Source organism: Spea bombifrons, chromosome 1 (assembly GCF_027358695.1).
Source record: "Spea bombifrons isolate aSpeBom1 chromosome 1, aSpeBom1.2.pri, whole genome shotgun sequence".
Lineage (NCBI taxonomy): Eukaryota > Metazoa > Chordata > Amphibia > Anura > Pelobatidae > Spea > Spea bombifrons.
This window is the reverse complement of record NC_071087.1, coordinates 54,769,102-54,841,190: the sequence shown is the minus strand read 5'-3', so window position 1 is coordinate 54,841,190 and position 72,089 is coordinate 54,769,102. Positions and strand designations below refer to the sequence as shown.

Genomic DNA, 72,089 nt, shown 5'->3' with positions numbered 1-72,089 from the left:
TTTAACCTTCTCCTCAAACAAATTACATTATGCTGCTCATTATCTAGCACTCAAAGGGCCAAAAGTGAGATAAAAAATGTTTATTAAATGATTAATAGTGGGTAAATATATGCACTAGATACGGTACTCCATCCAAAATCACAGATGTCACATAATGTCTACCATGAGTCTATTGGAATCAGTGGAATACATCAGTTATAAATACGTCCGATGGGATATAGCGCATCAGTAAGTACTTACTGGTAGATGTAAAAGCCCCCCAAACATGGAGGATTCATTAAATACTACAGCAACAGACACTGTCATTATTATATTTTATATTTATATTAAATGTTCTAACTTGGAGCTGTAACTGATACTGCTTAGAACTGGAAAGAAAAAATTTGGGCCATTTTGGGCCAAATGGTTATCTGCTGTCAGATTCTATGTTTCTAAAAAAATTTATACAATTACGGTGACAATGTAGTCGAATATGAAATTGTGTGAAGCCTATTTATGCAAAGGAAAAGTTAACATTCAACTATTCCTCGTTAGAGCGGTGAGCTAGCTGAATATATGGAGGAGTATACCAACTAGAGTCAAGCTAACGCATTTCTCATTCATGCTGCTTGATAAATTAACCACTTAAAGAAGTAATGCGTTATAGTTATTAAACCGCTTTTAACCACAAAGTCGACCCAATGCACTAATTGCGCAACAGGCTCAAAACATTTAACCTTGATGTTCACGTACCTGTCACAAATCCAGCCCCAACACACAGCAGTAGAACGGCTGCCAGCAATAAACTTTTCCTCTGCATCTTTTCTCTACTTCTTCTTACAGAGATGTCCAGATGAAGATACACAAGGCTCCTATAATTTGGGGAGGGAACGTGTATTGCAACTATGCTGCTTAAATTAGCATACACCAGTTACTAAAGGTTACTAGAGGTTTCAGTACCGAAGCCAGATGTTATAACTTATTTGGTAAAGAATGACTTGAAAATTTGTCTGCTGAATTGTTATTCAGGGACTCTCCATGACTGAGCAAAAGTGAATTAAGGAAAATAGACTTATACTCATATTTTATAGTATTGCATGCATAGGTTTAATATGATTAAAACTTAAACTTTATTTTTTTTTTATTTAATGCTAATAGATTGTAAGTTCGAAAGAGTAAGGTGAACAAGTATGTCTTTTAAGTGACAATGAAAGATTAAAGTGATGTAGCAATACCCTTTGTTTGAATTTTTCTTTGATTAAAGCATTGGGGCTGCCAATGTTGGTAACGTTGCACTGGGCCTCCATTTTACAATACTGGTGTAGTCTTCCAGTATCGTACCTTGCATACCAAAGTATTATTTTTAAGAAAACATGGGTTAAAACCCAGGGGTAAGGGGTCTGTAGGCATGAGTGGCATGGGGAAAGGGTGTTTTTTTTTTTAAACAAGTGGGTCCTGGCTAACATTGGTGGGCTTTTTTTAAAATTTAGGGCCAAGGAGATAGAGATAGTTGTTGCTTTTCTAAACACATGGAAGAGGAGATTGGATATTTTTGGGATATTGCTACTTGACTGAGGTTGTATTTGGGTGGAAGTTCATATTCTAGTAGTTTTTTAACATTACTGGGAAATCTGTAAAGTCTTCAATGTTTATAAGATGAATTCTAGACAAGGCAGGAAAAATTTGTTGTCATTCTAGAATGACGGGAGCATTAGAACTGTAGAGGATTCTTGCTCTATAATTACACGTTTTGCCACCTTTTATCACCTTTTAGTACATCAAAAAACATACTGTACATTAGAGCAAACATCTTGTAAACCTAAGCTATTACACTCCAAATTATTAGAACCACAGTACTGTAGGTTTTGAGTTATCTGAGACATCCTAAGTTTCTACCAGACGTTATTTTGCATGTTCGGTTTCTGCAGGTTTCTCTGGATGACTGTGCATCCTGATATTGACTGCTGCAGCTCCTTTGAATTTGAAGTTGAATGTATGTATTTCAAGTAGAGTTTGAAAGGTAGCGAGGGCCATCCTATCAACCAACCCGTTCACTCCATAACCCAGCAGCACCCCAATAACCACAAACACCTTTTTGTTATATAAAAAGGCCGCAGCTTTATTGAACAAAAGAAAAATGCAGTGTTAGCCTAACCTTCAATATAAAACTTTTATCGAAACAGCAACCAAAACAATACATGATAAATGACAAATACAAAACACAAACACATGCAATAATTTAACTTGTCCTACATAGTATAAAACATACATCACCCTTGACATCCCTCTCTAAACCTCTGGTTACCATCAAAACAAAGAGTGGTACTCACCTCCTCATCCAAAAATAGTGACAGCTTTCTCTGCTGTCCCCAAACATGCTAACCACTAGCCAACTATAAGCTTGGTGGGCAAGTCGAAGGTCGTATCACATCAGAGGTCAGGGAAGGATTAAGCCCAACTCTCCTTCCTTAACAACAGCACCTTCCCCCAAACTTATAACACATATTGACCAGCAAGGGCACACCACCCACCTGCTGTGGCAAGGAAAGAAAGAAAAAATAAATTGTTAGTTTGGACAAATAAATAGTGGCACTGACCCAGGTCACCAAAAGGCTACCCTCATTCCCAGGGGGCTGGACAGCTTGCCCTCTTTACAACTGTACTAGTTGTACCACCCTGATGGTGGCCCTGTGTGAGATATTTATTAATCATGATGTAGCATAATGTACCCAGGCAGCACAATGTCTTAGGCCAGCCCTTGCTTCTGAATGTTCTTCATGTCTGTCGTATGTTGGAAATGACCTAAAATAAGGCGACACCAGGACGGGCTCTTCCACACTGACGCCCAAGCACACACACCAGGACAGGCTCTGCCACACAGATACCCAAACACCGTCATCCACATGTGGACGGGCTAAGCTACAACAATAAAAAAGTTTTTTCCACACTGCTTTGTCGTTGACCCCCCTTTTGTGTAATGGCCCCAGCTGCCCTCCTTGTCTATTGATGCCGCCAGCACAGATGAAGTGCTGTCCTGCAGTATGGAGGATGTATATCTGACTAGTCGGTTCCTTCCATGAGTCTATATATCTGGGCTGGTCAGCAATATGTAAAGGTTATATGTGTCCTGGAAAACCCTAAGGCCCCACACCTTTGTGTATTGCCCCCAGCTAGCCCCACATTCTATATTTATTCGAGCACCCAGTCTTCTTTTATTATTGATATATGTGATGCCCTCAGCCAGCACCTCCTTGTGAATTAATGCCCCAACACCCTTTCATATTGTACCCTTTAGTATCATGTCAGCCCTGGCACCCAGATTGCATCCACAGGACCTGCCTAACACCCAGATTGAAAGCATAGGAAAGCCTCAAACAAAGAAAAGGAATCCCAGCACTCCAAAAAAGCTTGACAAAGGCCCTGTTTGGCCGAAACATTGCTTTTGTTTCTTCTCGCTTAATAAAGTGTCCTAGAGACTGGAAGCTGTTTGGAGTGCTGGGATTCCTTTTCTTTCTTTGTGTGCTTCAAGAGGGTTTATGCTGTCCTTTTTTTCCTGCTAGCACCCAGCTTCCTGGGAGTGGAGTGCAGAACCATTTTTTCTTTTTTACGGCATCCTAGCCTCAAACAGCCTCCCTGTGCCATGCTCCCCCTACACACACTTACACATTCATGCTATTACACAGGGACGTAACTAGAAACCACCAGGCTCTGGTGCAAAAAAATTGCCCCGGGCCCCCCGACTTCAACAGCTGGTCTGTGCCATCATTGCTCCCAGTGGTCTTTGGCTTCTTTGCCTCCTGCCCCCTTCCAACATACAACATATTTAAACAAACTTACTCATACTCACTAACACACACTCCATCTCACCCCAATTACACAATTACACATCAATGCTTACACACACGTACACACGTACACACTCATGCTCAAATAAACACACAAGTACACATCCATGCTCACACACGTCCACTTGCATGCTCACACACACAAGTCCACATCCATGATCGCACACACACACACATACACATCCATGATCACACACACACAAGTACATCCATGATTACACACATACAAGTACACATCCATGGTCTAACACACACAAGTACACATGCATGCTCACACACACACACACATATATATATATATATATATATATATATATATATATATATCCCACCTCCCGCCCCTGCTTACCTCTCAACATTCTTGCAGCTCTCTCTCCGGCTGCAGTGCGGTCCAGGTCGGAAGGGCTTTTCTAAACTATTTTGAACTGACACAGGGAGACAGGAAGGGGTCGCACCTGTAGTTACGCCAGTGCACACACATATTCATTAATTTACTCAACAAACATTAATTCACTCATTCATATACTCATTTACGGTTACTCATTCATTCACTCATTCACTGATACACATTCAATCACTCATTCACAGATACTAATTCATTCCCTCAATCACACATACTCGTTCATACACACACATCCCAACCCCTTACCTATACTGCAGAGCTCTCTGTGCCGCTTGGAGACTTCCACAGGGGCTGCTGTTTCATTTTGTGTTGCTTGCGCTTTGTGTGAACAACTTCTCTTGTCCCACCCAGGGGAAGCAGGAACGGAGCAGGGTCATGTGACATGACGTAAATTCATGTCACTCGCTGGGTTCCTGCTTCCCCTGGGCAGAACAAGAGACGTGCAACACACAGGTAAGCAGCAAGACCTCTGCAGAAGTGAACATTAATCCGGCCCTGCATCCGAGGACATGTCCGGGGACATAATTTGTTAGGGAACAGTGTCCTCAATCCGGAAACCAGAGACGTCTGTTCACCCTAACCTAAAATGCACATCATCTCTACTATGAAAAAAAAAACACCCATTAGTTCATTAAAAAAAAAACAAAAAAAAAAAAAAAACATTTAAACAAAGTATTTTCAAAAGCACACAAATTACTTCATAACAGAGCCAGATTTACATTTTAGGGGCCACCGGGGGCCCAAATAAGTTAAAAAAGCTGTGTAAGTGGAATAAAGGTATGACATAGGAAGACCACTAAGGAAAAAAGAACGTGAAATAATTGAAGGTTGGTTGGGATTGGTATGAAAGGAGTGGGACACTGTTAAAAGCAGGAAGTGTTAAGCAAGGGGGGGACCCACCATGAAAAACCTCCCTCCCTGTTCCATCTTGTGATGCCCCTAAACAACTCCCTGTCCTGTATATTGGAAGTATATGATAATAAAAAATGCAAACATTAATACCACTTTAATCTAGCTGATCCTTTCAGGATAGAGTAACTAGAATAGCTTTTTTAGCATATTGCCATGTTGGCCTGGATCTGTTGTTCAGAGCCACCCAGTGTAATGCAGAAACTTTCCGATATGCCCATGGCTTGTGTTTTTTGTTTGGTACTCAGTGTAATTGTTGCAGATTTATTCTGTTTCACCTCGTGGAAGCTGAGATCTGTGTTGAAGAGGGGAGCATCCACTGTGGCTCTTATGGGCACTGTTGTTTCACACCCAAACAAAGCACTTATATCTATGCCTTCTATGAAAAAGGAATAGATAGATAAAGCTAAAAGAAAATGTTTTATTATTCAATCCATACCCATCACATGGCTGTTCTGCTACACAAAACGCATAAAAGTTAGAGATGGAGATATATAGTTTGAGAACCATATTCAGAAGTGAAACTTCTGAATTCACCAAACCACAGCTGAAAGCAACAAAACTTAAAATAAACTTATTTACATTTCTCAATATAAACGTGTTGTTTGTCAGCACAAATGAAATCCAATTTTATGGCATACCTGATGCCATAAAGTTTATAATCTATTAGGAGTTTGAGGGGAAAATAAGATGAGGAGGGGGATTGCTTGGATGAGGATGATTTGATTGTTATGGGCATGTGGCGGTGTTGGGGGGAAAATATTTCTCCAAATAGATGAGCTACAAATCTTAGAGACGGCCCTGAAGGGATAGTTGGGAGGTATATCAAACTTAAACTCACATAACCCTTTGGGAGGTAAATGTAAAACAGACAAGCTAACCTGCAATGGCAGAAGAGTCTTCATTTATATACTGGGCATTTAATGTGTGTTACTGTGATCACTAATGAACAAAAAGAAAACCTAAGTGCTTACAGTAATTCACATAAGGAATAAAGATGCTGCATTTTCTATTCTAAAGAATCATGCTTAGTATATTTCTAAGAAATGCTGCACCTGGACTGTGGTTTTAGGATATTTGTATGTTTATTATTAAACTATGTTTCGATTTAGTTTTGCATGCAGCAGTTGACCAGTTCCTCCTTTCTGAGTAAACTGGCAAGGAAAAGGCCTACAAGTAGATACACTATATAATAGCTCAGTGACTTAAAACATGGCATAGTCATATGATGACACATTTGCCTCGAGTCCGTTTGTGAAAGTTCTGCCCTGCTAGCTCTGCCCCAGTCCGCTGTAAGTTCTATTTTTGTGAAGTGGAGCATCTAGGAGTAACATGAAGGGGTAGACCGTGCACTGAAGCGCGTAAAGTGTAAACATCTCCTATCCTCTGTAGCATCACTCACTACTGAGTTCCAAACTGCCTCTGGAAGCAACATCAGCACAATCACTGGAGTGATGAATCACTTTTCACTATTTCGAAGTCTGATAGACAAATCTAGGTTTGGCAGATGCCAGGAGAACGAATGCTACCTAGTGGAATGCAAAGAGCCTACTGTAAAGTTTGCAGGAGGAGAGATAATAGTTTAGGGCTGTTTTGGGGAAGAATTGCTCCAGTTCACAAAGCAAGGTCCATAAACACATGGTTTCACTAATTTGGTGTGAAGAAACTAGAGTGGTCTGCATAGAGCCTGACCTTAACCCCACTGAACACCTTGTGAGATGAATTGGAGCTAGGCCAACATCAGTGCCAACACAGATGCTCTTTTTGTTGATGGGCAGAGATGCTGGGTGTCCTGTAACTTGCATGTAGTTATAGCCAGATCAGTATATTAAGCAACTGACAAATAAAAAAGCAACTTCAATTAAAAAAAGTTCCCAGGAATGATTATCATGTGACAGAAATAATTGTTTGCAAAAAGTAAAAAATGGCCAATTTAACAAACACTTAGAGAGGCAACGGGGGGGGAAATATTGGGGGGAAAAGGAAAAGGGTAAAGATAAAAGAAAAATTGTAGAGGGTGAAAATGCATAAATAGAATTTGATTACTTGTCAGATGGTTTTGGAGGTTTAACCTATTTGTATAAATGCATTCCAGCCTCTAAGATCCTCATCATAGTTGTGTGTAATGACTAGGACCTTTGGTTATATTTTTTATTGTATCACACAGTGTACATAATAATGCCTTTATTCTGAGCATCAAAATAGAGCCCTGCGCGGGACTGTTTTTTTTAATCCCGCTCTCGCCGAATTTCTGACCTTTACCGCTTGCTCCCACAACGTGTGTGTTCCACTCCCGCCTGCTCCTACAAAATATGTGTCCAATCCCGCCCGCTCCCGCAACATATGTGTCCAATCCCGCCTGCTCCTGCAACATATGTGTCCGATTCTGTCCATCCCTTACCTGAACTGCAGATTTCCCACGCACTCCCGCAAGGCTGCCTTCCCGTTGTGTGATGTAAATTCACATGACTCCGCTGGGTTCTTGGGCAGAACAGGAGACGCTGTGTGTGAGCAACGAGAAGGCAGCCTTGCGGGAGTGTGCGCGGGATTACTGGGACTCACAGGTACATTGTCTGACCGCCCGCTCCCGTCCGCAACACCCGGAAAATCGACCGCAAGTTTTTTGACGGGTCCTACGGGCCCTTTACACGGGATGCATCAAAATGTTACACGGTTGGTTGTTGCCACCTACTGGTTAGAAACACAAATTACATATTTTTATGAATTTTAGTTTGGCAAGCTTGTAGGGAATTGGAATATGTAGCTCTGGTAAACAGAAAAAATAGCATGATCTTAAAGTCCTAAACCTCGCCAGACAGCTGCTTATCTAGTAAGGAACATATAACAACTGCAAATACATTTTAGGCACGTTTTAGTGTGCTACACACTTTCCAGTATGAACAGAGCTGTAAGGACCTGCTGTATTAAACTCTCAAAACAAGGACAACCTGAGTCATTGTATTAGAGGCCATTACTCATTTGGCATCCTGCATAGGACTGGAACTACATGAAGACAACCTTAAAGCACCAGCTGAAGCGGTTCTACAGGATAGCTAACACTGCCTCTCTCTCTCCCTAGCAATTGCAAGGGAACATTAGTATTATCTTTAATTTATATAGCACCAACTATTTGGACGGTGCTGCTTAGATGACAGAACTTAAATTGACAGACTAACACAAACTGATGAACTAGGGACAATCTAGAGGTGAGATCTGTGCTTTCTCACAAAACAGAGGTCAGCTTCATGGAAGGTGTTTGTAATGAAACCATATTTAGTGTCTATACAGAAGAACATAGGGAGCTCTAATAGCACAGCAAGATGTAGGACTCGGCTTTGTGAAGTTTGTTCAACCTGAGTTGGTAGAGAATGTCCCCCCCAGTTAGACTAATCGCCCAATAAAATCACTTGGACCATTTAGTGAAAATATCTTATAGTGGTTTGCCTTGCAGAACTTCGCTGCTAATAATTCAAAAAACATTTCATAAGATAACCTTAGAATGGAGTGCTACAGGTCACAATAGTTAGTTATTATAATATAACAATAAAAAATATTACAACAAACCAATGGAAAATTACTGCACAGTCACTAATAATTCTAAACCTTTCGTTTAGTTTAGGTATTTGTGAGTTTTGACTGGTCTGCATTTTTTAAATTCCTATAGAATTCAAATGTTAAACATTGACTAGGAAACATTTAGCAATATATTTTGGTTAAGAAGAGTTAACATTCAAACTAATATGACATGGCTCAGTTTATTAGAGGGACAGTTTAGAAAAGCCTTAGACTGAAAATCAGGAAAGGTCATAGGAAAATGCATGGAAAATTAAGAAAACAAATGAAGATCCAATACACTGCAGGTGTACAAAAAGATGGCAGCTGTACTGAACAATCCAGGACAATCAAGCCACGAGGTTCATGTGCCCATGGACGATATTCATTAAAACTAGAACCCTTGAATACGTTACGGATCCGCTTTAAAAGCTACACGTTTCTTTCTCAACATAACAACAGCTGATAAAAAATGGTAGCTATGAAGAAAACTAATGCTATTTCTGAACTTTAGAGGTAGTATAAATCCAAAGTACAACTAACCAAGGTACATAACATTATTATGTACGCTTTAAATGGTGAGAACTTATCATACGACACACATGGCCAACTGGGCTTTATAACTGAGTAACTTTATGAGGTGTTTCACCTTGATAACCAAGCTAATTTGACAAACCTGGAGATAAGAGTATCAGTGAAAAGTAAATGAAGCGTTCTGACACCTAAAAAAAAAGCTTTACATTTTATATACATTCTATAAGAAAGAAGAGTGGATGATATAGGATCTTTTCCCACAAAGTTGCATAAAAGTTGTAACAACTAATGTAACATGCACAAACAAAACTAAACAGCCATCACAGAAGACAGTATAAAGATAAATACCGGTAAATGAGAAACTAATTCTGTACACTGATATACACTACAGGTGCTTAACCACCTCACGACCAAGGTATATCATCAAAAACGTCCTTGCATACCAATTATGTACTTGGTACGTCTTAAGAAATGCCCTCACATCACCCCAATCTCCTAGTCAAAAGTGCTTCCAGGTCAATTACTGTCAGACTCTGCAGCAGCTTAAATGCTGCAGAGCCAATCAGGAGTGGGCTGATAGGAGTGATCTGATCATTATGATGACATTTGATGTTCCCCTCCCATAAGTGACAGCTCTCACAGAGAAAGAGAACAAAAAAAACACACACACAAATTAAGAATACATAATTAATACAACATTATCATGTATGAGTGATACTTTAGGTCACTGATTACTGATCGGTCTCACCAATCAATGTCATTGGCCTAAACTGGCCACTTACATGTAATCTGATAGCGATTACATATTTTTTAGTTTACAATATATATATTTTATTTTTAACATGTTGAACCTGAAATTTGCAGGTTTATGAAACAAAGTACTTCTGTATGCATTCATTGGTCGGGCCTGCCTGGGGTACCACAGTATCTCTTTAAACGCAGGTTGTAGCTCTTACATGCAGAGTGTGAGACACAGCATTTCCATCAAATCTGACGAAGTATGGATCCTCTGGGAATTTTTTATGCTGTAATGCATCCGTGCGTTACTTTTTCAAAGACGTTATCTCTGATTTTACTTCACTGCTTTTGCATTTTTCTGTTCCTATTTCAGTCCAGCATAGGACCCCTGGAATGTCATAAGAAGCGTGTTCCCTGTTATTTAGAGCAATGTTGCACTATTTATTTATTTTTTCACTTTTATGTGTGCGCTCGCTGGATTTGAAGTTTGTGATCCTGTCATATGACGGGACGCGAGAGGCTTTGTTTTCCTTCACTGATCGACAAAGGAGTGATTGTTCCGTGGGAACGCGAGTGCCTAGTTGGGGAATGGAATAAGGCATACTCAAGTAATAAAGGTTAAACTGGGCTGGGGTGTCGTTCCCCATAGAACGACATAGAGAAGGCAAGTACCTCTTCCTTTGGTCACCCTTTACATAGCATAACTTGGAGAGGGTAGGCTCCCTTCTGATTGGTTGCTATTGGAAGTGTTAGTGGTTACAGGTGAATGCTTGTTACCCATTGGTTAGTATGTTTTAATACTAAGGTAAATGTCCCCCTTGCCTAATAAAGTGTCCATGCCAGTTACACTTGGTACCGGCCATTGACTGCTTTACTGGGTGAGAAAAGTAGGGAACCCATGTCCGCAAACTGAGATATAACACGCTAGTAACACTCTAACCCCACTCAAAATACTGTTTCACACAGCAGTTCCCCCGAGGACATGAGAAGGGTACCAGTGACGGCGGCCTAGAGGATCTCCGCTACATGCCTTGTTCCTGTTACACCCCTATGTAGGACACAGTTTGGGTCCTTTAACAAGCGCATTAATAGAATTTCCTAGATGTCAATGATTTGCTGATATAAACTGTTTCTTTAACCTAACACCACTGCATTTAAACAGTTTGGGGAGAAGAATCTCTTTAATAAACAACCAATGTGAGCCAGAGAGACATTTCTCCCTATACAAATATATATATATATATATATATATCGAGATATACATAGGCAGGCAGATAGTGTTCGCATATACCTACAAGCATCTATAATAAGAGACATCACACCATAACACATCATTTCAAACCTCATCTATAGCACAATGCTAAGAGAAGTCTATTTCTGGAACAGTGCGAAGACACGGATAATCTTCTATCACCATGGCAATGAATGATAATATACACAGTATTTTTTTTGGAGGCATGGAGTCGTTGTTTCCTTATGTCTGCCTGTTCTTAGCTCGCCACTAAAGGGTTACACCACAGCAGCCTGGGCTGAAAGGAGTGTTAGGGGGAGGAGCTACATCCTAAGGAAGGAGTGCTGTGTGTCTGCTTCCTCCTCTGGGTGACACACACACATACACACGGCAGCTGGGCAGTTCCGGACACAAGCAGACAGCTGACGACAGGAACACCCCAGCACTACAGTATCTTATATATCACTACACCGTGAGCTTCTCCTGCAACAGTCCAAGTAAGTGCCCCCCTCCACCTCTCTGCTCTGACACTTTGCTGGCTGAGCAGGTGTTGTTGTGATCGGGGCTGTATTACTGGAGGAGGGAGTTGTGTAAAGGAGGGAGAGTGATGGGAAACTGACCATGAAGGATAAAGATCAAATGCAAACACAGAGCAGATAGAAGTGTAAGACAGAGAGAGAGAGACAGATATCAGGATCATCCAGCAATAAGATAAGGTGAATCGAAGCTGACAACACCCCTTTGTGGAAGACATGGCAGAAAAACTACAAGAGAACACAAGTTACAAGGGTGGCAAGGAGGTGCATGACAATGGTGGTCCTCATGAGCATGGAGTGTCTACTCGTGGGCGGGTCCTGGAGATAAGACATGTACAACAAGATGTAAAATGCCCCTCGGATAATGAGAATCACAGCTCTCCTCCTGCATCACCATTGCCTCCCCCCATATTTCTATATCCAGGAGCCAGAAAGCAAAAGCAGCCTTCCAAATCTAGCCCATCAAATTTGTTTGGGGCCACAGGGGCCCACTCACCCAAGGAGCAAAGCCCTTCTTCTGCACAGTATTCCTACTCGCCTTCATCTCAGCCATGCATCTCCGATTTACCCTCACCTGGAGCAAGTGGACTTTCTCCATCCTCTTCACTACAGCTCATGATGATGATGATGAATTACTCTGGCCCAGGAGGCATAAACAACAGCAATGACAAAGGCCAAAAAAGTGAGTACTTTTATCAGTACTTTTATAATGCCCTCTTTATATAGTAATTTCAGTGCCATCAAGAATAACTTCTTACCTTAACAAACTGAATTCCTTTTTTGACGTGCAAAGAATCACATTAATCCTTTTTTAACCATTAGAATGATTGATGCTTAAATACAGAGGTAGCTAATCGACACTTAATGGTCAAACTTGTTTCTTTATAAGCTACATTAAGAGATTTACATCAAAATGATTCTGGCCACTTCACCGTATCGACTACTCTTTTCGACTAGACAGTAATATTATATTTGGATGATAAACTAATAGAAAATAGGAAATTGGTCTTATTTAAACCAAAATATTGGTAAAGGTGATTTGTCACTTTTCCCAAATTATCTGTGTGCTTATTCCTCCCTGTTGACTTGTGAATAGCTGCGTTGCAATGCTTTTTATTAATATTTGACACAAGTTGAGTTTAACCCCTTCGAGACAAAGGCTGATTTTACTTTTTGTACCCTTTGTGACAATGGCCTTTTTAACATTTCTGCGCTGCTTGTGTTTAGCTGTAATTTTCTTCTTTCCCGTTTACTGAACCCACACACATTAGATATTGTTTTTTTCAGGACAAGAAGGGCTTTCTTTAGATGACATTGTTTTGATTGTATCATATTATTTACTATTAAAAAAATTATAAAATATGGTGAAAAATTTAGAAAAAAATGACTGTTTCTAACTTTTAGTTGAAAAATCTTTTACTCATCTATAAAAGGTAATGAAAAAACCTGCTAAATAGATTCTACTATTTGTCCTGAGTTTAGAAATACCCAATGTTTTTATGTTTTTTTGCTTTTTTCTACCCATTATGGGGCAATAAGTACAGGTAGCGTTTTGCTATTTCAAAGCCATTTTTTCCAAATCTGGTAATTCTTCCCCCCTTGTGCCATTTCGGGTATCTTTGAACCCGGCCAATGCAATTTACCCCATCAAGTCATATATTTTTGAAAACTAGACAGCCCAGGGTATTCCAAATGCTAGTATTTTAACTCTTTCCATGCACCATATCTACCACCAGTCTTTGTCAAACTTTATGGTAGTCATTTTTTGCATTTGTTTTGTCATACACATTTTACTTCAGGTATGAATTAAAATGTTCTCGTATATGTCACTATCACAAAACACCCCAATATGTGTTCAGCAACATCTCCTGAGCACAGCGATACCCCACATGAATGATTTTGCCTGGCTGTTTGGGGGCAAAAGGGCCACATTTGGGGCATGCGCATTTTTCAATGTTGAACTTTGGCATTTGGGGATCCACTGCCCATGCCCTATTTGGTACATCTTTGAGCCGGGCCATTTCAGTGTGCCCAATAAACCCATATATTTTTGAAAACTAGACACCCCAGGGTATTTCAAATGCTAGTATTTTAACTCTTTCCATGCACCATATCTACCACCAGTCTTTGTCAAACTTTGTGGTAGTAATTTTTTTGCATTTGGTTTTCCACACACATTTTAATTCAGGTATGAATTAAAATGTTCTCGTATATGTCACTATCACAAAACACCCCAATATGTGTTCAGCAACATCTCCTGAGCACAGCGATACCCCACATGAATGATTTTGCCTGGCTGTTTTGGGGCAAAAGGGCCACATTTGGGGCACGCGCTTTTTTCAATGTTGAACTTTGGCATTTGGATCCACTGCCCATGCCCTATTTGGTACATCTTTGAGCCAGGCCATTTCAGTGTGCCCAACAAAACCATATATTTTTCAAAACTAGACACCACAGGGTATTTTAAATGCTGGTATTTTAACTCTTTGTATGCACACATTTTACCACCAGCATTTTTTCAAAGTTTGCAGTAATATTTTTGTGTGTGTATTTTTCCCCCACACACCTACTTTATGTATGAATTTACAGCTCCTGGTATATGCCGCTGTCACACGACACCCCATAATGTGTTCAGCAACATCTCCTGAGTGCAGTGATACCCCACATGCATGGGTGTGTCATTTTTTGGGGGAACTAAAAGGCCACATTTGGTACGTGTGCATTTTTCTAATTGGAAATTAGATGTGTGGCCATCCTTCCCCCCGTGTTAATTGGGACGTTGTTGAACCTGGCCCATTCAATTTACCCCATCAAATCATACATTTTTTAAAAGTAGACACCCCACGGGCATTTAATATGCCAGTATTTTAACTCTTTCCATGCGAGAATTGTTTTAAGCTAATATGCTAACTTTAGGACTTGCTCACAAAAATATATTTTTTATATATATATATTTTTTTTTTTTTTTTTTTTTCAAAAAAATTTAACATTTTTTTTCAACTTGGAGGTTCCCCTGATAGTGACATCAGTGGGAAATGATTTTTACATTTTACTGTTTTTTTACTATTTTTTTCTAATTATTATTAATTTTATTTTATTTTTTAATTTATTTTTACTAATCACACTGTGATTAGAAAGCTGGGCTCCATTGACTTGCATGGTGAATGCAGTACCTGTATTCAACCTGCAAGTGGAGCCAAAGTTCTCTAGATGGTCTGGACCATCTAGCTAAATTTTAAAATTTGTTGGTTCCTGTTACAGGACGGCGGCCATCTTCCTTGATGGCGAAGATTGCCGGTAGCTGCGGCTGTGACCGCTCTCCGGAGCGGTCACAGCCCATCAAAAGGTTAGTGTTTGGTGTCGCTGGATGCCTCCTGATCGAGGCATTCCAGCGACACCATTTAAGTTTAGGAGGCGATCGTCGATCGCCTCCTAAACGCTTTTAAAACGGGCGTCCGCCGCCATACAAAGTATGGCGGATGTTGACGCCCCGTGGAGGGGCCAGAGATGGCCCCTTCGTGCCGATCGCGGCGTTGCTGAATGCCTCGAGGTCGAGGCATTCAGCAACGCTTTTTGGGTGCAGAAAGCGATAGTAGATCGCTTTCTGCACCCGTTTAAAGACGTGCCGGTCCTGGCACGTCAATTGTCGTAAAGCACATGCTTTTCCGTGCCGTGCCAGGACCGGCAATTGTCGTTAAGGGGTTAATCTGGTTAACTCGAAATGTGTTTACGCTGACGGTCCAGTTGATTTTAGTGAATATGTAAGCTGCTGTATTGAAGCCAACTTGGTTGCTTGGCTTTACTAAAAGGAGTATCTGTATGTCATCTCAAGATGTCCCAGAGTTACCACCCACCAAGTTGCTCTTTCGTTCGATATACAAGGCTTCTGTAGGCTTGGGGTGCTTAAAAAAATGTCCAATTACAGTAGATCCGTAGACAGACTTCATCCAGTGGGCAAGAACCAGACCACCACCTGTCTACCCCACATTGCGAGTGAGCCAGGACTCTCCTTTTGCCATTCATGTAACAGTTAAGTTGTATTGGTCATGTTTTGAGATGGATCAAGTTGGGTACATATGCAAAGATAGATGCTCTATAGAGCTTTATCTGTCTAATAAATTAACAGTGAAATGAATTACTTTATTGATTATCATTGATGCAGAGACTTCCTATGTGTGCTGTTCTGTTTATTTTGCTCATTTATGTGTCTCTTGGGCAATACCGATGTCAGTTTTAGAAAATATGTGCCTAGCAATTTACAGATTGTGGTGCTTTTTACTCACACTATACCATTTACTGGGAAAATGTATGTAACCACAAACAGAAGTAAGGTTGCCGTACCTGGGAACTCTCCAGATTTTGCCTGCTGGTGCTGGAAATCAGAGCTGATTACCTGGCCACTGGGTCTGTGGTCGCTCTTTGGTTGGGCAAGTAGGGTGCAGTCATGTCTAGATGGGACCCACTCTCCAGATCTGTTGGTGATGGTGCCTTCTAAGTTGTGGCTAGCTCATGTCATTAGACATAGCCATCATTGATTTGTCACTACCTCCCATATGGAGCAGGAGAGGGACAGCTGTTGGGGCCGGATGTGGGAAGTTCCCAGGTATGTCCATCAATGAGTCTGTTAAAATATCACCATTTAAAAGTACATGTGTTGTGGTGACTGCAAACCAAACTTCAGACATGAATGTAATGTACATATATAGACCTGAAACAACGAATCGATAAAATCGATAATAATCGATAACGGGAATCGTTGTCGACGATTTCCGTTATCGATTAATCGAGTGATGGATTCGTCGTTGGAGCGCTCGGCTCCTTTCACTTACCTCCGCCAGCGTTCCCCCGTTTCTGCTGCAGAGCTCTGTAGTGTCCGTCTGCTTGAAGTTACGTAATGACGGATGTGACGCGCGTGAACGATGAAGATTTGAATAAAGTTTTGCGGTTGAACGTTGTAAGTGGAACGATTCGGTAGCGGAGGCACGGAGAGAGAGAGAGAGAGAGAGAGAGAGAGAGAGAGAGATGGGTGGGAAACCGATGGGGCAGAGTGTGGGTGGGTGCAGGGCATTTCATTCAATTATTAAATATTGTTTTTTTTTTTATCCGATTAATCGAAAAAATAATCGGCCAACTAATTGATTATTAAAATAATCGTTAGTTGCAGCCCTATACATATATAAATCCTAGCTATCAAAGTCATAAATTTGGGGTAGTGAATGTTAACATAACCCTCCTAATGCAGCTGGTTTCTTCTCCCATTTCTTCTTTTTTTTTTTTTCTTAAAGGAAAAGCGTCATAGTTCGTGAACACTTCCTGTTTTCAGAAGGAATGGTCACCATGGCAACCAACAGTTTCCATAGTCTTTTGGATATATAATTGATTAGGCCATTGTACCTAACACTGTACAATAGACCCATAAACAAAATTGAGCTGCAATTATTGGACAGGATAACTATATATACACAATATGGACAAAAGTATTGGGACACCTGACCATTACACCAACAGGGACTTTTATGGCATTGCATTCTAAATACATAGACATTAATTTGTAGTTGGTCCCCCCTTTGCAGCTAAAACAGCTTCCACACTTCTGACCACAACCCCATCGAATACCTTTGGGGTGAAGTAGAATGGAGATTGTGAACCAGGCCTTCTCTTCCAACATCAGTGCCTGGCCTCGCAAAATGCTCTACTGAATGAATGGGCAAAAATCCCCACAGAAACACTCCAAAATCCTTCCCAGAAGGATGGAAGCCAAGGGGGGACCAACTACATAATAATGTCTACGTGTGTAGAATTCAATGTCATGTGTGTGTATATGTACGTATGTATATTATACATACAGTGATATGTGTACTACATGCTTTTCTTGCTCTCAGCCCCTTAAAATGCTGGGACTAGCCATGGATATCTGTGAGAAGAAATCTTGTTAAAACATTTTCATTAGGGCACCCAGAAACCCCTCAAAGGCGCATCAAAACAAAATGCATTTTCAAGTACTTTAATATGCATTCTTAAAAGATGTAAAAAGAAACACTTTAGGGAGAAGCTACAGCTCCATTGTGGTCCAACATTCTTAACACTAATTGGCTGCTTGAAATCAATGGGAGTGCTTTCCACATATGCACACAGGGATCTTCTCAATGTTCGCCGAGCCAGTGCTAGAGCTGACTTGTATGTATTTTCAAGGTCATCATGAAAATTTAATGGGACCTATCGGCTATTATGTGCATTAATGACTGGACTGCCCATTTACATGTGCATTAGCCCTCGTGGAACTAATTCTTACTGAATTTGGTTGCTGTTTGCACCCAAGCTTGCATTATTAGCGTCTTTTTCTTTTTATGCTGTGAGACTGGGTCTGTGTGCTCTACACTTCAGACTTTATATACGTTAATAAAAGAGTTCAACTATATTTATAATATTCTTCAAATATTCTTTGAACAGTCCTATACACCTGGAGTGTCATCAAGTTGTTTAAGGCCAGACTGCAGCAGGACACCACCTTGTTGGTCCATTGTTTAGCTCGACAACAATATGTACGCCTTAGAAAATCCATATTTTAATGTGATAACTGTGAAAGCAGAGGCTAAAAAGTTTGTGTAACAGTGGCTCTGAACTATTGATTTTCTTTTTCCGCATTAGTTATGTCGAATCTGATCAGCTTCATTTCGTTCAGGTTGAATGTTCTATAGTCCATTTATTTGAGGTATTGCCAAATTGTCACGTGATACACCGCAACGGAAATCATTGCACCTCGCCCATGGCATACTAACTAAAGTGATTTCAAATGCCCCGGTTTGTATACTGGTCAATCAAACACCGTTGTGAATGTGCAGCATCATTTTTGATAACCAGGGGTGGTTATTAAAAATTGTGAACAATTTTGGACCAAGGTGTTCGCAAAGGGCTGGTCAGACCTGGACTGGGCCTAGTCTAGGTTGGACTAGCCCTTTGTGAACAATTTTGGACCGGACCAGGGAGGCAGGAATGCAGCAGAGTCACATAACGCGAGGTTACATGACACAGCGGTAAAATGTATGCTGCTGCTGTGCTGCCAAAAGGAATGCTGCAGGTGAGGTAAGAGGGTAATGAATGAGTGGGGGAGGGTAAGGGGGGGAGTATGTATGAATGTGAGCATTTTAGAATGAAAATGTGTGTTGGTGAGCATGAATGTGTAAGTATGTGTGAGAGGTAGTGTGTCTTAGCAAGAGTGTGTATGTTTGAGAGGGAGTGTGTGTTTGTGAGTATGAATAAATATGTATGTGTGCCAACGTGGTCAAGGGGCCCGATGGGGCAACTTGGCTTTTCTTGCTCCCTGGACCAGAAAGCACCAGCCCTCCCCTGCCAATAACCCTTGCCTTGTATCTCCTATAGCTAATGAGTACAAAATAATAGCTTCAATATTCTTCAAGTTCCCTTTCAGTAATCTTATTTTGAGGCCTCTGATTAAAGTGATGACCAACCAGGGTGCAGTTATTATCTTTATTGAGTGTTAATAGAGTGTCTATGTAGATTCAACCTTAGGTTAAGTATCTGGCTGTTTTCTCGAACGTAATAGATGTTCGTGGGGTGATTTTGATGCAGATGTCGTTTTCTTTGTAACTATACTGGCTTCGTAGCCCTTTAGTTTGAATGACTCTGATGGTGTCTTCAGCTGCTTATTCCCTTCTTCAGTGTCGAACATATGCGGTGGTATCTGATAGCCTGGCTGTTAATAATACCTTGTTTAGTGTGGGATGGGTGGAAGTTGGAGCTGTGGAGGTAGCTGCATCTTTTTGAAGATGAGTGGAGCTTTTCATTGGTGATTTTTATGGCTACTCGGTGGAAAAGTCCAGTTTTAATTTGATGGATGGAAAGCATTAAATGAGTTATGAAATTCTTCTGAGTCTTTCCCTCTCCATCTTCTGTCCATATGATGATTTCATCTATGTAGCGATAATATTTTTGTGGCAGTATGAATCAGGGAATCGCTGTGCCAATCGCTCAGCCATAAAAAGATTAGCATAATGTTGTGCTATCTTTGTGCCCATTGCAGTTCCCATTAACGGAATGTAGAAATCGTGGATAGAAGTGAAATAATTATGCGTAGGGATGATTTTTATTAATTTGGTTATTGTTTCAGGGCTATTTTCTTTTGTTTAGGAAATCTGTTGAAAAGTTCCATCTTGAGTTGTTATGTTTATGTACAGGGATTGTACATCCATGGTTGCTAAATTGTATTGGTAGGTAGTTCTTTAATCAGCATGTCTAGGAACTCTATGGAACCCGGAGACTTCAGGAGGAGCATCACTTCTCCAGGTCACTACAGGGAAATAATAGGTCGCAGGACTGGCGATGGGGCACACATCACTTCTCCTCTAGCAATAGCACGTGTCCCCAACGTCAACACTACTGATGAACGGGGATCAGAGGGACTGCCTGTGATCCCTGCAGGACATGGTACCCGCATCCTACAAGGGGTAGCCAGAGCTAGAAAGCTATGTTGCTCAGACTCAGTTGTTTTATGGACAAGGGCTTTTGAAGTGTTTTCTACCGTGGCAGAAATCTGTTCATTTTGTTATTGGTCTGCCTTGGTTCCCTGGTTTTCAGAAGGTCACCACAACAGGGTTAGTTGGTATTAGCTGTTGAATTTCTGGTTGGAGGGCCTTTGAAAGGCTTTTAATTGATTCACGGCCTGATTTGGAACCATGTGGTGTATTTCTTGGTGGGATCTTGCTTCAGTTTTTTTCAGTTCCGCCTCTTTCCTTGTCTTACGAAGTCATGGAGGTTCGTTATCACAACCTTACTACTTATACCAGCTCCAGAAGATGATCAGTGTCGCAGATTCTCAGATGAAAAATTACTCCTTATTTACTTTTATTTTAATAATAATAAAAGCTTGTGACGTTTACCCAGCCATGCATGCTAGCTACACATGTTTCTTAAACATACAATTTGTGCATTTTTTAAATTTAAAATAAAACCTTTCATAGTACCGTATGATTGGCAGACATACAAGCTGCCGCTGACGATGTACATTTATACCAGAATAAAATGTGAAGCGGGCCCTGTTCTGGCTAAAAACAGATTGTATTTCATTATAATATCAGTTTATCCAAATTATTACTCTTACGGTGTGAATGGCCCAGATGAAAGATGGATAGAAGTGTTCTAGGAAATATTATTGTGTAATGTAGCAGAGCACTGGCTCCCATTCGTGCAGATATGAGCCTGTAATAAATAACCAGTTTAATCTGTAAACTACAGTAGTCGGATAGTAGTAAAAATTATACAGATAATACTATTTAAATTGGTTTTCACTTTTAGCAGATATAGAGTTAAGTAATGTGACCTTTGCATGGTGAGCAGAGCATTTGCTGCAGGCTGCATGATCCCAGCATTTTGCCGTCTTACCGATTACACACTGGAAAATGATACTAAAATTTTGCTAGGATACGTGATACGCTTAATAGTATTGATTTATGACCTGAGCTTCTGAATGTAAGCTGTATACTATCCGTATGTGCGATTTCTTTGTTATCACTTTCGTTCCTAGCAATCTATTAGAGTTCTTTAAGCATATACCACGCATGCCTAGAAAAATGAATTTGATTCAAATTAACTGTTCATTTTTTAAAACAATGGGAATCTTCCTCATTCTCCATGGTATATGAAATGCACAGGCGGTTATCCCAAAAGTATTTTTTTTTCTTGGAGCTGTATTAAGAAATGTAAATGAATACTATAGAAAATCTGGTTTTACATACCGTGGGATGTTTTGGATGACCACCTGTGCTTGCAAGTGGGTGATTAGGACTGAGTAATTCTATTGTTTACCACAGGGCACGACAAACCCTAGGTGCCAGGTCACCATGGCGACTAGTAACCAATTCCTGTCTCCCAGGGTTTTTTGGGACAAGGGGGTAAAAACTGGCCAGGGCAACCATTGTGAATCCAGCACGCTACGCTTTCATGTGAGGGCGTAGTGAAGAGGATGGTGTGAATGGCCCAGTAGGGTAACATAATGTGCATTACGTGACTTGGCTGGGCACCTCAAGGATTCACAATGGCAGAAGGCATGGCAGGTCTTTACTAAATGTGGGGTAGAGTAGTGTACTCTGTAGTGTCATCCGTTTGCATATGTACAGTGCTGGAGTCGGTCTACATATGTGTTTATACTGTCAGTCAGTGTGCATTATTATTATTATCTTTTATTTATATAACACCAACAATTTACGCAGCGCTTAATACAATACATATATTGAAGGGGTATGAAAAGACGAGAATTGACAGACTATGACAAACCGATACATTAGATGGAGAGAGCCCTGCTCGCAAGCTTACAATCTTCAGGGAATGGGGTGACAAACATAAGGAACAGAGAAAGGGTGAGAGGTTATTGTATCAATGACAAGGAAGTTCTAGCAGCTAAGATTGTGCGGCTTCTCTGAAGAAGTGAGTTTTGAGATGTTTCTTGAATGTCGCGAGGGAGGGTGAATGCTGAAGGTTCGGTGGAAGTAGATTCCAGAGATAAGAGGCAGCCTGAGTGAAATCTCTGGTAATAGAGAATTCAGGTAGTGGAGATGGAAGGAGGGAAGATAATGAGTTCAGTTTTAGAAAGATTAAGTTTCGGGTAGCGTTGTGACATCCATGAAGAAATAGCAGACAAGCAATTGGTAATACGGGACATGAGAGATCAGGAGAAGATCTCATATGTGTGTAAATGTACAGTGCTGGAGTGTGTACTATAGTGTCAATGTCAATGTGTTAGCGTTTATATGTGTAGTGCTGGCATATAGTCAGATGTATGATTAAACACCAAACAGATGCTAATGAGCATCAATTTAATATGTGTGTTGAAACACAATACCATATTTGCTCGATTATAAGACGACCCCGATTATAAGACGACCCCCCAAAATCAAAATATTAATTTAGGAAAAAAACAAAAAGCCTGAATATAAGACGACCCTATAGGAAAAAAAGTTTTACCAGTAAATATTAATTCATGTAAATATTTTTTAAATTTCCTTTTATTTGCCAACCTGCCCCCCCCCCAGTTATGCCACTCTGCCCCCAGAAATGCTTTATACCCCCCCTATTTGCCACTCTGCCCCATGATATGCCTTATACCCCTATATGCCACTCTGGCATATAGGGGGTTAAAAGGCATATCATGGGGCTGAGTGGCATATAGGGGGTTAAAATGCATTTCTGGAGGTATATATGCATATCATGGGGCTGAGTGGCATATAGGGGGTTAAAATGCATTTCTGGAGGTCCAGAAATGCATTTTAACCCCCTATATGCCACTCAGTCCCATGATATGCCTTTTAACCCAGCATGTACTGGCTGCCTTGGCTTGATAGGAGTGTGATTGCTGCTAACAGCAATCACACTCCTATCAAGCCAAGGCAGCCAGTACATGCTGGAACCTGGGGATGATAGTAGTGGGATTACAGCCTCCCTATGCCATGCTACAACCCCCACCCCCCTTACACATCCATGCTATCACACACAAACACACATTCACAAACATTTAAATACTCATTCATTCCATTAATCACACATACTTCACACATTAATCACACATACTTACCCAAAAACCCTCCCCCACCCCCTTACCTGAACTGCAGATCTCTCACTCGAAGACTTCTGCAGGGGACCGGCTGTACCAGCAACTTCTCTGGCCCCGCCCCCAGAGGAGGGAGGGGGAGATAGAGTTCTGTGAGGAAGCTACAAGCTTCCTGTCCTCCTGCTTCTAACGGAAGAGACGCTGCTCTCGACTGGTAAGCAGCATGGCCCCAGCCATTTTTTTGGGGTCTGATTAGAAGACGACCCCGATTATAAGACGAGGGGTATTTTTCAGAGCATTTGCTCTGGAAAAAACCTCGTCTTATAATCGAGCAAATACGGTAATTAACTGAGACAAAAACAGCTGTGTAGGGGGAATAAAACTGGTTGCTGAAGACAGTTTAATGTCAAGACAAGTTTAATGTCAAAAGTCATACACCATGGCAAGACTGAGCACAGCAACAGAACACCAGGCAGTTATATTGCATAAGCAAGGTCTCTCCCACACAAAAAAATCCCCATATTCTGCCCAAGCTCTTTTGGGAAGCACAAAGAAATGGGCAATATTGAGGACTGTGGGCGCAGTGGTTGGCCAAGGAAACTTACTGGGGCAGATGAAAGACACATCATGCTTACTTCTCTTCACAATTGGAAGATGCACAGCAGTGCCATTGGTTCAGCATTGGCAGAAAACAGTGTGACCCTGGTACACCCATCTACTGTTCAGAGAACTCTGCTCAGAAATGAAAACAAGGCCAAGTGACTTAACTATTTATGGAAACATGAGAACTCAGGTGCAGAAAAATCATTGCAGGTGTTCTGTTGCAGGCAACGGTTCCTTGCAAGTTTCGGGCAGATACTTATCCATCATGCAATACAATAAGGGAGGTAAAGTATTCTTACTTTTCAGCATTTAATTTCACATCTACCTAAAACTTTTGCAAAGTACTATATATATTTTCCCCCCATAACATGGCTTATAGGCACATCTGTGAAGCAATAGATATTCTTATACAGGCAGTTCTGTCATGAGCAATAGTTTAGTTCATATGAAATAACCCAATTTCAAAATTGGGATAGTTTGACATGTGACAGGCTAAGCAATTTACGGAAATTTAAATTTAGCTGCCTTCTAATTTGTTGGACAAGAATATAATATACTGTTTTGTTTTATATACCGTATCTACCCGATTATAGGCCGCACCCCCCCTCACTTTGAGTCCTTAAAGTGGGGGTGCGGCCTATAATCGGGGTTTAGCGTAGGGATGCACAATTTGTATCGCCCGACCCCAGGGGCAAGCAGTGGCAGGTGTTTTTTTTCTTTTCTTTATCATTTAGCCCTGCTGTCGTGCTCCGTCATAGAAGCCCTGGTGGAAGTGCCGGCAGCATCCGGGGTTGTCTGCCTGCAGCTCTGTGGGGGACCTGGATCCTCCTCTCCGGCAGCTGCTGCTGCCGGCACTTCCGCCAGGGCTTCTGTGACCTTCTGGTGCTTTGTCAAAGAAGCCCTGGCGGAACTACCTGCCAGCAGCAGCGGGGGCTGTCTGAGCGCATCACGCAGGTGTTCAACGCGATACGTGCAGATAACCTTCACTGCTGCCAGCACTTCTGCCGGGGCTTCTTTGACTAAGCGTCGGCATAGAAGCCCCGGCGGGAGTGGCGAGAAGCACCAGAGGTTGTCTACGAGCATTGCGCAGACGTCCACCAGCATATCAGGGTGGCGTAAAGCATATCAGAGGGCAGAGTGGTATATCAGGGATTATAAAGCATATCTGGGGCAGAGGCCATATCTATAAGTAAGGTGCATTATGAATCGGGGGGGGCTTAAATTGGCCTTCCAAATTTCTGTTTGTATATAACCTATGCTGACTGCCTAACTGCAAAATAGATACCAAAAATGATAAAATCCCATTCCACTCGTGTATTTTTTTTCTCTAAAAATATTTGTTTCTTTAAAATCCCTCCAAACTTTAAGGGTGCGGCCTATAATCGAGCCAATATGGTATATGCAATCTGAGTCTCAGGGTGAAGGGGCAGATTCTCATTGTCTTACAGTCTTGATCTGTTTTCTTACCCTTCTACACTGTTGTGACCATATATAATTGGTGCTTTTGCTACCAGTATGTAATGGCTGATATCCCTGTTTGAATTCAGGTGACTCGGTTATCTTTGCATAATGACATGTCAAGGTTTCCATGAGGAAATGACAAACCCTTCACCTGTTTTCCCTAAAATGCAAGTCTTTTTGGCAGTCAAGTAACGTCTTTAACATTCTTATAACATTGTTTGTGTTCGTTTTATTCTGCAACAACAGTACATCATGCTCCGGACGTCGGTGTTTAAATAAGGGCTAATTTAATGTGATCTGCCTTATGCTACTCTAATCGTGTGGTCGATACCATCTGCTGCTCTTCTCGGTTTAGGGCTTACAGCTGAGCACATGGCACGCTCTATGCCAAGTGCCCTGTGAAGACACACATATTGGGTAAAGCTGTTTGCTCCGTATTCAGGATGTTAATGAATTCCAATTCCTACGGAATAAAGAGCAGCCTCATGCCATTCTCTGGGTGAGTCCTAATTCCGACATACAGGAGTAATACGTGTAAGCTGCTCGATGCAATGGTTTGTGTGGGTGGCGTGTGTCTATAGGTTCTTTTATTGTTTATACATTTACTGTAATGTTCATCTGTGGTCGCGATCATTTCTATCTGACTCGGATCACTAGCATTGCTAATTCATACCTGTATGTGTCTTTGTGCACAAAGAGGCTTTTAGTGTAACAGAAGCATCTGTATACTTAGTATATGTCATCAATCCCCCTCCGTGGATCCCACGGGAATCGCTTATGTTTCTCGGCATTGGTTACTGCATTGATTTTTCACTGTCCCCTTCTCCCATCCTTGTGGCTTTAATAGATCCTCACCCAAGTGTGCAATTTAAGGCGTGGACTGCAGATCATCAATCAGTGCCTTATTGTCCAGCAACAGAATAGGTTGATGATTTTACTTTTTATAAAAATCACACGTATCGCTCCTTTTTATGAAGGCTCAAATGTAAACACAGCAATTGTGTGTGTTCTATTATAGGGTTAATTTAATTATGGGACGACGCAATATCTAGATTCATCCCTAATGGGTAGATTCCCCTAAAGATTCAGTTAAGGCAAGCTGCCTCTTAATATCTGCCAGATGTATAGATTGTATATTTTTGTTTTAACTAGAAAACTACATGTATAAAAGATGACTTATTTATTTTTGTTTGGTGGAAGATGTGTATTCTCCGTGTTTGTAGAAGTTTATTTACTCAATGTGAACTCCATGAGATTTGTAGATCTTCAATGGCTGAAGGGCCAACATCCAAGGAGCTGTTCCAATGTATGATTGGGGGCTATTGCCTAAAGGAAGATTTTTTTTTTTTTTTTTTTTATGACTACTTGGTAAGGCATGGTTGGCCCTGTGAAATCCTATAGTTTAATCAGCGAGGTTAGTTCATGGCCTTCTGTCTCATAATATTACCCATAACAGTGCTTCTTAGGGTCACTTATCTCTTTCTCCAGGGAGGGTGCATAGTGGTTAGCTAGACCTGCTCCCTGCTGACTTTCCTATTTCATATTATATGGGGCTACCTTCCCCCACAGGGCTAGCTCCACCTATATGAACTGCTAGCCGCATCTGCTCTTGAAGCCACCAGAGGACGAAGAGCTCTGAGTAAGCCTGGACCTGGACTCACCCAGTTATGCGTATTATACTGGGCCATATCAGCCATTTCTTGCTGGAGAAACAAAAAGTAAAATAACAACTCTCCTGCCAGCTCTCCCTTATGTGAATAAACACTGATAGGTTTTAAAGCCCTTGGTGGTAAATGGTCTAGATTGTAAGCTCGTTTGACTCTGTTGTCTCTGTAAGTCAATTTGTTATGTTACATACTACTTGTTGTGTCCTGTCTACCCATTGTACAGCGCTATGGAATTTGATGGCGCTATATAAAACAATAAATAATAATAATAATAATTTGGCCTGACCGCTTCATCCCTAATAGGAGAGATAAGGATTATTAAGAGTTATGTATAAATATGTAACCCTGGTGCAAAGTTTTAAGTGGTCTTGTCAACACATCAACCAATAAAATATTCATGTTGACCAGACCCCCATAGCATTTGGGGCATTTGAAGGACATGTTTTGGAGATGGAGTATTACCTAGAGTATTATCCAAAGATGATTGTTGTTTGGAATGGATGAAGTTGGATGACTCACCTACTTTGGAGTAGCTTGCATTAAGGACTTAAAAAGAAGCCGCAAAGAAGCTTTCCAATTCCTGCATTTTACAGTTCTCTACGCTAAATATTATATATATATATATATATATATATATATATATAATGTGTATTAACCCATTGACGAAAATTGATGTGCCTCGCAGATCATGGGGTTGAACCATCTCAAAAAGAGATCAACAATCTCAACCGGTGTTGCTGCAATGCCTCGACATTAAGGCCCCCGCGTGAATGTACCGCTATACCTGAATTGCAATCTGTGCGTAAAAATCACCAAAAATTTTACCTCTTTGGCAAAGGTTGGTGGTAAAATCGCTGCATGAAAAGTGTCAAAATATACCAAGTTGCATACCCTGAGTCATCTACTTTAAAAAAAATATTTACATGTGGAAGATGATTCAGGGTTTTATGACAGATGCCAGTATTACAATGTCACTTTCCCTAAGAGTAAAAAAATAGTTTTTATTTTCCAAAAAGTGGGTTTTTTTACCATATTTAATTTTTAGTACAGTAAATTAGATGATTAAAATAATCCTAAAGAAAGCCCTTCTTGTCCTGAGGAACAAAAATTGTGAGCGGACGCTAAATGAACACAAACACAGCAGAAATGTTTATAAAAGCTATTGAGATGAAGGGGTTAAAAACACTTTTTTTTCGGGGATCTTCATGATTATTCCTCTCTTTTCTTAATCCATGTCTGTTGTATTGTTCAATTGCTGATTATCTGTTTCAGGCAACTGGAAGGGAGAGAACTTCAGGGCAGGAAATAGATTAATATAATTTTAGGACATTAACCATTTAAGTGGAGCATGTTATTGTGCATTTATCTGATGCCATTATATTCCACAATGTTGAACAATGGGCAAACAGGATATAACGCGTAGTACATCACATAGCAATTTAGATCTGCTTGTGTGTCCTGCTTACAGACCAGAGGGTGGTTGGTTGGGGGATAAAATACACAAGCTGAATGTACAAGTGTTTGAGGTTGACCAGCCGCAACTGCATTGCCTGCGTAGGCATTGTTTAACTAAATTCTATTACTAGATGTAGGTGCTGACCGAAGACTAAGAATCTATGGTGGGAGAGGAGACACTAGACAGCAGGAGTGACTCTAGGAAAGGTGAAGCATTGGTGGGCCAGGGAGGGCAGTTGATGATTGGTTAGTTGATGTTCTTCCCTGAAGAATTGGGTCTCAAGGGATTTTTTTTGAAGGGCTGTAGACAATGTACTATGTTGAATAATATAGAGAGTGCAGTTACATGTTTATTTGCAATTTAAGTCAACGTAGATTGTGATATATTGTATCAGTTATATTGTTGTGAATAGATCATGCAGTTGGGTTCAGGTTCCATATCTGCATGAAAATTGGACGAAGTATTGATCATGGCCAATATTATCTGCTATGGAAAAACAAATGACATTCCAGCTATATCCACTAGGTGGCGGCATAAAACTAAAGTATATGGTGTGTAGATATGACATATGGATGTTTATATGTACAGACAGCTGGACAGATCCGGAAAACCTAGGTACCCAGCATGATTAAAATGTAGCTTTTTGTGCAGTTCTATATTAATTTCTGTGGATTTTTTTAATGTTATTCCTTATACATTTACCTCTACAAGTTTTCACTACCAACTTACTGTTCTACTGACGTTATTAACTGTATTATCTTTATTATGTTTTATTAAAAAAAAAAAAAAGACAGTTGTTTACCGGATTATCCCAGTCCTTATTCTCCTGGTTTTATCTCAGAAGTACCCAGAAGTACCTATTTTATAAATCTCCAATTACAACTTTCTAAACCGGAGACTTTTTATTGTACCCAATTTTTTTTATATTTTATTTATAAAGTTAGTATTAAGTAAGTTTTTAAGGGGATCGAGACAGAAGGGGATGGGTTTCTTTGGCAAAGATGGTTTGCTTGTAGCCAAAGTCACGTGGTCTGGAGCACTAGGAGGTATTTCTTTCTTATTTGAAACAAACTTCATTTCTCTGCGTTGTTAAAATGTATTTAAATGTTTCCATTACATCTCCCCTCTCTTCTCTTTCTTAAGATCCCATTCCTGATCATTTTTCACCACATGTACATATTCTTCAAAAGTAGACAACCCTGGGTGTAATTAACCTCGGTTATGTTGACACTTTTCATGCAACCATTTTACTGCCAATCTTTGGCGAGTTTTGGTGAGTTTTGCAGTTTAGGTATACATTTACTGAGACTTTAAAGGGTTACTATGAAACAATACCCCATTATACATTTAGCAACATCTCCTGAGTAACTTGCGATCAGTCCTTGGTCTTGACTTCAGTATAGCGTTATGCCTATCACATGCATGCTTACATTCCATTAGTATATTAGCCTTTATCACCTCTGCTGAGAGGCTGTTCTGCTTTTCTACAACCTTCTCAGTAAAGAAAAACATTCTAACATTACACCTAAGCCTCTTACCCCCTATTTAGATTATTGAAACAAACAGCCCTCCGGTACTTTGGTAAACCCCTTTAAATGTTTCTATTGCATCTCCTCTCTCTCTTCTTTCCTATGATCTTTGTCGTTCTTGATCACTTTTCACCTTTTTAATAGCCCTTTTCTGAACTATCTCCAAAATGTCAGTATCCTTCTGGAGATGGCCATATTTTCTACACGGAAAACAAGATTTGTATTTACTTAAAAAAAAAAAAAAAAAGAGAGAATAAATACAGACAGCAAATATAGCGAGACTTGGATGCTAGCTAGAAAATTAATACTTGAAAGCTATCTGTAGTTTTACATTATATAGTAATGCCCTTTGTTCCTAGTCACTACTGTGTGTGATGGGAATGGTAGCCTCGGTATGCTCTGGGGAACCATCCTTCTTGTGTTTTGAACTGCTGTTCTGGACAGTAAAATAATTGATTGTTTATGCTGTTCACGTTGATTAGAAATGCAAATTGTAGCCATTTACCCTGTTTACATGTAACGTATTGCTGGTTTAATGACTAGCTGCGTACGGTTCCGGTGATCAGCGTGGCATTTATGGTGGCAGGATAGATGACAATGGCTCGGTTGTGCGATTGCTTATTCTCTGTATGCTGGCAGGGGAGAGGAGGAGTCATGGGGGTGGAGAGAGGGTGGTAGGATGTCAGAGAGAAGGCTGTCGGTTGGATACTGACGAGAGATCATTTTAATCTCTCTCCCTGCATCAGCAGCATCCAGACAGCATCCTGGGACTTGCTTACGCTCTCAGCATCTGGTCACATGAGTGAGAATTTTCTCTTCTCTTCATTAGTCAGCCATTTTGGTCAACACCCTTCTTACTGCGCATAACCAATCCCACAAGATATCAAGTGCCTGGTTTGTTCAGTCCGACTGTTGATCTTGGATGCACTTGGATCTCCAGAGCTGCTTTGTTTTCCTTGCTGCCTTCAGAGTGTGTCGGTTCTTCCTCTCCTCGGATCTCCCATTCATTGGGAAAGCAAGGGACTGATTTGAAGCTTGTGAGAGAGAGAGAGCATCACTGACGCATGCCGATTGACAGTGTCACAGCTGGAGGACGGAAGAGGCAGAGACAACAGGACAGGCAAAAGAGGAAGAGCATTTTCCGAGCCGTGTGTTAAAGCAGGAGAAGTAGTCTTACAAGACCTTTTTCCCCTCTTCCTAATTCCTCCTTAATTGTGCAGTTTCGTTCTTGATTCTATTCAGTAATTTGGAGCTGTCTGTTCGCCTCTGTTATTGTTTTTGTTATTTGTGTGGTTGGTTTTACTCTACCTGAGCCATAATGTCGGCTCTCACTCCTCAAAGCGACATGCCGACCCCCACGACAGACAAGATAACCCAAGCGGCCATGGAGACTATCTACCTTTGCAAATTCCGTGTCTCTATGGATGGGGAATGGCTGTGCTTACGCGAACTCGATGACATCTCGCTCACGCCAGACCCCGAACCCAATCCTGAAGGTATGGGCCGAATCGATGCCATAGCAACCTCCCACAATCCTTTGCTTTGCTTATCCTGTATGTCCTATCCCACAAAACCCTTGGGATGTGTTTTTTGTTAGCATTGTGACTTATATAACATCTTTATCATTGTAATATTTTTGATCTGTAGTTACAATCAATCCAATTCCATCTGAAAATAATTTTTCCGAACATTTTTTTTTCTTAAATTCTTTTTCAAATGAATATAGTAAATACTTTGAATGATCATCTGGAATCAGGTGTATGAGCCGTTAATATGTTTTCTCAGACCACCTTTACGTCGGAAGGGCGGTTTTGAAGGTCATTTGCGACCGCATTGCTTTTTGGGCATTTAATGTGAACAGACAAAAAAGATGATTTCAACCAGGTTGGTTTATTGAACTACGCTGCCGTAAGAAGCTGGCCTAGTGTGTTCAGAGTGGCGGTTTGGGATACCCCAGTGGACCTAGTATTGCCACCTAAACAATAGGTTCATAAAATGTGAATGTGGCCCATTATTGAGTCCATGGAAGCAATGAGATAGCTGATATATGTGCCATATAGGATGGCAACCCTAGGTAATCTGCAGGTAGCCTAAAATAAAAATATATCCCTAAACACATAGGAGTATTATATTTATTATGTATAAAGTATGTTTCTGTGTTAAAATATTAACGAACGAGCAGTGCCCATAGCAACCAATGGAATGTTCCTTGTGAGTGCTCCGTGTCTACCACTCGGTCCTCTTTATACATAACCTCCTGTGTTCTTCAGGAGTGATCTTGGAACCAAGTGTGTATTTCCAATGACGCACTTTCAGAGCTGCAGTATAGCACCAGCCCTCCTCTTCCTACTCTTAGTCTTATTATTTTTTATCATTACTCATAAAATGTTGTATTTGCATTTTTACCAAGCAGGGATAAGCAGCCTCTGACGTTCTGATTACTGTGGGCCAGGACCCTCGTGTTCTTCACAGCAGCTTGTAATGAGAGGGGTTACAGATCTGTGATGCCTTGCCACGCTGGTACTCAAACGGTTAACCGCTTTTGGCAAAGAGAGGGCCAATAGAAGGCGTGCTTCTGATGGTGCTTTGCTCTGGTATGGGGGGGGGGATGAATTGGTTAATCTAGCATACCTCCTCCCTTATTGTAATGCTCAGTGTCATTCGAAATAGTTCTGGGACAAAAGACCAGCACGGCGTATTCAGAGCTGCCGGCTGACAGTAAATCCCTGCCTGTTAATACAGCCAAAGAATGTCAAATGTTATTTGATGTCGTTCACAAGCTTTTGTTTTCAGTTGCATTTGAAGTGCATATAATAAGAGAAAACATGTAACAAAAGGAATGTATATAAATATATTTATATGCTCCTGGAGCCCTCCATGGTCACGTTCCCACCTTGAAACGGTCTCATTCCTGATCCTGATGCTGATGCTACATACTCTGCCTAACGTCAACCATTCTTACTAGACATAATTGGCCTAGTCCTAGCCATGAGCCCTATTTGACGTCACCGCTAGATATTTCTCTATTGTCTTGTGACTCCCTTTCATTAGATCAAGTTGAATGAAGCGCTGCGTAAATTGTTGGTGCTATATAAATAAAAGATAATAATAATATACCTTTAAAAGAAGGCTTTCCACCAAATAAAATTCCCTGTGATCACTGTATATAACAAGCCATATGTGTTCTGCTATGCTGCATGTCAGCAGCGTGAGCGTGTCTTAGACATAAAGCTGTCTTATGTATAATCATCTTAAAATAAAATAGATACAGGGATAGAGTATCACATTTGACAAGGAGGTTGTATGTCTATGGCTGTGTATAGATTCACAGATATCCATACGTTCGTATTTGTGTTACAGTGCAGTGTCTTCGTGGAAGCACAATTAATCCGCTCTATGGCTTTATAGATATTAGCCATTGTTATGAATATTGCTAGCCCCTAACTGAGCCCTCAGTATCCCGCCTGCGTCACTATTAACTCATGCATGAGGCTAGTGGAGACAATGAATATTGTTAAATGTCTTCTCTGCCTGGAATTGGCCAAAAAAAACATGGCAGATGTTCTTGATATAGGATTCACTGAGAGACTGGTAGGTAAGAGGAACCACCACTGGCAGACCAGATGGGCCCAATGGTTCTTATATGCAGTTAATATATTTTTTTTTTTGACAGGTATAAATATGATCATTTTCAGGGCTACCTTTCTTTTTTTCTTCACAATTTTTTCCATGCCTTCTAACAATAAAGGTTCATTAAAGGGTGAAAGGAAAGCAGATGCGGTTTGTATACAGCCTGGACCCATAATTCAGTTTCCGAGGGAGGGACTGTCCCTGTTTAGTCAGAAGCTGCCAATATGTTAAGATGTATGTGTCACACTATTTTTTTTTTTTTTTGTTTTGTCTTGTTTTGTTTTCTAGAAGCCTGGGGCATAGGCCACGCACCCCCCAAACCAAAACAGAGTCTTCAGGTACCCGACTCTTTTGTGGCATTTTCAGTGCAAAGCAAAAACCCTGAATACTGTATCAAAAACAGGCATACACTATAAAAAAAAAACACACAAAAAATGAACGTAAGAGCAATTTTTGTGCCATACCACCCCCTCCCCATAGCTGCTGTTCTCCCACCAGCCATGGGCTAGGGCATGTGTCTTGGTGCTCTTATCAGCCCAAGCAGTGATGAGCAAAGTGTCCCTGCATGAAACACAACCACGGGCTGGGGAGCTCAAAGAGTAGCTATGGCGCCCAACCTACCTGCTGGAGGACCAAGCTGCCCTCCTTTTGCCGATAACCAATCTGCAGAGAATGAACAGGATGCTCTTTGGGGATATATAGCTCACCAAACTGACCATAATAGTGTATTGTTTCTATAAGAGTGCCACCGGCTTTAAGATGTAAACACAGCCTGTGCGTGTACCTCCAAAAAGCCTACAGAACTGATCACTTCCTGGTCTAGAACAGTGAGAACCAATCAGAATAAACCAAACGGGAGGTATAAGGGTATAGGTTACTTTCTATACATAAGGTTACTTTTTAAACCTTGTGACCGAATAACTTCTTAAAAGCAGAAATGCAATTGTGGCCTGAAATAGCATTTAAATTTCCACTGTGACTACAGGAAATCCATTGTCAGATTTTTCTTAATTTGTGATTGAGATCCGAGATACTTTTTGGCACAGGATTAACCCAACACCTTGATAATTGCAGGATTTGAAATGTAAACAATGTAACCTAAAAAGCATAGACATTCAGATTCCCGGGTTACTGCCAGAATTATAATGACCAATAAATACAGAAACCAAAGCAAGAATTCAGCGAATAACATTCAAAAAAATTTTATTTTATTTTTTAAGTTGGAAAAAAGTCTCTGTACCAAAGAGCTTAAGCAATCCTTAAAGTTAAAATGGAAGGTAGGCAATATGCTGCTGTAATTGGCATTGTGTCAGGTACCATATGGAATATTGCTTCACAATCTCTCATAAGAGGCTTTGTGCAAAAAGTAAAAATGGCCGTAGAATGTGTTTTATAGGAGAGGTGAATAAATAACATCTAATCGGAAATGGCGAGAAATCCTTAAATTGACTAGGGCTCACTGGTCATGGCAATAGTTCATACTTTTGGGGCAAATGGCTGATGGAGCAGCACTTGGCTAATGCTTACTGGCCAGGGATTTTAGACCGCTGCTGAAATTCCTGTTTTTTTATGCATGATAATGCATCAATAAATACCAGACTAGAGTAAGTATACTGCCGGTTTAACTCTTTGTCTTCTGGATCATTAGGTTGTTTGAGCAGGACCCTCCTTTACCATTTTTACCAGTTTAGCCATTGTATAGTACTGCGGAATAAGATGGCACAATATAAATCAATAATAATTTATAAGATTGAACCCATTAAAATGTAGTGGTTGGTGTTGGCAAGATGTACAACCTTGGCTTATCACAAGGATACCCATCACAAATAATGATAACGCTGGGTGTGTGGCAAGTAGCCAAACCCACAGGGAATTGCAAGCGGGCTTCATGGAATATATTGCTTCATTCAATAGGAAAATTATCTTCAAGACCCTCACAAAAGGAACGAGGTGGGCTAGGCCTGGCTGACTTGGTTTAACCCCTTATACGTATTGAGAAAATCTAGGTTAGATGTCCTTCAGAGATTTAGTTAGGCCCCGGAAGGCAGGTTCCTGCACTGTGTAGCCAACCCCAAGGAATGTTAATGTGATCGGTGCACAACCTCCAGCATGTGATCGGTGCACAACCTCCAGAGCGACTGCACTGTGCGATTGTTATATTACTCCTGCTTTGAGATTGCTATGTATTCCCTGAAGTAGCTTCTAGCAGCGACTGGGGTTTAAAGAGATACATCAGATGGACATACAAAAGAAAATGGATACAGAGCCTCTAGGGACGTCGATCTCATTCACAGCTGATCACATCCAAATTCTTTTTGTCCCTCATAGAAATCTATATGAATGCATTTAAATTTTTAATGTTTACAAAAAAAACAATACGTGTGTCTCCTTCCCCCATTCTACTTTCCGGCTCTCCTCAATTAAGTCAGAGTCTGGATTATTTTCAGAGATCCATAGAATGCATCTTCCAGTATTTGATATTTTATGTTTTTATGAACTAAACTACAGTGTGATGTTTATTATGTGAACATTTCCTAATTGGATAACCTAACCTTTTTTTCCCACCCCTCACAGCTTTCACCCAATGAAACGTTCTCTTATTTACATGCGGCTCAGTAACTGTTAATCTGGTTGGTTTGTAAACCAAGTATGTGATCATGAGCAGTTCCAGGCGATGCTTGTTTGTTACCGTGCCCGCCACATAATTACTTTTAGGGCTTAATTGTTATTTAACATAATTCTAAAGAAATGCTTCAGACAAAGGAACTCCGTCCAGGGCCTGTGAAGTGTAACGGCAGCTAATGAATCTTCCCACTGGTTATAAGGTCGATATACCCAATAACCGCTGTGTCGTATAAATAATACCACTATTAATAATGATGGAAATGGAAATATTTCAAAAGATAGAGGAAATTGTAGAGCCAACTGGGGAGCTTTGCATTGTAATTTGAAAGCTAAATGAGTGACTGTCCCTATGTCCATCTCTGCTCCCTTGATGTTCCTCTTTTCTACAAGCTCAAAAAGTCTATTAAACTGTTGACAGTAAAATGTGTAGAAATAGCACAACATGGGATTATAGTTTCCAAATACTTTATTTAAATATATATAACGAGGCTCACAAAGTCACCAAAGATCTGCATCCTGACCACATCCTCAAAAACAAAAGGATCTCCAGCTGGAAAGTTTTAATTTTTGGGGGGTATGAAATAGAGATCATGTCTCAGGCTGGGACAGGTGCCACAAAGTGAGGGGTGCAATTGAGCTACCCTGTAGCAATGCCTCTTACGTTACCCAGCATTCCAGAGTGACAAATCTACTGACAGTTTTAGTAAATAAATGTTTAGATTCTCAAAGCTTTGAGAAGTAACCACTTAAAATGTCATGTCGGTGAGCTACTCAGTCTTCTTTTGATGACTTTGTTGTAATCGCTAATCCGGTAGAAGATGCAACACCCTAAATACATGCCAGCCATTCCCACATTTACAGGTGGAGAACAAATATTTTTTTTTCTTTGTACTGTTTGCAAAGACTCTTGGGAGGATTTGACAGAGTTGATGGAGCAAATGCGTGATGACACAGAAGGTGCGTGCCTCAACGCCTCCACCCTGTAGATAGACTATGTTGCTCAATTTTAGTGAAACCCTTAATAGTTTGTGAGGGGATTTGGTACCATTTATTAAAAAAAAAAAAAAAAAAAGGAATCCTATTTTAGATGTCATGGGTTTTGGGGCCAATTTACTATTTTTAATAAGTGACTATTAATTAACAAAAATGTCAGATTTTTACAAAAGCAATTAATAGAGGCACCCACCTAATAGAATTCCAGAACATTTTATTTGTTATGGGGTGTCTGTAGCTGTATGTTTATTGTGTACAGCAATAATTATTGGGTAAACTTTGGGTAATTGAATAAGGGTGTGTATGTATGTTTGTATGTATGTATAAATGTTGATATCACATTGTGATTATTTACTGCAACTAATGCTACTCACAGCCAAAAACCAAACACAGTCAGGAAAGGAACAGATGCAAATTGAAAATGCATTTGGAATTAATTTTTTGGGCTCGTGAGTATACATTTGTTTTCTCCCCAAACCTCCCTAATGTGTTGTTAAACCCCTTAACTGTTTAATTTGTGATGGCTATACGTTTCCCATGAACATATAGGTGTGGTGCTTTTATGAGAACAATGTAGAAAAGTTTTTACAGATGAGTTGCTATAAAAAAAAAAGTTAAAATTAATAGATAATGTGATTCACAAACACTACGGACTCTGCTGCTGTATAAATAAATCTAATGTAATGTCAAAAAGGTGTCTAGAAATAATGAAGTATTCTAAAAGAATATAAAAATACACGTTACTTTTGATATATAATTCCATTATTTTTTATTAATTACAAAATGTTATAGCCACCTCATGGTTATGCTTATGACATCATCATAGAAGGTCCTGGATTCCAACAAAAGAACATGACCTCACTAATACAAAAATTCCATATTTGCTGTATTTGTCTGCAAATAATTTTTTTAAGATAATAAAATCTTTTAGACTGGCAACCTGTCCCTGTTCATATTTTTATCCCAGGCACTGGGTTATTTATTTGGAGGATACATAACACGCAGAGTGTACCTCCCTTTCTGGAGAAGAAGCCTTTTTACCTCCAATAAGGAATAAATAGTACTGTTGGTGCGTGCCTGGCGTTCATTTTGATCTTTTCTATAACGAACATCCATAATTGACTCTATGTCTGTTAAATGGGAGTCAATCTGGAATCTCTGTTTTTTAATTTAATATATTAAGTTAGCTCTTTAAAAGAAAACATTTATCAATGGCTGCCTTTAGCTCACAACTTAACTACAATAATTATATAGAGCCTGACTTTAATTAAAGAGAAGGGACAGGGAATGGTTCATTGCTTCCGGGGCCTTAGGAGAAAATAATGTGTTTTAAAAAAAATTTCTAGTTTCATTTTTATTGTCATAAACTAGTCAATAGTGCTAAATACTTTATTGTGATGACCTATGTGCTTTTAGAAGTCAATAAGCTCCCTGAACGAGAGAGAGCATCTGTCATCCCCTGTGCTGTCTCTTGAAGAGAGAGATATAAAGGATCAATTTTATCCAATTCAATGTTTGATTATTTAAGATTCCTATTTTTTTATGTAGCCAACAAAATTTCTTTTTTTATATGAGCCTTTTTTTTATAGCTGCCATTTTACTTGATCTGTCAATGTCTCACCATCCAGATAAAGACTTTGTGCTTTTAAATGAAAGAGAGATTCCCTGTAATTATTCACTCAGCTGTGACTGTTCTTTGGTGCGAGAGACAATGCACAGTCTATATGGGATACCCTCTAATCTTCTGTTTGAATTCTTTATAAAAGGGTTTGGCAACTTCCCCTTCGGACACACAGCCTGAGAAATCGTGTTTGGTGATATCTTGCCAGGCCAGTGGAGATCCCCAGTCCCGAAACCAGACATTGATAATCCAGTGTTTGTTTCCCCTGCCACCATTTTTAAGTTCCTTTTTGAGGAATGTCAAGCCAGGTCCTTGATTTTGTCTTCTCTCTGGTGAGACCCAAGTCATCTGATTGCTATATACTGGACATAGTGCTTAGAAGGTCGACCTCTAGGGAAAGGTTTGAACTTGCAGATCTTCTCAGGAAAGGTAAACTATTGTGTTTAGTTCTTAAATCGGGTACTACTATACTTTTGAGTTGAATTAGTGCATTCTGTAGATGTAGAAGGAACCTTTTATTAAGTTCTTTTTCTAGATTTACATTTGTGTATTGAGATCTGTCCACCGATCTTTTTGAAGAATGTATAGTATTTAGAGATATTATAATCTTATGAACCTATATATGGCACATGTGATTTGCATTGATACTTGTCTGAGCCTATAGAGATCTAAAGACAATTTTGGAGCCAGGTTGCTATTGTGGGTAAGATTATGTGTAGAAAATACCATGAAAATGTACAGGCCAGCAAAATTCTAGGTGTCATAGCCTCATGGCTCCTTATACCTGCCCACCGTTTTTGGGGTGTCTGATTCCACTGGTTAAGGTAGTGCTTATCACTGTAACGGAAAGCTTACAGGCACTGATCTGTAGATATGTGTAACCCTTTTATCTCTTGCCTTTTTTTATCCTAACCAATTATATCCCTGTATCTGCATACAGGACTAGGACATCAATTTGTTTTGTAATTTATTTATTTTTGTGTAAAAACAATTGCTGGATTTTACAATGAATATTTAACTTTTCTGCTTCTTTTCATGAAACAATTTACTTGATACTAAAGTTTGAAAGGAAGTATATTCTAATCGCTCTCATTTTTTTTTCTTCTCTAGATCCCAACTATCTAATGGCCAACGAGAGGATGAACCTTATGAACATGGCAAAGCTGAGCATAAAGGGCCTAATTGAGTCGGCGCTGAATTTAGGCAGGACCCTGGACTCGGATTACGCACCTCTGCAGCAGTTCTTTGTGGTGATGGAGCACTGCCTCAAGCATGGGCTAAAAGGTAGGAGAACTGTTAGATCGTAATGTTATGCAATCAGGTGAACGCTCCGAGTGACCTTGGCTTTATATACAGATCTTCCATTCGCCGGATTCCTCTTAAAATAGTCTGCTATTGAAAAAAGAAGTAAATATGTTTTAACGTAATACATAAAGTAAAATATAATTCTAAGTAACTAGTATTTATACTTCATTCCTCTATCCAAATGGCAATTAAAAATCTACTTAAGGATACTGCTTTTTCACAAAGTATTACATTTGTAACATAACAAAATATTTTAGAGTCTGATATCTGTAATAAACAATAAACACCATCTCACGATGCACACCTGCTATGTATAAAAGTAGTGGTATGTTATAGTAAACAATAATTCTTGCAAACCTGCAAAATAATATCTCTCCGGTTTTAACGTATTCCTTTTTTGTAGCAAAGAAGACTTTCCTTGGGCAAAATAAATCATTTTGGGGGCCTCTGGAATTGGTAGAGAAGCTAGTGCCGGAAGCCTCAGAAATCACAGCCAGTGTAAAGGACTTACCGGGACTTAAGTAAGTAAAGATTAGTAAAGAGTTTGCACCTGTTAATCCCTTCACTGCAGAGTTTTTATATGGTTAAATCACTGGCCGTGTCCATACCTGGGAACTCTCCCTGTGAAGCGCAACATGCCTCACTTACCCACTCCCCACCCGCTTCCCTTCCTGCTACACCAGTATTCCTCCGTGTGGGGCTAGCCCATCGTTGTCATGGGAACCGTCAACCAGCATCCAGAACTGATGGCTCCGGGTAGCTGGAGTGTTCCCAGGTATGACCATGACTAGCTGGTCATACCTAAAAATAGCTTGTATGAGCTTGCAACATAATTATGGTCTTGTGTTATCAGTTTACTTGACCCTAGACCCAAACAAAAGCATAAAGGTAGATAATCTAAATTGGTGTAGGTAACCTTAACGTTATCAATGTATATAATATGGCATAACTGCTAATAAATAAAACTACCAACTGTGTATTGTTTTTTTTTGTCTTCACGTGCAATGTGTTTATATCGTTGGTACCAAAACCTGAACTGAGGTCTACCGTATTGTACATATATCTCTCCCAATTTGTCAATCGGACACTTGTTTTGATCTCTTATGGCCTTTGCATTTGACAGGACACCTATCGGTAGAGGCCGAGCCTGGCTCCGCTTAGCCCTGATGCAGAAGAAGCTGTCCGAATACATGAAAGCCCTGATAAACAGAAAAGACCTCCTCAGGTAATCTGTCAAGATCCTTCTATTCCCACTCTGACATCCAGGGAAATGTCCTTCATGTACTTCCTGTATGTTAAGTGGGTTAAGAAATTTAAACCACAAGTATAGTTTAATGCTACATACTTAGGAGCTCTGTCAAATAACACGAGAGCCTAAAGAGACACACACGGCTAGCTAGCTAGAAATATAGATAGATAGTATATTATGTTTGGGGGTCACAAATTTTGTCCATTAATGAGTGAATCAGAAATACAGAGCAGGTGTTAAGGTTGTAATACATTGTAGCTGAGTTTTAATGGAATATCCTCAAAGGCGTACAGAGGCTCTTTATCAGCAACCATCACGTCTGTCTTCTAATGGCACGTTGTGTTCGCTAATCCAAGTTTATGTTTAAAATGCTAATTGATCATTGAAAATCGCTTTTGCAATAATGTTACACAGCTAGAAATCTTCTTGTTTTCCATGAAAACGGCTAAGTGACCCCAAACTTTTGTATAGTTGGCAACTCTCAGATAATTGTTTTCCCTTCGAATCAGAATTTGGACTCTCCTATATAATTTGGATATTACTTCCATCTCTTACATGCTGTTTGTTTTCTCAAAACTCTTCAACTCATTGAGATATTTCTGGAGATTCAGAGGAAGGCCAGCTTTCAACCTGTTAACAGGGCCATGGCCTTGTAGCATAGTGCGAATCGTATAAGGAACTGTGGAAGGGTTTTCCATCGCCTTTACCCACCATAAGTTTTGTTATTGGAACTTGGACAGGAGTACAGAAAACTTCCAGTCAAAGCTTAACTTCTAGCTAAAGCCCTTGGTACACCGCACCCCCTGGTGGCTGCATGTGAAATTACAACAAAACATTAATATACCGTAATTAATAATAATACACAGTTCTAAAACAGTTCCTTTTAGGACACTCTTTTAGGGGACCAAAAGTAATTCAGCAAATACTTTAACCTTAAACAGAGTTGTTATATCCAGTACTTTTGTGGTGGGATGAAGTCCATTCCAATGTTTTGAGACATTTGGTTAGATCTGATCTTTCCATGCTCTTCAGAATTCATCCCTCTTCTGCATCCACTGTCACATCATCAAAAAAAGACCAGTTTAGAATCAGTTGAGCTGCCATGCATGCCAAAACCGTAGTACTGCCTCCTCCATGTCTCGCATCCAAGACAGAACATTTGAGTTCTTACAGTTTTTGCTTTGTTTCTTACAGTGAATTTTATGAACCAAATGCACTAATGATGGAAGAAGAAGGAGCAATCATTTCCGGGCTTCTTGTGGGGCTCAATGTGATTGATGCTAATTTTTGTATGAAAGGGGAAGACCTCGATTCACAGGTTTGTATAGAAGAATGTTTGTTTGAAATCCCACCTTCCCCCTTCCAATTTTGTGACATAAGAAAAATATGACAGCATTTTTGTAATATTGGAATATTTGTGAGAGCCAACCCCCGTGTTTCAGACACAAGAATATCTAATTTCAGTATCTCCAATTGAAATAATTTACTCACGTTGTATTATGATAGCAACTAAATGCTAAATAGGTAGATTGGGAAGTTTGGGTCAGGCCTGGGACAGCAGCCCTTGTATATACATTACTGGTCGGCCCTCAATAGTATATAATTCGTGCATTTACTGAATAATCATGGTTTAGTAAGAGGTTCCAGGAAGCTTGGGTTTGACGTGAAATACCCTTCAATATTTGCCACTTTTCTTCAACCATTACTTTGATATCTTGACTAAAAGTTTATTATAATGTTATTGTTCACTCCAAATCTATTTATCAGAATGATTTGATTAAGAAATTGTTGTTTTCTGTTGCTTTTAACTTGCAGGTTGGAGTAATTGATTTTTCGATGTACCTAAAAGAGGGACCTATAGCTAAATGCAGTGAAGGGTGAGTGGTCGTTAAAGGATACTAATCTAGATTTCAACAGCTTCTTGCAATACGGACGGAACTTGCATTCCTACCATTGTCAAGTGCTTTCTTTCTATTTGTGTAGTGGTTTTTTATTTAGAACTATTAAAATAAATAAAATCCAGCACACAAAATCACCTGCTGTGACAATTCATATATATATAATAAAATCTAAAATATATCACTATCTGAGTCGAGTGTCTGCATGGCAGTGCTTGTAACTTTGCACTCTGCCAACCAAGTATAGGTCCACCTTCAATTAAAAAACATTTTGTACATGATACATTAACTTTATCCGTATGGCTAAATTCATATGATTACCTAGGAATGAGGTATTGTACAGTTTATTTCTAAATAATAATTATAAACAATATTGGTTTTCTTTGTTTAGGGATGGTCAAATAACGGCCATTCTGGATCAGAAGAACTACGTAGAAGAACTCAACAGACAGTTAAGGTACGGAGTAAACAAGATACGTTGCACATAACATTATATATATATATATATATATATATATATATATATATATATATATATATATGTCCCGTGGCACCTCTATATTTAAACAAAGCTCTTCATACCCTAGTATGTTTAATGTAAAAAATATCTACCCTGCTCATTGTAACTCTATTTAATAAAAATAGCCTGTATCTAATTAAAAGCCTCCCACCAGCCCAGGCATGGACCCCCCATGTTCAGCTGTCAGCGAGCTTGTCTTTCTGGATGTGGTTGCAAACCGGAATCTTGCAAGCAGCTCACATGATGGTGGGAAGAGGTACATACATGGGTCACTGACCTGCCCCATCACATCACATCACGAGAGGGAATGGGGAACGTCACCGCATCCATGTATTAAACACGTGCATCACTACCCTGGACTCTGCAAATTCCATCAGCACCCCACTGATTCGGTTGCCCGAGGCAGCTGCCTCATAACATGTCCATATGCTAGTCATTAGATAATGTCTTGGTGGAGGGGGTGCTGCTTTAAATGGCCATAAAAAGCTTTTTTTAAAAAAAAACAACAAGATCAGTCTTTTACAAGCCTACAATTAGCCATCACATTTAGCAATAATGTATTCTAATAGGATCCGTTGTCAACAAGCCATGAATAATTCAAGAGATAATTAAGCTATGCTTGAGAGCATTCAAGAGAAATGTGTTTTTTTTCCCCTAAATGGGATCCGTAGTTGTAATCCTCTCCACTTTTTTTCTAACACGAGTGGTTTTCCAGAAACGCCTCCAGACATGTTTATTTGTGATTTTGTTTAAAATCATGAAAGCTCCGACATCCCCAGGTAGCACCATACAGCACATAATTGAGTTTATTCACTATACAAAATGAAGCAATAACCGCGGAGGACTAATTAAATCGGTGAGAACGCTGGATTATACACGATACAAAGTCGGCTTAATCCTTCCCGCTAAAGAAATTTGGTAAGATTGGCCCTGCTTCATTAGTAGTGAAGTGAGAGATTTGAGTCCACGGCTGTCTTGCAGATTCTCCAACTCTCCCTTTAGTGAATAATGTGTTTCTTTAAAATGTAAAAAGAAATGCTGTTTTCATTCACCATGTCATTTAAATATTGTTACAATGATCTGGGCATATTCCGTTCCTTCACAGAGAGAAGAGTTGAACTACATTGATATTTATGTATATCCAGTACAGAGGCAAAACATAGGACTGATTGAGTTGTGTTTAGAAACAGCACATTCACTGATGCCAGTGTTACATGTATTATCCTTTTCTTTATTGTTGTATCAATATAACAGATATATAACACTTTGGGGGCTCGATAACCACAGTTAATAAATGGGATCACTGTGCGCGGTTTGATTGGTTCCCAGCTGTTAATATAAAATCATGGTTCTTTTTGTCTGTCTGGCAGCGCCACCGTAAACAACCTGCAGGCTAAGGTGGATGCGTTGGAGAAGTCGAACACTAAGCTGACTGAAGAGGTATTATTGTACAGATCACTGGTCCCAAACCTGGTCACTACCCTGAAATGACACGCCATGCTCGAACCCCATAAAACCCAAATATATTTGTACGCAAATTAACACAATGACAAAATCTACCACTGGAGCACTTCATTTAGCAATTTATCCAAACACAATGCGATAGTACCATCCAGTAGAATGTTAGTATTAACTTGGGCAATTACTGATTGTTGGTATCCCCAGCAGTTAACACATGGACCTTTCCACTAGTATGTGAGACCCGTGCTTGCCCATAACATATAATGACAGAATGAAATATGCATCTCTTGGCACCCGTAGGTACAGGTAAACCACCTCCCTAATTATAAGGCCTGGGTTGCTACCTGGGCTTCTGTTTAGACACTTGCAGTTGTCTTCCATGGAGCTCCTTAAGAAGGCCTTATGGGAACCCTGTTTTTTTTTTTTATTATTGTGAAACCACCTCTAATAGACTAATTTAGATTCAAATGTACGGTGTGTCCTTGTGATCTGTTTTATAACAATATTTGCATGTTTCAAATTGATATCTCAGTTAAAATACAAAACTCTTTTCAGCTCGCGGTAGCAAACAACAGGATTATAACCATGCAGGAAGAAATGGAAAGAATGAAAGATTCATACTTCCTTGAGACAAACAAGGTATGCTAATAAACAACAGGATCTTTCATAAACAGTTTTTAAGGCTTTAGTGACAAAATAATTCTTTAGGGCTTCTAAGTATAGGCATCATTATACACATTACACATACTGGTGTATTTGGAATTTCACTTGCGTGATTCTGAAAAGCTAAACCTTTTTATTATTGTGATATAAAAAAGATATTATCATAAAGCCTACTTTAAACTGTATCGGATCATTTGAATGCTTATAAATGAATCTTTAGTAATTCGGGAATTAGGAGACTTTCTGTTTGGATTGCCAGTAGCTTTGACTCTAGATGCCCAGTAGAACCAGTACCAGCTGTTTCCAAAAACATTACTTACTTACTCTGACGTTTTTGCTTCTTTTTTATTAAGGGAAATAAACAAGAGCGAAGCGCAGAAGGACAGGCGCTCAGCGAGGCAAGGAAACACTTAAAGGAAGAGACTCAGCTCAGGCTGGTAAGATATTGCTTAGCAAGTATCCATGGCTAGCTCTTCGCTAAACAGTGTCATGTAGTAGCATTAATATTGGCTTCACCTTTGTGTTTATTATTTCAATTTTGTGTCTTTGTGAAAGCCAGCTTGTGTAATAAGATACAGAGAGAATAAAAGTATAATTTCAATCAGTCATTGACTAGTAGGTTTTAGAGGTGGAACTATCTCTCTTTCAAATGTGCCTATATATATATATATAGTTTTATAGAACAGTCAGGCATTACAGATGATTGTGTTTACAACACAATGCCTTTTTTCCCCCAGGACATAGAGAAAGAACTGGAAGTACAGATCGGGATCAGACAAGAAATGGAACTGGCCATGAAGATGTTGGATAAGGATGTTTGCGAGAAGCAAGATGCACTAGCCGCACTCAGGCAGCAATTAGATGATCTCCGAGCATTAAAGAATGAACTGACATTAAAAATGCAGGTCAGGAGCTAGCTCTTACAGATTGTGTGGACATTGCTCCTGTGTGTGCACACGGTGGCTGAATAGAGCTTTGGAAATGCAGATGTATAGAAGATTGATCATTAACGGGCTAAATTCCCAAGCCACCTTTCATAACCATTTCACTTTGTAATGGCTGCTTCTTTAATAAGGTCCATCAGTGGGGCCAGCAGCATCTGTTCATTGAGGAGCAATGAAAGTTAGGCAACGCGGTACCATCTGTACAAACTGACCCTGTGAGATTGAAAATCAAAGTAGATAATTAACTTCTTCTTTATGAGGTCCATGATTTCCAACTTGTCTCCATCAGTTTCTAGAAAGAAAAAAGTACAGTATTATTGACATTCTACAAGCCTACAAGAAGAGCTTGGCCGACCATGTATAATGTATAATGAAATCAGTGAAATCAAATTACTGTATGAGTAAATTACTTTCTCATGCTCCTTGCAGAGCTCAGATGTAGCAGTGAAACAGAAGAGTGAGTTAAACAGCCGCTTGGAGGAAAAGACCAATCAAATGGCTGCTACTATAAAACACCTGGAGCAGAGGTAATGTGATTTGATGTTTGGATTTACTGGGGTGGCTGTTAAGGTGACAGTAAACCTTGGAAATAGCTTTGCCTTTTTCAAAAGAAGCCAAAGTTGCTTGATTTGTTTTCCCAAGCCCATAAAATTCAGAGAAGGCAGGTTGTTATTTCAGAAGTTATCATTTGTTTTGATAGGTTGACTGTCGCTGCCTCATTCACTGATCCTACATTGAGTGGTGCGAATTTTATGTAGATCAGTAGAGGAGATCTTCTCTAGATCCCCTCCACCATTTCTGATCCAAAACAGGTGGTCCTCAATCTATCAAAGAGGCAAACGTTACTTAAAAAGTTTAGTTGCCCTTTAAAAATAATATTAATTAACACACAGAGTAACCACTAGTTTTTATTTTGCTTCATCATGTAGTAGTGAGACATCCTTTGCTGTGTATTCTGTTATGCTTAATGGGCCAAACATAATATTCCCTTATACGCAGAAGATTGTAGGGAGTAAGCCTTGTAAAGTTTTGTTCTAGGAGTTGTGTTATCTGCTGACTGACCTTTCTCTCTTGATGTTTTCTGTCTGTTTTATTAATCATTTACCCTTGTCTTTCATCTGATGTTATATCCTTTTTTATTTATTTATTCCAACGTTTTTTGTAAACCCAAAAAAAAAAAAAACAACTAGTGATAAAGACTTGGTGAAGCAGGCAAAAACCCTAAACAATGTAGCTGGTAAAATTCTACACAAGCACCACTAGGCTTGGCGCAATGACCCCCGCCAACACTAACAGAGCAACTTGGTAGCGGGAAAGCGGGATAGCCCCGCTTTATTAAAAGCTACGTTAATCGATGTTAAATGTTGCCTAGCGTTCATTTGGAAATTGCTGCATTTTGAAGCCATGGCTCCTTTGTTTTGTTATCTTCTTCCCCTGGCCCCTTCTCTCTAGATTGAATCTTTGTTAGAAAGCCCCCAAAACTATTTGCCAAAAATAAACTTTTTAAAACCGGATTTGTGTTTTTGTGTTTGTGCGCAAGAACTAGTGGGATCACGTGTAATCTCTGAGCAGGGCTCTCGTGTGTCTCGTATGGTATTTTTCTGTCTGGAAACATTTCTGAAAATCCTGACTTTTTATCAACTAACATGAATTCAGCTGCAGTTGAGCATTTTCTATCTCTTGCAGATCAGACCTCATGACGTTCAGTATTGGGTCAATAGCCCATTGGGTCGTTGCTAGGTTCCTTAAAAGGTCTGGCACCGGAGCCCATGGCACTATCAAACAACATGGTACTGATGATATCCGCGCACACATAAGGGTGTCATAATCAGTAATTAGGCAATTAAACAACCCATACAAGTCAACTAACTGTAAGCCTGTTAAATATTCCTGCTTGCATTCAAATTATAATTGGCTGAACCCAGCACATTTAGTTTTTAATCTACACACATGAATACAGCCTGTATTTTACGGTGAATTGCAAAAAACTAAACATACGTGCATATTTGCACTACTTTCTGTTCCAAATAAGCAATACTTAGACTATATGTTTTGCTTCGGTCAAAAGCAAGCACATTTATATTTTATTTTTTTTTAATGTAAAAAAAAATAATCTACTTATCTTGAACCGATGCCAGAACTGTGATCGTTATTACTTTACTGAGAACATGGTAGATTAGTGAAAAATCCGAGCAGATGTGGCTAAAGGCTGACACAGTAAGGGAATTTAAACATGCATGGGGGTAAACATATGGCGATCCTGAATCTAAGACAGACCAAGGACTTTAGAAAAATGCGCAGATTCGATGGGAGGAAAGGTTCTTATCTGCTGACAGTTGTGACTTCCTCTGACTAGAGATACACAAAGAGCAGGTTATTCTGTGTATTCAGTGTGGTCGTACTAGAGACAGTAAAATGTAGATACTAACGTGATCTTGTTGAAGTTAAAATGGAATGGAATTTAAAAAATTTTGCTTTTTGGAATACCAAGCCAGATCTGTAACCTGTACAGCAATAAGTACATCAGACAGGAAAAAAGTTACCTGATTTTGCCTGCTTAACCAACAATTTCAAAGACAAAAGCAAAATGTATACCTAGAATAAGGGTTTATTTTCGTTCTTTTGATATTATTTGAATCTGCTCATATATCCTATCCATTCTAATCCCCCCTACTTTTCCTCTGAGTTGACTCCTTTGTTTATTTTGGTTGTTGGTTGAAGTCCCTTTACCCTGTCCTTTCCCACCACCACCACCACCACCATGTTTTATGTTTTTTTTTTAATCACACACCCGCGTGGCTCAAATCCAGATTGCGAGTGGCGGAGAGAGAACGTCAGTCAGCTGAGGAAGCCAACCGGCTCTTCAAGCAAGAGTTTGGAGACAAGATCGAGAGTCTACAGCTAGAAGTGGACCAGCTCAGGAAGCACCGGTGAAGATCTCATTACTTGGTGCATTTTTAGATCACAAGCATAATTGTTGCCACCTTGGTGTCTGGTGCTAACCAATTGCTAGGTGTTTTTCAAGTGGTGATATGATTTTTCAATGGACTCATGTAATAATGATCCAGAGATTCATAATTCTTCTGATGTAACACATTGAAAACCAATCACACTTGAGCCCATGGTATGACCACCTGCAAAGAATATGTCAGAATCAGTAGTGGGTTTTTTAAGTTAGCTTTTTATTATTTTAGAGTGGTGTAACAAACTCTAGTAGCAGCGGTTCCTGAAAAGTTTACTGTTGGTATTTTATATTTTTGTCCTTCTTGCTATTACAAATTTAAGGTTTCTTGTAAAGTTGCATTTTTGGAATTCAAACATCATTCTTATCACCATTAAAATAATTTAGGTTTATTCATTAAAGAATAGAGAGTTGCTGTTTCATCTCCCAAATTCACTTTACCAACCCCAGTTTGCTTCTGTAAACCCCAGCACCATACAGTAACACACTCAGTGTCTCACATTCACTACCATACAATTACATATACACACTGTCCAACACAATGCACCCACACTCACTCAAACGCCATCCACTTAACACACATACTTACACTCTCTCTTCCTCTTACCTAGTGCGGAGCCCTGTCTTCACTCCGCATGCTAGATGCTGTGCAATTTTACAGTCGACTTTATCACAAAGTAAATGAGATCTTACAGGAACACAGAGCCCATTATATTAATCATCTGCTATAATTGCAGATCAGCGCCCAGAGGGTAACTGGGTTATATGCCTGGCGCTTGGAGTTAATTTTGGGCCTACAGACATGTTTCTCTGTGACACTGCAGTAGGAAAACATGTAATTCACCTTTCTTACTCCCACTGTGTATCAATCAATGCAGACTACAGACATGTTTCCCAGTATCCAGTCCTGGGGCACATGCTGGTTTCCATTTAACTCCTTCCATTCTATGGCTTTGGATAGACTACCCTCTCTAGCATTCTCTTCTCTGGTTTGTATGGCATTTGGATGTTAGGTTAAGCTTAACAATGGCCTCAATATTACTACCATAGAAGCAATAACAAAGACTTTCTATGCTGCTCACATATATATTATAAATGTACATATATGTATACCAGAAATTGTATACAATTTAAATGTTAACAGCACTGAAGTGCTCACAGAGTCTCTCAAACCTTAATCAATGAACAAATGTACTTTAATAACTGTTACACAGTTGTGGTTCCCTTGTGTACCACCTGTAGTCAGTCAGCAGCTTTTCACATAATTGTTCCAGATCCTGGGGGAAGATAATGCACAACATTTCACATGTCCAAAACGGGACAACTTTGTTGTTATCTGAAGAGCCACCTTGCGTTGCTGAGCTGCAGAGCAATGTGAGGAGGTCACAAGGGAGCTATGGTGGGGGTCTGTGCTGCATTGGTGCAGAACACCATTTATTTTACAGTTCTCTGGGCTAGTTAGGGGAGACTAGTGGATTTCGCCAGCCAGCCCATAATTCTGTAAGAGTGGATAGTGGAGTGTCTATGAGGACCATTATACAAGAAAAGGGACACTTGGGAGGTATGCAGATTGTTCGGTATGCCAAATGAGGAACAATTTCATGAAGCTTTTTATACTTGCCGGCTATTAAGAGGCACTGGTGCAAAGGCCGTTTGGTCCTTGGCTAATAGGCAATGTTCCAGGCCGGATAGAGTCCCCACCTGGGCAGCGACACTGTGAGCAGGCTGCAGACACAAGGTAGTTTTTTTTCCAAACATGTATTGCAGCTAGGGTTACACACCTGCTCCCATGACTCTCAGCCATGTTAAGCATCATGGGAAAGGGAGCACAACTGGAGTCCACAGGGTTACTTTTTATATCCAGCTGCTCTGGAATGCACATCTTGTGATTCTCAACCATCCATTTTTGGGCCAAAAGTGCCAAATGTTTCCACAACTGCTGAAAAACTACCAAGTGTCCTATTGTGGTTCCAACCCTATATGTCCCTTTTTTTTTTCACTCTAACTACTCAACATTACACAACACAACATTCTTTAGACTCAAACTCCCATGATGTTAAGCCAGCAATAGTAGGAATAGTAGCTGCTAACAAGCTTTTCGGGGGCTACAATAAGTCTTCAGTGCAAAAATGAACTTTTGTTGACTGCATCTACAATAATACTCAGCAGCCATATTGCTGGCTGAACTTCATGGGAATTGTAGTCATACACTCGGGTTGTGATGACCTAGACTACACACTAACTGTAGCTCCCATGGTATACAGTTGGCCATTACTGACTGAGCACCATAGGAATGGTAGATTGGAGTAGTTGTGGCTAATCTTTACCACCCATCTATTGTAAAGTAAAGTCTGTTGGCTACTACTACCGCGGTCATATCATTTTTCCTATTAATGGGTAACCAACATTTGCCTCCCACCAGGAAACCCCTCTCCAGAGCCAACAAAGGTAGGCAATAGGGAGGAGATGAAGAAGGTATTGGAGACGGAGAGGGGAAAGGTGGCGGGGGGTATAATGAAGAGCCAATCTGAGTGAGCACCTGCTACAGGAAGAGCTTAGCTAACCCTGTATGATGTATGGTTAACTCACCTTTCCAATTAAATTACACATTACACATGGCCATCTTAGTTCTTAGCAATTGCCCTGCCAACTCTCCCTTTAGTGAATAAACCCCTGTGGACTGAAACATTGTAAGACTGCAACATAAATGTCATGGTGAGCGGGATGTAACTGCAGTGCGGAAACTTTCCATTGGAAGTGGCATTTTCTGGCATTTCTAGACTATGGGTGAAAGTTTCCACCTACCTCTAATCATGTTCATAGTCCAAAAATGAAATCGGACTCGTGGTTGCACAGAGACAGTCAAGCCCTGGCAAAACGGCTTTTAAAAAATATAGTTCTACGTAATGATAAGAAAATAATAATGAAAAAAAAATGTCTTATCATTATGTAGAATTTCAGCAGTAATGTTTTAATGTCAGGTGATCTTTATGAAGTCTGAGTTCCTATTTATTTTTTTTTTATTCTAGATCAAAGTATGAGATGGAATTGAAGAAAGAAAGAAGCAGACGGTCTTCTGGTCAGAATAAAGTATCCCTCAACACTAAGAATACTGTTTTTGGAAGCCAGCAATCTCCTGTAAAGAGCCCTGTGAAAATGGTAATTAAGGGATTATTGTACGCTATATCCAGCATATGAGGTGTAGGTTAGCGAGTGTATGTGTGTGCAAATGTATTTTTGTGATTGTGATGCGCTAAGCGGTCACATGACCTGAATGTTTCGCTCGTATCTACCGTGGAAATGTGATGTATCGGTGTGTAAGTATGCTTGTGAGTGTATATCATGTATTTAAGTATGTATGGGCATAACATCTGGACTATTTTGGGGTGTACATGAGTGTCTGTGTATCATACAACTCTTAGTATGTACAAGCATGTTGGTTTGTGTGTGTGTTTTTGAGTGGATTAAATTGTTAACTGAAAACAAAAACAGGAGCTACAACTATACATTGGGACCAGCACTCAATGCCCGGCCTGGTTGGAGAGGCCTCTTTTAACAAACTTGCTCCAGACCCCTTTCTGCGCTTGACAGACCCCTGTAGCTATGAGAACAATGGTTGGTCAGAGTGAGCTGTGATACGCGCTGGGATTAGCACAGCCTTCATAGCCACGCTTAGCAAGAAACGTCCTCCAATGTCCTCCAATAACGCAAATGTCACAATTGCTAAAGGTTATCCTCATTAATTGTATTTCAATAACAAAGAATTTGTTGTTATATTGTATAGTTTCATTATTTCAGGATGTACAGCGTGAAGAAGTAGCGACGGTTGAGGAAGCTGTGGATAGGGTGTCTGAAAAAAGTGATCAGCAACCAAGCAAGTATGTTAAATATATTTTTTAATGAAACAGATTGAGTACATTTAAAGGTTTTTTTTTTATATAAATTAGTATTGCTGCGCATGTATGTGATTATTCGTTAAGTCAACTATCCAAGTATTTTTTTCTAAGTGATTAGAAGGAAAGGAATGGACCATATAGGTTTGTTGGCCAGCGCAGAATAACATGTTTCAAATTTGAGAAGGAAACATATTAATACATAAAAGAAAGAGCGTTAGAAAGAAGAGTATTTTTGGAAATAAGAAGTGATTCAGATATGGGAGAGGAACCATTGGGATGAGTTCCATAAAGATGAAAGTGGACTAGGGAAGTTCTGTAAGTGACAGATGTGGTATAAGCTGCACTAAATGTGTCCCTCAACAAACCAGGGAGAACCATCGTTTATTGCTCGATAAAATGAGCTGTAGTGATATTTGGTATTCATTGATATTTTTGACTAAATAACACTGTTTATGTCTGTGACCATCTTTACGTTTCATGACGCCACTATGTTATATTTTACTTTTACAGTTTGTCAGCTGGGTCAGTGAATTCTGGAAAAGAGGTCGGTAACTTTTATTATTTTATTTTAACTTTGCTGAGTGGCTATTAAAATTCATCAGTTTGACAGCATTCATATTTGCCACAAGAACCTGGAATAACCCGTCTCTGACTGGTTTACCATCTATTCCAGGGGCGTCCAAGTTTTGTCTGCAGTGGGCCACTTCATCAGAATTGTATATGTGCGCGGGCCGCACTCATTTTTCACTGTGAGAAAATATGGCCTTTAATAAAATATGCTGATTAAAATAAAGTAAATAACACAAAACCTTTATTTTTCCTCTCACTGATTTCTGGGCCTAGAAAGTTTTGTGACTACAAATTCAGGATTCAGGATAATTACAAATTAAATAGTTCTATTTATTCTAGGGATCCACCAAAATGAAAATTCTGGACCAAAACATTCACGGTTCACTTAGCCAAAACCGAAAATGACCCCCCACCTTTAAAAATAATAATAAAAACTCAAATTTTTAATAAAAGTAGGTAACACACCACAATTGGACAAAAAAAAATTGCAATATGACTTGGCATGATAGGAGTGTGATTGGTAACAGCAATCACACTCCTATCATAATAGGAGTGTGATTGCTAACAGCAATCACACTCCTATCATACCCAGGCAACCAGTAAATTCTGGTACCTAGGCATGATGGGACTGTGATTGCTGTTAGCAATCACACTCCTATCATGCCAAGTCAGCCAGTACATCCAGGTACAGGGTGGCTGTAAGTGATGTGCAGACCCCATACTGCTGGCAGCATCAATAAACAAGGGGGACAGCTAGCTAGGTTTCAGCATGTACTGGCTGACTTGGCATGATAAGAGTGTGATTGCTAACAGCAATCACAGTCCCATCATGCCTAGGTTCCAGCACTTACACATCCAACCAGTAAATGCTGGAACCTAGGCATGATGGGACTGTGATTGCGGTTAGCAATCACACTCCTATCATGCCAAGTCAGCCAGTACATGCTGGTACAGGGTGGCTATAAGTGATGTGCAGACCCCATACTGCTGGCAGCATCAATACACAAGAGGGCAGCTAGCCAGGTTTCATCATGTACTGGCTGACTTGGCATGGTAGGAGTGTGATTGCTAACAGCAATCATAGTCCCATCATGCCTAGGTTCCAGCACTTACACATCCATGCTATCACACACACTCATTCATTCATATACTCATTCATTCATAGATTCATTCCCTCAATCATACTGATTCAAACTCCCTCCCCCACCCCCTTACCTGCACTGCAGCTCCTCGATGCCGCTCACAGACTTCAGCAAGGGGCGCGGCCTCCCTCTGCGTTCTCTGGTACTGCACAGAGGAAGCAGGATGTGATGTGATGTCATGTGAACTCTGCTGGGTTCTGCTTCCTCTGTGCAGTACAGAAGACCCTCCCACAGGTAAGTAGCAGGGCTTTTGTTGTAGCAGGGCTCGAGGTGCGGCCCGCGTAAGATCGGTTGCCCTGGCTGCCTATCTTACGCGGGCCGCACCTCGAGCTCTCATGTTGGACGCCCCTGATCTATTCCCATGAAAGCGAAGAAATTTAGAGAATTAAGAGTGAAACGTCGTATTTACCTTGGGGTCTGCCAGACTGTATTTACCGGTGCTTTCATGCTTTAGTTACTATGCAGTGTTCCCAATAACTAATATAGAAAATATTTAGTAAGAATCAAGTAACTCTATTTTTTTTTTTACAATTTACTTAGGATCAAGATTCAGAACGGCGGAATCAAGAGATGTGCCAGTTGTGTAAAGAGGAAGCCAGTATCACACTTTCAAAGGTAGTTCTGCAAAAAATGAATGGTATAGTAGTGAAATTATGCAGAATGTTGTCAGATGATTGGTTAAAGAAAAAATCATATTAAAAGTGCAAATTGGTCAAAAGTACATTTATAATCCAAAGTGTGTCTCCTGCCACTGCAGTCAATAAAAATGAAGATTGGGGCCCAAAGATAAATTGCGCCCCCATGCGACCAGATAAAGGCTACTCCCTAAATGCGTAGGGTATACGTAGAAGTAGGTGGAGATACAATTCCCAGTCTCTTATATGTACTTTTGTCTTGATGGGAGCAGCCATTTTGATTTTCTAGTGTCATCAATAATGCTTTTGTTAATAGTTTTAAATATACCAGCTATTAATATCAATTACACAAAAACTTCAACTACCTTATTAAATAGTTGTTATATGTTGCCGTCTAACCTAAATCGTATTTTGGTAACATATGTAATGTGGCTGTAGATGCTTAACCTTTTTCATGTAGCAAACTCCCATAGACAGAGGGATGCATTAATTATTTAACCCCTTCAGGAAAATATTCTAATTCCGTGCTCATGTTTCGCTTCAAAGCGATCACGTGCCGGGAATTGAGAGGGAGTGGCTGCTACGGATCGCTGGGGACACCCAGCGGTCAGTAGCAGCCGCCCCTCACGATCCCAGCGTTCATAGCGACGCTGGATCGCGCATCATCGATGACGTACCTGGTACGTCCCATTCTGGCGGTGACCTGTGACCAGGAAGTACCAGGTACGTCCCAGTCTTGAAGGGGATAAATCTTTTCTTACCATGTGTAACTAATTTCCCCAGAGAAGGTTGATACACTATATGATCAAAAGTATGTGGGCACCTGACCATCACACCTGTTTGAGCTTGTAGGACATCCCATTCCAAAACCATAGGCATTAATATAGAGTTGGCCCTGGTCTTGCGGTTAAGACTGCCTTCCTACGATATTTTGGAGTGTGTATTTGGGAAATTATGCCCATGTATACCAAAAAGTGCATATGCGTGATGAGGCACTGATGTTGGCTGTAGGCATGGCTTTCAATTGGCGTTCTAATTTATCCCAAAGGAGTTTGATGGAGTTAAGGTAAGAACTCTGTGTGGGCCGGTCAAGTTCTCCCACACCAAACTCATCCAACCATGTCTTTATTGACCTTGCTTTGTTCACCGGGGCACAATCATGGTGGAACAGGAAAGGGCCTTCTCCTAACTGGTGTTACAAAGTTGGAAGCATACAATTATCTAAAATGTCTTTGCATACTGTAGAATTAACACTACCCTTCACTAGAAGTAAATGACCTAGCCCTTACCCTGAAAAACCAAGCTTCTCCCCCAAAATTTACTGTAGGCACTATGCATGCCAAACCCAGCTTCATCCTTCAGACTTCCAGTGACTCATCCCTCCAGAGAACATGTTTCCACTGCTCCAGATTCCAGTGGCAGTGTGCTTTACACCACTCAGCCGACACTTGGCACTGTGCATAGTGAACTTTGGCGCGTGTGTGTGGCTGCTCAGTAATAAAGCTCCTGACACACAGTGCTTGCGCTGATGTTGCTTCCATAGGTATTTTGGAACTGTGGTAGTGAGTGATGCTACAGAGGACAGGCAATTTTTAGTTGCAATGAGCTTCATCACTTGGTGGCCCTGTGTGTGTGCATAGTCTACTGCTTTTTGGCTAAGCTGTTCTTACTCATGGATGCTTCCACTTCACAATAATAGCACTTACAGTGGTCTGGGGCAGATCTAGCAGGGCAGAACTTTCACAAACTGATTTGTGGCAAAAGTTGTATCCTATGGTAACTCCACGTCACTGAGCTCTTGAGTATGGCCTATTCTCCTGCAAATGTTTATCTGTGTAGATGACATGCCTGTGTACTTGATTTTATATACCTGGTAGCAATAGGTGTATCTAAACTGAATAATTAAAAGGGATGTCCACATACTTTTAGATATATACTGTATCTACCTGGGTATGAAATAATACCTATGTTAATTTAGTCCCATGGCGGGAAAAATTGTAATGAATACCTTATTTAAAAAACACATAGCCATGATGTTTTTGTTGTGTATTTTTTTAATGAAATCCCCTTTGTTTTTCTCACAGAATGAATGTAAGAATTGCGGAGGTTTGTTTTGTTCCGCGTGTTCAGCCCATGAACTTCCTTTGCCTTCATCTATCAATCCTGAGAGAGTCTGTAACCCGTGCCATGAGAGGCTGATAGCCCAGTACTCCAACAGCCCTTCGTAAGGAACCTTATCTGAAGATGGACGTTGGCACAATACTTGCTGTGTATTTTACACGTGTTCCAGGATCCAAGTGTGATACATCCAGCAACACTAACTGAAGAGGTCAACTATGAGAAAGTTCCCTGGAAAAATGAAAGAGGGCGTTTGTATTTATAGGTATAAAAATAGTTATATCTGTAATGTATAAGTGAGATGTTAAAGACCTAGGTCCCCTTGATATAAAAAATGCCCTCACTTGAAATACCCCTAGCAGCTTCCATTTGCTTTGGGGTTACTTTAATGCAAAAAGGAAGCACCTTCACGGCTTAAATGCCAATGAGAAGATCAGAGCTTCAAAACCAGAGCCTGGTAAAAGCAGCGTTCTGTTCAGGAGAGACATCTACATGTTCAATAAAGTGGAAGTTGATGAGCGCTGACAGCCCTAGAAGGGTGAGCTTGGGAGTGAGTTGGAAGATGAAGCAGGGAAGTAACTTAGATGAATCTCTGCCTAATCATTACAACCAAGTAATGAATTAAAAACACCAACTCTAGGCAAGCTGTAATAAACATATTTAATAAGTGGTGTAGGTGACATGTCTGCTTTTATGTAGCATTTTTGGATTTCAGGTTGAGGATGTCTGCGTTTTTCTCAGGTGTATGTAAATATGCTCAAGGCTGCTATGACGAAATCATATTTCCCTTATAAGGACTTTCGATTGCTGCTACACTTCGTAGTTATCTTGCTGTTAAAGGGAATCTCAAATTTAATTAATTTGCTCATTTTGCAAGATATTTTGTTTAAATGTACATTGTAAAAATATATCAAATATAGAAAAAAAAAATAAGTATTGAAACTTGTTTTGCAAGCGATACAATACAAACAGAAAAAAAAACATTTAGTTCTGCTGCTGTGAAAATACCGTGCGATATATGTAAATCCTTCTACTTGTTAGCAGTAAAGAAGCTTTTCTCCCTGGTGTTTCTACTGTATATAATGTATATGTATATGTTTTGTTCTTTTTGCTCTAAGAGAACTATGTTACAAGACAATGATCCCTTTTCAAGTAACTAACAATGATTCATTTAGGGATATGAACCAGTTTTCACATTTTCCATCCGAGGGAGTGCATTTGCCTGGAAAACTCACCTGTCCATCTATACCTGTATAGTGCAAACATTTATATAGATTAGATTAAAAGATAAGTGTTACAGAGGGTTGCATGTTATCCTCGGTGCTCTCCGACCTATCACATGAAGCAGCGTGTTACATGACAGATGATTGTGGGTGTACACAGCCATGTTTTTTCATCAGCCCACAACGTAATCATAATACTATAAAAGGTTTTAACTATACATATACTACAGAAATGGCTAAAACAATCTGGATTTATATCCTGGTTATATTCTGATAACGTTCTTGTCATATAAAGCACCTTTTTTTGAATGAAAGGTGCACTTAAAAACGTGTGTATGTTGCCAAACACTTGTGATGTATTTGGTTCAAAAGAAAAACAAAAGACAGTAGACATCTTGGGTTTCTGATGGACCTTATAGAATTCCAACTTTTAAAATGTATATTTTTCCCAAAGCTTTTTGCATGCACACAAGCTTGTTCATGGCACACATATAAGTCCACATGTATTTCTATATAATTAAAAAGAATAAAATCCACTTGCCTCTTGGTTCAGCATCTGCCCCTCGAAATATATAAAATGGAATATATATATATATTTATATATATATTCCATGAATGATATACGATGCAGATAGCATGAGTGAGGATTGTGGGGCAGCTCAGAATCTATATCTGCTGATGCGCTCGTTGGTGTATTATACTTAATCAGCATCAAAAGGTTTACATATTCTACACTGGAATATAAAACACTTTAAGCTCCTAGTTATACTGTAAAACCTAACTACAATTTTAGAGGATTTTTACTTCTCTTTCTTCTTGGAAAGCAAGACATGACATATTTCATTAAGCATTTTTTTTTGTCTTCAAATAAAAATTGGCTTTGGCGGTGTTATGTTGCATATATTAGAATATGCCCTGGAGCTCTATTAATGTATCCTATTGTGTAAAGAAAATGGTTTATTTTGTTAAATAATGTTTTTGTTAGAATTTATAGATGTACATATTTCTAAGAAATCTGTAAAACATTTGTGGCAGGTTTGTTTTTTTTGTTTAACCCATGTTTTAGCTAATATGGGGATAACTAGTAATTTACTTTCCATGTTTATTAAAAATTTTTATATATATATATATATATATAAATAAATATATATAAATATATATATATATATATATATATATAGAGAGAGAGAGAGAGAGAGCATACCTTTTCTCTTAATTTACATTTTCAACAGACTTTGTGTTAAGTTATCTGTAAGTAGAATTTCTGTTATTAAGGCAGGCTGGACTGTTCTCTCCTAACGCATATCTGGTATAGTCGTCTACTACCGTTTAATGAATAAATACGATTCGCTTTGGGTCATTCAGTATTGTTAATTGGCGGCAGTAGTACTGCCTGGGGCTATGTCCTGATAAAGGAAAGGTTTGCCATCATTCTAGCATGATTGTGCCGTGTAATTATCAGAAAGGGAAACCTTGACAAATTCTTAATGGGTATTTAACACTACAGGGGGAAGTCCCGCTGAAAATAAAATGTTTAAGCATTAAAGACTTCTATACAGTACAGTATAACAGTGTAGTGTGGTTAATTTCATACTCTGCTGGATTTTTGGTTACCTACTACCATACCGAGCTGAGCTAATGAAATCACTTACCTCCTATACTATATTTTTTAAAGTGATTCTTGTGCAAAAAAACACTATGGTGTGAGTTCTTCTATAAGTTATATGCATCTGTGTCTTGCTGCATTTGCCAGTCCATATTCCAGAACAAGTGCTGCTAAAGTCAGTGCGAACAAGTGATAGAAGTCGCTAAGCTTAACCATCTCAAGCTTTAATAAAATCTCTCACTCACTGCGATTAGGCGAATACTTAAATGTGGATCTTTTAGGCAGTGCAAGGATTTGATATTTCACAATATATCTTATTGTACATCTGTCTTCAGAAGGCATACACACCCCTAAAGGCTTACATTTGAACATGGATATGTTGCGAAATTCACTAAGTTTTGGAAAGTTGGAGATTCTAAAGGCCTGGTTTCGTTTTTTTTTCCTATGGACAATGTTTATCATCTTGTACACTTCACTCCATCAAACAAAACTGAGGTTCTCACTATGTAAGATGTCAATGCGTATTCCAGCCTACCATAAAAGCACTCAAGACAAAGGCCAGTGATAAGTGTAATGTTTATTTTACCTTTGCCCCTAAACGAAACAAAAAAAAAAACTATAATCACAAATCAGTTTAACAAATCAAGGATTCGAGGCAAATCGAATGAACCAGGAAAAATCCCACCACAATTTTAATAGGTAAGATATAGAACACATTCTGGAAGACTGACAACGAACTGTCCTCTACAATAACAAAACCGTATCTAAATATTTTTTTTAGGGTCCAGAATTTTTTTAAATCCCACCTTCTACTTTATCTTAAATTCCTTTTTTTTCTTCTTTATATAAAGGGTTCATCTGCACGTGGATTTATTGATTAGCATTTTGCAAGTCACATTCTGTGTTAACTTAGGCACTTTAATGAAAATAAATAAGTTCCTTTTTGTCCCCCCTCAATAATTTGACATGGAAACCACAACGGTGGAAGAACTTGCTACCCAATTATCTGTATTAGTTATAATAATAGTGTATAAATAGGTGGGTATTAATTAACAGGACTGTTTAAAATCAAATCAAAAACTTTGTTGAATGGCTGCTTAAGAGGGTATCGCACAGTCTTATGTCCAGGGAAGGTGGAGAAGATCCTTGCTTTGTCCTAAAAAAAAAAAATATATTAGTAATCAGCGCAGAGTATTAATAAAATAATGAAAACGAAACAAGGATCTGCTGTGATTCCACATTTGTCCATTAAGCATGTGTTCTGCGCACCTCCTTTCTCTACATGCTTACTTTTATTCTTTTCTTAACCCTATCATCTTAATTTCCTCTTCCCTGGCCCCAATCATCCAATAGCTCATAGACAGTATGATGCCACCTACTGAGGTTTATTCAGTAAGTAAGGGAGATTAAAGAATACACAAAATGTACCAGTCAATGTTATCCAATTTTTTAACATAGACAACATTATATCTTATAAAATGGCAGGGACCGGGTCACTACCCATCTAAACAAAATATACTGCTTGCATTCTGTATTGTGTATTGCTTGCTCAAAATGTACCATCTATATTTTTGTTTGTGTAAGCTGTGGGCCAAAAAAAAAGTATTTGGTGTCCACTAAAGTGGTCCTTCTCAACAGCTGAACCTGATTTCACTAAGCTGTATCAAGAACAAATGCCATTGTTGCTATTACCGTTTCAATACAGATGTGCACAACAGAGGTTTCAGCTTGGACTTCATTTACTGTCTGGAGATGAATTCAGAAAAAGTTCTAAATATCCATGTTCTGCAGAAAAGAAAAAAAATAATTGTCACGAAATGTATCTTGATAATGCACGCAGTCACCTAGTAGCCCTCACCTCCGTTAAGAAAGGCACTGGCGTTGAATGAAAAGCGGACCCAGTCTGTTAACATGGGATAAACTTACGGGTATGGCATCTGTTTTTTGCCATGGCAGCTACAGCATCCTCGTGAGTTAAAAATCTCACAACCGCTTCCCCGGTAGCACCGCCGGCATCTGCGCTGTACTCAATGTTGATCTTCAAAGGCATCACTGGGTGGAAAAACTAGAAACACAGTAGCCTGTTAACTAATGGCACGGAAGTTATCCTTCCTCGCCAATAACCTGTGAGGAAGAACATTCCCGCTCATACATTAAAAAAAAAGGGGGGATTGCTATCGTTAACAGTTTGCACCAGATTTACACTACCCTACAACAACCGGGAATAAACGCAATGTTTCTGAATATGGAGACAAAGCTAAAGACCAATTGTGGTTCGAATTCTTACAGGAGTATAGGTGGGACTAACAAGCAGATCAGTCATATAGCTGTTTTCCATGATTTCGTCCTGCTAGATGTTTTCTGGAAACTTACATTTGCAATATCTTGCCCAGAAGCGTGAAAGGGGAGACCCCGAATATGGATATCGTGGACCGGAGACATAATGGGGAAGTCATTAACGTCAAGTGATTTTGGAGACATGTCCTTGACGTAATCTGGGAAAGTTAAATAGAATAATGATGCAGATTGGTGAACACGGGCGAACTCGAACTGATTGCGTGTTAACAAAGAAAGGCCAGCTCACCATTTATGTGATCGTTCTCAGGTGCCACGTCATGTAGTATATCTTTACTAGCGTTATTTACACCATTGTCTGGGTCATACAGATCCTTTATGGTGGGAGCAAACGTTACGCCTTTCCTTCTTCTAAACGGAAACCGTGCTGTCTGAATTTCACTTCTTCGGCTTGGAAAGATCTCAATGTACCTGTAAACGGTGCAGAAAAAAGGGATACATGTAAAATCTTTGGCGGCATAAAAGGTTAGAGACACGTACTATCTACAAAGGGAAGGTTATACCAGATTATTAGAAGATGTGACTTGTGACTATTAACCAAGCAGCATCTCCCACTCATTCCCCACTCCGCAAAATTAACCGCTGCAACCATTTTTCTTTGTTTGGACAGTCTTAGGTTATGATTAGTTTTACTTACAAACATAGTTACATTTACACATCCCCTAACATAAGCTTAATGCCACTTTACTCCTAAAGCTTTCTGTGCAACAGATCTGCGGCTCTCGGTCCAGTACCTGCTTCCTATTTCTTGCTTATGTTTAAGAAGCGCCTGGTCCGCCTGCTCCTGCGTGAGAAACTGGACAAAGGCTTCGCCGGATTTCCTTCCTCGCTGATCCAAGACAAACGTTATGCCCTCGTCTGCGACATCCAGCCCTGAAAGAACACATGGCTAAGGAATGTCGACCGCAAGTGCTTTATTTCACCTTGAAAGTTTTACTTCAATCCCAAAACGCTGTGTGATACAAGCTAATTGTAATTGATGCATTAATCTACAAAAAAGATTTTGGGATTGTGATGCTGGTTACTTACAAAATCCTTAGGAACCCCACAGCCCTTGAGTAGAAAATGTCAACATGAATTATAACATACAGAAAGATGTTGAAAGGCACCTGCAAAGAAGTTATGGATGTCCTGCTCAGTGCAGCTGTACGGGAGGCCACGTAGTCGCACGACTCCATCGGTCGCAGGAGGTCCTACAGAAGACTGCGCTGTCTGGGGTAAAGGAGATGGCCTTGTGGGGGACAGAGCAGAGTGCATCCTGTTCATCAGAGACTCTGCCTCCTTCTGATGCATCTCAAATACTGCAGCCAACAAAAGCAGGTAAAGAAAGGCTCACAAACCATCCTTACAAGCAAGAGAAACATCTTCAAGGGAAGACAAAATAATTGGGACATCGAGTACTGGCTCTACAGGCATGCAAATAAGAACGGAACATAACGCAAAAATACTTTTAAAAGGAAATTTGATGACAAAGAATGGGGACCCAACATTCCATTTCACACTGAAAAATGCATTTCTTGTTTTTATTTCCATTTATTGGCCAAGCTGCTGCCCAGTTAGGCACATCCGACACCAGGCATGCCACTCTGCCCCCCAGACTTCCCAATGCATCCCCAGACTTGCCTCCCCCCATGCTCAAGACTCCCCGGTATCTAGTGGGGGCAGCCGTTGGACGTCAGCACGTAGACAACCTCTGTTGCTGCCTGGCACTTCCACCGGGCTTCTATGACAGAGCACCAGAAGGTCATGTCAAACTGAAGCTCCATCATAGAAGCCCCCGCGATCCAGCCTGCTGCTGAATAACTTTTATTATGTTTTCTTATTATTTTTGTACTCGTTTTTTTTTCTCTTTACTGAGGCTACTGGTTGGTCTCCAACCTGGATAACTTACCATATTTTCATTTTCCCCATTTTACTGAGGCTCACTACTCATGAATGGATCCTAATAATGGAAGTCTCACTTGATCGGGACTGGGAAAGTTACTTCCTTCTTAACGTTCCATGCCAGCATGGTAGGTTTTTGGGCCTTTGAGCGCTTTTCTTTTCATGACGACATGGAAAGCCATGAAGGTTTTAACGGATTAAACAATGGACAGAAATAGTGGTCTTTGAAGTGGGGCATATCCTACTTCCTCCCTTATATTAATGCAGGTATAAAATGTTTACCACAACCCTTCTCATTTTAATAGGGTGTGCCCTCTATACCTTTAATCTCTGCATGTTCGGAGCTAGAGTCTACTGGTTGTGTGATTCCGACCGTAGAATTTATGATTTAACCCCATATACTGGAACCAAGATAACATTTTTTTTTAAAATGGTGAATATTAATGTGAGAAGCCAAGCGCTGGAAATAAGTTCTTACAACCTTTAATTGCTTCTAGCATCCTTCACCTTCATTGCTCTCTCTGGTCAACAATCCTCTATGAACCACTCCTCAATATGAATCAATACTAGTCACATAAATCCCAATTCATCCTCCTGATTTGCAATACCTAAGAGCAAGCAGCCTTTCTATGTAGAGGGACTTGAAAAGGTTTTGATCTTCCATTATTTCATAAAGTACATGTGAAAACCCCAATGCAGACAGTACTTAGACTGCTTTAATAAAGCAGATGCCAATCCTTTTTTTCTCCTTTCAAAGGAGGTTTGGCTCATGTTGCTAATAACTAACAAAAAGAATGCAAATTCAGCGAGAACAGCATAAAATTGCTAAGGTTACCAAGGCAATGAGTGTTACTATAGAGAGGGAGAACAAGGAAGCAAGTTTGTCTAATCAAGAAAAACAAATACACACATTTTGATAATACCTTTTATTGGGCCAACACAGAAAATGATCTGTAGTCACATAAGATCTTTAAGTTGAACAAGAAGAGACCTCGGAGGTACCGAAAGATTCTGTAACTACTGACTTTTAATCATTTTCTATGTTGGCCCAATTAAGACAGAAAAGGCTTATTTAATTATACTGCGCTGTAAAGTGATACACACCATTAACTCTCCTGCATCTAAAACTCTTTACCATTTCTGGATTTTATATTCATAAAAAATACTTCACCGTACACTCAGTAAAAGACCACTTTATAATTTGTACTTCTTGATGTTGCATTAAACATTAAATTAAAAAAGACAACTTATGCTCCCCGACTCTTAAAGGAGTTAATGTCTAGAGCATAAACGGAGAAAAAAAAATGGAGATCTGACATCCATTCCATCCAAGTAAATATATTCGGGAGCACCGCAGGTTTGCCAAGTCTAGCCTTACTGGAGACGTGGATTGGGAAAAGATGGCCATGGGTCTCTTACCTTCTACATAACGCTGGCCCATGTATTTCTTGTGCTGCTCCACAGCTTTCTGCACGTCCTCCGCAGATTCAAATTCAATCACTGCATCGCCTCTGGGTTTTCCATCTCTGTTAAAAATGAAGTGCACCCCGTCTGCTCCATTACGTACATTGCAATCTGCCGAGGGGGAAATTACCATTACTTCTGGTATACAATAAACTCAAAGTGTACGTAAGAACATTCAGGGAGAAATTCGGAATACAACGCAAGAAGAATTATTAAGCACTAATGATACAGGATTTTTAAATATGTTCCCAGACAAGACAATTTGCGCTTGTCACAATTACATTCAAATTAGTGTATAAGGAGCACACCATTGTGAATGCATTCATGGTGCATCTCACTAAATCATCTCCAAGTGCCTTAATGATGCAGATCTGCTAAACAAAAGCTTATTTGACCCTGGCAGTGGGAACAGTTTATTTACTTTATACATTATAAAGGGCCTAACCCGGGGGTAGGCAATCTTCAGCTCTCCTGATGTTGTGGGCTACATCTCCCATAACGCTCGTACAGTCATACTGCTGGCAAAGCATCAAGGGAAATGTAGTTCACAACATCTGGAGAGCCGAAGGTTGCCTACCCCTGGCCTAACCCAATAAGCCTCACCTGCAAGCAGAAGTTGGCTTGTCCTTCAAATGTTCTTATCTCTGAGTTAACTACATTTTGCAGGGCCTGTCCCCCTTTAATTAATAGGCCCTAAAACCTCTATTCTGACATCACATGGAGAGTAACATGTTTTTTCACAGATTAGACAGATTATGCCGAGCTCAACACAATCTAGTTGAGAATATAGATACTGGAGAGATTTCTCCTTTCTGATGATATTTTCTAAATGTCCAGTTACTATCAAACAGTGAGAAGGCATTTCATATACACATCTATCAAAGACAGGGCCAGACTGGGGAAGAAACGGAGCCCTGGCACCTTAAGGCCAACATGACGGACTGGGAGCCATCAGCTAAGTATGCGCAGTTGCTTGTAACCAGCATATGGCCATACATTAAAGCAGTGGGTCTGCCTCGCGAGTGACAGCAAAGATCCCCACCGGCCATTTGCCCAAACTATACCTGTTTTACAGATAAAAATTTAAGAAGCTAAAACACAACATCCATCTTTGAACAGTTAAGACTCCATTTCATTCCAAACAGGATAATGTACTTAATTGTAGTGTCTCACAGAGTAAGCGCATACTCAACTTTTGACAGTCATCGTACTTTATATAAATTTCTGACAAAATGATTATGGAAACATACCACCAAAAAAGTTCAGCACGTCTTCCGCAGTGCAAGACCAGGGCAGCCCTCGAACCCGCACTATGAACATCTTGGATGTCTTTTTTGCTATAGGGTTTGGATCATACTCCGGTACAGGAAGGTAGGGGTCGTCGGGATACGAGCTGTACACACCCTAAAGTAGACGGAAAAACAATGAATGCAGCTGCCCAGCACATTGCTCATCAAACAATAAAAAGACCCAATATGTTCTGAAAAATCCAAGGCAGCAAATTGTACGTACAAAGAAAAGTTTTGAAGAAGAAGAAGAAAGACAAGTCAGGCTTTTGAACGCTCTCATAAGAGAGCATCTAATTTGTCAGCATGTACCACACCAATGCCTTAAGGACACGTGCTCAACAACCGTCCAGAAGACATCATTTATAGTCGGTAATGCTTCAAATATTCATGATATCGGGCACAGCACTATGTAGCCTTCTAAAAAGTACAAAACACTCACTGCCACGTTACTGAAGATGAGCAAGAATAAGGTCTACATCACTTTGCTATCGACTAAGAGCCAAGACTGTCAAGTTTCTCCAGCAAGAAGGGCTGAGCGGACCCTGTATAATACACAGTTGAATGAGTGAGGAGACGTCTCACCGGATTGACTATGCATTATAGAGGGTAAAGCAAGCGCCTTCTGTAGCAGAAGCTCACCGAGGTTGGACCTTCAGAACGCATAATGAAGTCAAGGAGCTGAAATAACGCCCTTATAGACACCAATGTGTAGTCTGTAAAACGGTGTATTTAGGGCTGTTTTAACAACTGCCAACATATATGGATCTCAACCATGCTCTAGAAATATTTAACAGCTAGAATTGCTTAAATAATTTGTTTTCTGACTCATCTGTTCTCGCAGATCATCATAGACATCGGTATACTGAAGCCCCGATGACGCTATAACGTACCTAGCAAACTCATAAAGAAAGCAGTGGGTTTTTAAATTCACAAATAAATTATCTTACGACTTTCTGACAGTTCTTACTGCTCCAAAACCCAATCGCTTTTGTGGCCAAAAGCTACCATCCAATACATGGCATCACAGAAGGTGAGTTACGTTACGCACTAATGGTCCTCACAGCAAATACTTAGGGTCTGTTTAAAATACCATCTGTCGGGACTAAGAAGACCATCGCAGAACCGGAAATTATTAATTTGCTAATCTACAGCAGCTAGGACCCACACGAACATGTAGGCGCACCGAAAATAGCATGGGCATAGTGGCCATATCATATTGTATACAGGGCTTATGGTGGTACAGTGCTGAGGTTTCCAAAGTTAACCCTAATAATAAATTATATATACATACACACACATATACATATATATATATATATACATATACATATATATATACATACACACAAATCATCAGAATGTGATAGATAGATAGATAGATAGATAGATAGATAGATAGATAGATAGATAGATAGATAGATAGATAGGAGTTGTGAATGAGATATAGAGATAAGGGTGATGCTGATAATACAGATGAATGATTTGGGACAGAAACACACATTAACCATAAGATATGAAATAAATGCAGACTTCTTACAGGGCCATCGGTGCTGCGGATTTCCCTGCCCCACAAGGTGCCACCACACCAGGCCATGCACGCTGTTAATGCCCCGTTACCTGGCCGCTGCAGTACGCCCTCTCCAGCCTGCTCCTCTCCAGCCCGGGGCCCCACTCTTTCGCTGCCCGCCCCCCGCAGCTCTCCGGCCCTATCCTTCCCCTCCACAAGAGTGCGGCTCCCCGGCCCTGGCCCCGCAGCAGCAGCTGGGATATTGAGGCGCTCAGCAGCCTGTAGCTTCCGGCCATGCAGAGCAGGTACAGAAGCACTGCTCCCGGGGCAGTCAGGAGACAAGCAGGGAAAAGATGAGCTTCAACGACCACCAGCCCGGAACAGAACGTAGGACTACAACACCCAGCAACGCTAGCATCCCGAGAAACCCAATGACAAGCCGGCAAACACCGACAGGACTTCAACTCCCAGAAGCGCTCGCGGCACCCCGGCCAATGGGAGCCTCAAGTCGAACTGGTGCGAGGACTACAATCACCGGCATGAGGCAAGGCACGTACAGCCAACCAGAGTGCACGCGATTTTGCGGAAACTACAAGTCCCTGCAAGCAGCGCGCCGTGCAGTATGCCCCCTAGTCAGGGTCAGCTGGACAGGTAGGTCGCGCTGACATTGGACAGGTCGAGTTAACGGGCTGAGCCGCTGCCATCTTGTACTTTTCAGCCTACGTGAATCAGTATAGAGTTTGCTTACACTATCATGTAAACACTATTCTCATTACATTACATTAAAAAGAGACATGATCTAATCTACCACAGCATTATTATTATTTATTGATTTATATAGTGCTATCATATGGCAGTAACCATGCAAAACAGCTTGAATGTCCCTTGAGTCCACAGCACAGTCCGATTCAAAAGTAATAAAAGTCGTTTAGAAAGAGAGTGGTTTTTAAGCGACTTTTATTACTTTTGAATCGGACAGTGCCGGTTACTGCCATTTGCGCTTAACCAAATTGTAAGTGCAATTCGATTTCCTGTAACTCCATGGTCAGAGATATTATCACCGTTGCGGTCTGTTCTGTGATTCCCTTGCGGGACACGGCCAGGACTGCGCACTGACGTCGGTGGGCGGTCCTGCTGATGTCGGTGGGCGGTCCCTCTGATGTCAGGGGCGGAGGATTCGGGTCTTGACCCGGAGAAGCAGCGCTCACACGACAATCTCCGGGTCAAACCCGGAGAGTTCCCAGGTATGGTCGTTGCGCCCCAACTTTTGGACATATTCAAAATATAGTATTAGTATGGTACTATTTCTTGGGGTTTCTCGCATGCATTTTTTGCTCCCTAAATCATGTAGCATAGACTGGTTGCTGTACGATATCACAAACACAAAAACACAGTAGTGACCAAAGAGTTGTTTGTCTTCATAGTAACAACATGGCGATGCCGTGACGTGATTCAGCAAAGCACAGCCATGTCTGTTAGCGCACACTGCAGTGACTATTTGGACTTTCCTGATAATACCGTACTTGCAATGTGGCAATTTTTTTTGGGGGGGGCTCATATATTTAGTAACAAATAAGTAAGTAAATAAAGAAATATCCTGTAGTCTGTGTGTCTTTTTTTTTTACATTTACACAATAGCTAAGTCCTTGCGTACTTCATAACTTTAACCACTGCAAAGTGCATTTGTATGTAATTTTTCTTTGTATTTCAAGGTCAAGTTATGTGTTCAGCAAACTACTCGAAACACTAAGAGGTATTTTGTCAACAAACTGAGCATCCAACATATCAACCGCGTGCCAAGAGGGGAGTCTTAGGCACACCAAGCCAGCTGTCAGTGACTTGTATATTGTAGGAAAAAAAAGGCTAATCTGTTTTGGTTGTGAATTTGATGCTCCAAACGGGCCAGGAACGGGCAAGGAGTTCTTGCCTAAGAACAAGCGGTTTAATGTATATTAATTTAGGGCATCCAACAATTGTGGCCGGCTTGCTGCCCTCTAGGATTGGAGTTGTGCTCCTCTGCATAGTAACAGGAGCAGTACTTGAGTTTGCAAATTAAGGACCTTTAGCCCAATTATCAACTAAAATGTTGATAAAATGTGTGATTGAAATGTCTAAACCTCTTTGACATCTTTTGATAAGCATCACAGACACCGTTACATCGCTTCGTACAGAGAAGTCACCCGTGGCCTTCAAAAGAACAAACTTCCGACGTTTTCCTGTTCTATTCACACGGCAGATATTTTACTCACTCGTTGGCCTGGACTGGCAACTTGGCACACCAGGCAAATGCGCTAGCGTACATCACCACGTACTCGAATAAAGTAGCGTGCCGCACATATCCAGCTGTCGGCTGCAAACCAGGCATCTGAGGTCATCAGGCGGCCGCCAGCCTTGCATGGAGGCCTAACTCAGCAAAGTATTGTGTTACAACTGACATATAACTTGCAGAGTACAATCCAGGGGTAATGAATGTCTCTTAAATGTAAATAAAAATCAAGATAAACATCTTCATGGAGAATTCTCCAG

At 40.1% G+C, this 72,089-nt stretch overlaps 3 protein-coding genes across 6 annotated transcripts in view; 1 reads left to right on the top strand and 2 right to left on the bottom strand.

Annotated features, from left to right (window-relative positions):
- Positions 1-847, bottom strand: part of JCHAIN (joining chain of multimeric IgA and IgM) — a 4,045-nt gene extending 3,198 nt beyond the window's left edge. The window contains exon 1 of the mRNA XM_053461653.1: positions 733-847. Within this exon, the coding sequence (XP_053317628.1) occupies positions 733-799 (67 nt within the window). The 5' untranslated portion in view covers positions 800-847. The remainder of the gene's footprint in view (positions 1-732) is intronic.
- Positions 848-11,606: 10,759 nt separating this feature from the next.
- Positions 11,607-58,480, top strand: RUFY3 (RUN and FYVE domain containing 3). 4 transcript variants are annotated; one of them, XM_053461648.1, is made up of 18 exons: positions 11,607-12,409; positions 39,983-40,156; positions 40,581-40,698; positions 41,301-41,402; positions 42,621-42,744; positions 43,242-43,303; positions 43,716-43,781; positions 45,215-45,284; positions 45,861-45,944; positions 46,322-46,405; positions 46,706-46,873; positions 47,342-47,439; positions 49,723-49,842; positions 52,904-53,033; positions 53,673-53,752; positions 54,281-54,314; positions 56,023-56,097; positions 58,202-58,480. In XM_053461648.1, exons 1-18 carry the CDS (start codon positions 11,944-11,946, stop codon positions 58,343-58,345), a joined length of 2,199 nt encoding a protein of 732 aa, XP_053317623.1. In that variant the 5' UTR covers positions 11,607-11,943; the 3' UTR covers positions 58,346-58,480. The 4 variants fall into 4 exon arrangements, with proteins under 4 accessions (XP_053317623.1, XP_053317625.1, XP_053317624.1 ...); XM_053461649.1 differs by lacking the exon at positions 11,607-12,409 and adding an exon at positions 30,762-31,499; XM_053461650.1 differs by lacking the exons at positions 49,723-49,842; positions 52,904-53,033; positions 53,673-53,752; ... (1 more) ...; positions 56,023-56,097; positions 58,202-58,480 and adding an exon at positions 48,103-48,426 and having other exon boundaries at positions 11,616-12,409.
- A 3,141-nt stretch (positions 58,481-61,621) lies between these two features.
- GRSF1 (G-rich RNA sequence binding factor 1) lies at positions 61,622-69,952 on the bottom strand. The gene is made up of 10 exons (XM_053461647.1): positions 69,674-69,952; positions 68,018-68,171; positions 66,723-66,878; positions 64,529-64,720; positions 64,154-64,292; positions 63,649-63,830; positions 63,438-63,559; positions 62,991-63,129; positions 62,757-62,849; positions 61,622-62,220 (listed from the first exon to the last, which is right to left on the bottom strand). Exons 1-9 carry the CDS (start codon positions 69,857-69,859, stop codon positions 62,800-62,802), a joined length of 1,320 nt encoding a protein of 439 aa, XP_053317622.1. The 5' UTR covers positions 69,860-69,952; the 3' UTR covers positions 61,622-62,220; positions 62,757-62,799.
- Between the last annotated feature and the right edge of the window lie 2,137 nt (positions 69,953-72,089).

What these genes read in the sequence shown, in the direction of transcription:
- RUFY3 (XM_053461648.1), top strand. Translation starts at nt 11,944, where the DNA reads ATGGCAGAAAAACTACAAGAGAACACAAGTTACAAGGGTGGCAAGGAG. An exon ending in ATAAAACACCTGGAGCAGAG is followed by an intron (nt 47,440 to 49,722) that starts GTAATGTGATTT and finishes GCTCAAATCCAG; the next exon opens with ATTGCGAGTGGCGGAGAGAG. An exon ending in CAGTGAATTCTGGAAAAGAG is followed by an intron (nt 54,315 to 56,022) that starts GTCGGTAACTTT and finishes CAATTTACTTAG; the next exon opens with GATCAAGATTCAGAACGGCG.
- GRSF1 (XM_053461647.1), bottom strand. Translation starts at nt 69,859, where the DNA reads ATGGCCGGAAGCTACAGGCTGCTGAGCGCCTCAATATCCCAGCTGCTG. An exon ending in CATCCATAACTTCTTTGCAG is followed by an intron (nt 64,293 to 64,528) that starts GTGCCTTTCAAC and finishes GTGTTCTTTCAG; the next exon opens with GGCTGGATGTCGCAGACGAG. An exon ending in AAAAAACAGATGCCATACCC is followed by an intron (nt 62,850 to 62,990) that starts GTAAGTTTATCC and finishes TCTTTTCTGCAG; the next exon opens with AACATGGATATTTAGAACTT.